Below are 60,980 nucleotides of genomic sequence, written 5' to 3' on the forward strand. Positions count from 1 at the left end.
ATACTGTTTGTGGTGGGGAGATTCTCAGGAATTTACGACATCTCTCTGTGATCACCGCATGGGTTGTGGTGGAAAGGGAGAGGCAGGGAGAGGGGGATGGGGTTTGCAGTACCCAAGCAGGCAACATCATGACAACACAAAACCAACTCAAAATGTCCAGACTGCCCCAACTGTGATTGCTTGAGAAAAAAATAATCATAGCATTTATACTTTTTGAACTATAACAATATTTAAATGAGCTCCCAATGCACTTCAACGGCAAAAAAATGTCCCATAGACTTGAATGTTAAAAAAAAACTAAACGTTCTAGAACTATCTCCTTCTACACTGTTTAAACTATTAATACCAAACCAACATTGAGATGTTCAGACTGGCCAAACTTAGATTGCTTGTCAAAGGATATTTGATACTATGTATACTTTTGGAACTATAACCATTTAAAATTGTAATAAATTAACATGGGTTTGAATGAGAAACATTGGAATAAAGTGGTAGCTATTCAGAATGATCCTGCTCCTTGGTTAATTAAGCTACAAGACCAACTTTAAAACATTCAGGCTATCCTAACTTCAAATTCTCTTTATAAACAATTTTTAAAAAGTATTAGCAAAATTACCATAAAATAACTCACCTATAGTCACTCTTGAACCGTTCAAGCTAGAGACACCAAACTAACTTTCACATGTTCAGGCTATCCTAACTTCAATATGAGTTTTTACTTTGATCAATTATAACTATATACATTTGCATAAATATGCATAAAATGACACACCTACAGTACAGTAACTCTTGAATCTTTCAAGAGACACCAAACCAACTTTCACATGTTCAGGCTATCCTAAACTCAAATTCTTAATAAATGGTTATCAACTTTAACTATATAAATGTGCCCACATTTGCATAATATAACTCATCAACAGTAACTCTTTTATTTTTCCACATGTACTTTTCTAGTTTTATTTTGTGTTTTTATTTTGTTTGTTTATTGTGTTTCCATACCCCCTCAAACAATCTGAAGTATATGTATCTGAGTTAGGAGTAAAAATGTAAATCATGATATGAGATCAGTTTGTTATTGATTTACAGGCGAACACTTTTATAATTTAGCAGTTTGCCTTGAGCAGGTATGTGCTAGTTAACATTTTTCCATATTTTGGATGGTTATTTTACAGGTGAACACTTTTATATTTACGACTCAAGGTCTGAAAAGTGGAAAAGTGTCATCTCCACAGAACTCTACCTCTGTCTTGTCCTGTCAAAAATACCTTGCCTGAGGCACTTTTCTGAGAGCTAGCAGGTTTGTGGATGTGAGATTATCAGTGAGAGATAAGAGGCAGACACTTTAGACTTGAAACAAAATATGGGGGGAAATATGCATATATCTCTGGAAAGAGAGAGTGAAAAGGAATGTGCAAAATGACCCACCTCATTTGGAATTACACAGAAATGGTTTTCACATTGTAGCATACTTTTGCGTTTAGAAAGCATCCTTAGCATACATTATCCAAGTCATAAGGAAAAGAGATCTACATGTTTATGTTAAGAAGTACATTGTAAAAACACTTGATACTGTAGTCTTGAATTAAATGTAATTACATTTTGGGATTGCACATAAAACAGACATCGACAAGATGTGCAATGGAATCTCCTATGAAAGTAATCTCACATGAAAACACTTCCAAGGTGATCTTATTCGATCAGGTCAATGTGACAACTACTATAGGTCTACTCATGAATGAGCATACTGCACATCTGGATATATTGGACTTCATACTGCACATCTGGATATATTGGACTTCATACTGCACATCTGGATATATTGGACTTTCCATACTTCACATCTCCACAGAAACAAAACACTGGTCCAAGTGCTTATTTAAGCAGATGAGGAAAACACTGTGATTAGCTCAAACTGTCCTCAATTTCAAGACTACACCTTGTACTTTGAGATGGTGTGTTTCCCCCAAAAGGAAATAGCTTTCGATTTTATCTTGTATTGGCAGTCTGTTTGTGTCATTGTAAATGCTGCTAAGGGGTTTGATGGCTAGCGTTTACAGAGGAAGTTGAATGGGTAATAATAAGCACCTGGCAGCATGAACCATAAGAGTAGAGGTTTTAGAGGATGTAACACTGTACAGGATTCTCCTAAAGGAAATGCTTTAAATGACAGGCCTTGGAAATGGATCTGGTCCAGCCTGAGGTGTGCCTAGAGTAAGGAGTTATATTTTAGCCTCATATCGCACAGTCTCATGTTTACCCATGCACACCAAATAAATAACTTTTGTCCTTTAGAAAAAAAGCTCTGGATATAAATAACTGGATATCCCTTTCTAGTGGAAAGACTGATTCATACAGAAGGACAACTGCTGGGTCTGTGGAAAAACTGACTAATAGCTGTGAAATATGAAAAACACAATGGAGACGTTTAGAAACCGTAGGACTAATGTATAGACAATATTTTGCTTGATGTAAGTGACACTGTGGAATGTTAGACCCATTGTGTTCATGAGATATTATTCAGTTTGTGGTAAAGATTAAGTGGCTAAAGTTCAATGGCAATGAAGGAGTGTCAGGAGCAACAAAAGAGGCTGAAGGCACTGAAGCAAGGCGGAGGCTCTCAAAGGTTGTGAGAGCATTGAGGAGTACATGTACTGTAGGAATCATGCATGTGGGAGCGAGGAGAATGGGTTTTATTTATACTTCACCTTCTGACTGAGACTCACCAGGGAGCTGAGAGAACTGCAGCAGGCTGCTACTCACAGGTGAAAACACTATTAAACAGGGCTTTCACATTGCGGGAAGATACATTCTCTCTTTTTCTTTCACAGAGTTAATCTGGATTTATGGAGAATGATGTAAAAGGGATTGTGGAGGGTAGCTGTTATTTAAAGGTTTGTGGGTAAAGTGGTTAACTGATTTTATTTTCTCACAAAAGGTGATCCAAAATCAGAGATACATTCAAATATGTATTTTATTAATTATTTTATGAATTTTTGACAGAATGTCCCATTTTTACTTGCTTGCTGTAACACATATGTAGCCAACACTATAAAACAAAATGATTGTTCACCTTTTCACTGTGTTTTTATTGACAAATCATTTTTAAGTGTTTATTTTTATTTCAAAGGCTGCAAAATATATTGCCATTCCAGTCATGCACACTTCTTCATGATCAGAGTCTAGAGAGGCAAAAGAGTCCGGGGCTATGCTATGTATTATAGCACCATCTGCTGCTGAACAAAGAAGGTGATGCTGGGTGCTGTAGATACTGTAGACCAGGACTGGTCAACCCTCCGCCTGGAGAGCTAATATGGAGGCTTTTGCTCCATCCCTGTTATAATATACCTGATTCAGTTATAGGTCCTGGTGACTTCCTTTTCCTATAGTTTTTCATTCACTGAAGGGGTGGCTATGTTCAAGGTTCTTCTGGACGGAATAAGGAGAAGGGTGCCAACCATTTCACATGATGATCCCTGAAATGGTTTTTCATATTATTACAATATAATAAAAAACATGCCTTTGTTAATGGGTGGAGTTAACAATAGCACACTCACTTGTTGAGTTGGAATGAAGTTGCAAAACTAAGAGTGAATCAAGAAAGCACATCCAGAGCAGAGGCCTACCTGTGATATTTTTGTCCCTTTCTCCTTTGATATTCCATTTCATCCACTGTCCAGACAGACCCCTTGCCTCCCTCCACTCGCACAAAACACTTGTGCAAGCTAAGATTATGACGGACAGCGTTCTGTGGTGGCAAAGGAATACAGCTTGTGTTAGGATCTCGGGAGTCAATATTCCTCAAAACTCAAATTGAAGACTCAAATGTAAGTTAACATAATGATCCAAGGAGAAGCCAAACCTTCCATGTGGCCGTGTTGTGTCGGAAGTAGAAGAACATTGTGGTGAACCAGTTGTAGATGTCATTCAGAGAGTGCTGCTTGTCTGGAGACTCCAGTATAGACTGCAGACAGACATGGTGGACATTCACAGTAGACTTGAAACATCTCACATGAAATCTAGACATAATTAGAAGTCTTGTTACTCATGTAGTCCAATACAATGGATTTAATATTAATGTCCCACTTGTGTAGACGGAAAGGTAGAATGTTGCTGTCTTTCAGTTCAACAAAGATGCATGAACTACAGATCAAACTGTATTAGTTGCTCAGCCGCTTAGCCAGACTCTCGAGTCTACCTTTTCCTTTACTCAAGTGTGCCTTTACCTGAGTGTTCAGAGGGACTCTACTGTCTGATTCAGACAACTCACCCATCTTATCAGGCAGGCGTAGGTGTACGGAGGCCGGATGTTGTTGTATTTATAACACTCAACACTCGGGACAAGATCTGTGGGGTGCCCAACGAAAGCAAACATGCTGGGTCTTGAGTTTGGATCAGATTTCGTGGCAACGTGAAAGGCATCATCACCAAAACAAACAAGCAAAACACTTGGAGGAATGCAAAATGGAGTGGAACTTTCTCTAGCTTAAAGAAAAGTGAATAAGCAGTCATGCTATGTGAATTTTATGTGAATGTTACTCCGTGTTGAAGATGAGTGTGAAATGGTGTTACCTGGGAGTAGGTGGTGGGGAGTGGCAGCGGGCCAATACTCATGCTGTGCCAGCTCCTCTGGCTCTTTAGTGGCGCAGCGGGGCACTCCATCTGCTGCCAAGGCCGGGGATGGGTTCTGGGGCAGGACTAGTGCCAGGCTGTGGCTGTAGGGCCAATCTGAACCTGCCTTCTGACAGGGAGAGACAACCAACAACACAGACATTCAATATGGTCAGGTTGGGGTACATAGAACATTTCTTAAAAAGGGAAGGATAATGGGCAATGGCATGGGCGGTGACTATAGTCATTTGAAGGCATTAGCCAAAATAGGGAAGCCTTGAGGAGTTACCATGTCAGTTGATTTGTGTTCAGACAGGTGCAGATGGAGTTGCATTGCAAAGAGTTTCTGTTTTTCCACAGTCAGCTAAAAAAAGAGAGAAGATTAATCAAGGTTCATTAGGGGCAACATTTCCACTTAGTTGGACTTGGAGCTACAACCTTTCTCTGTTGTCAGTGTTCTATTTGGAGCTTTTCTGTAAAACAGTCTATTATACTTATGTAGAACTACAGGAACAAACCTGGGTCTCCATGTATTGCACCATGTCTTGTTGTACCCTCCACTGTGCAATGCTTCTGTCTCCATGGCCATGGTCAGAATGGAGGTGTCTGGAGATGTAATCAAAGTCATGACTATAAAGAACAGCACCCCAACTGCATAACAATGACCAATGAAATATACTGGTGCTCATGACTCACTTCAAAAAATGGGGAAATTCTTCAAATACCGCATCGCAGCCTGGCCAGCAGCAGAGTCCGTTGAGAAACAGAGCACTGGAGCTCCGTAGGGTTGGGTGACCTGGCCTGCAGAAGGAAGGGAGGAATATTATCAACTCAGGACTAAATGCAATCAAACCAGCCTTGCATTGTTTATGCAGTGTCTGTTTACACACGCACACACACACAGAGGACGGCTCCTAATAATGGCTGGAAAGGAGCGAATGGAATGGCATCAAACACATGGAACCCATGTGTTTGATGCAGTTTATGCAATCCACTCTTTCCACTCCAGCCATTACAACAAGCCCATCCTCCCCAATTAAGGTGCCACCAACCTCCTGTGACACAAACACATAACTCACTCATGATGCCTGGTGATGATGGAGTTCTGCTTAGGACTGGCTCTCCTCAGGGGAGAGGGGTGACGAGTGGGCCCAGGAGAGTGCTCAGAGTGTGGGGGTGAGGACTGTCCACGGCTCCCTGTGTACACCTCCGCATTGCACAGTGATATGGGTTGAGCTGAACCGGCCGCTGTTATAGTGCACGGTGTCCAAAAAGAAAGGTAGAGAAATATTTATATTATTGAAAAAGACCTACAGTGGGAAGAAAAAGTATGTGAGCCCTTTAGAATGACCTGGAATTACCTGGATTTCTACATAAATTGGTCATAAAATTGTATCTGATCTTCATCTAAATCACAACAATAGACAAACCACAGTCTGCTTAAACTAATAACACACAAACAATTATAATTTTTCATGTCTTTATTGAACACACCGGGTAAACATTCCCAGTGCAGGTTGAAAAAGTATGTGAACCCTTGGATTTAATAACTGGTTGACCCTCCTTTGGCAGCAATAACCTTAACCAAACGTTTTCTGTAGTTGCGGATCAGACCTGCACAACGGTCAGGAGGAATTTTGGACCATTCCTCTTTCCACATTTTTTCAGTTTCACAATATTCTTGGGATGTCTGGTGTGAACCACTCTCTTGAGGTCATTCCACAGCATCTCAATCGGATTGAGGTCAGGACTGACTGGGCCACTCCAGAAGGCGTATTTTCTTCTGTTCAAACCATTCTGTTGTTGATTTACTTCTGTCTTTTGGGATGTTGTCCTGTTGCATCACCTAACTTCTGTTGAGCTTCAATTGGCGGACAGACAGCCTTACATTCTCCTGTAAAATGTCTTGATAAACTTGGGAATTCATTTTTCCGTCGATGATAGCAAGCTGTCCAGGCCCTGAGGCAGCAAAGCAGCCCCAAACCATGATGCTGGTGTGCTGTACCTTTTTTGGTGTGCTGTGCCTTTTTTTCTCCACACATAGTGTTGTGTGTTCCTTCCAAACAACACAACTTTAGTTTCATCTGTCCACAGAATATTTTGCCAGTAGTGCTGTGGAACATCCAGGTGCTCTTTTGCAAACTTCAGATGTGCAGCAATGTTTTTTTGGGACAGCAGTGGCTTCTTCCATGATGACCTCCCATGAACACCATTCTTGTTTAGTGTTTTATGTATTGCAGACTCGTCAACAGAGATGTTAGCATCTTAAAGAGATTTCTGTAAGTCTTTAGCTGACCCTCTAGGTTTCTTCTTAACCTCATTGAGCGTTCTGCGCTGTGCTCTTACAGTCATCTTTGCAGAACGGCCACTCCTAGGGAGAGTAGCAACAGTGCTGAAATTTCTCCATTTATAGAGAATTTGTCTTACCGTGGACTGACTTTTGGAGGTACTTTTGTAACCCTTTCCAGCTTCATGCAAGGCAACAATTCTCAATCTTAGTTCTTCTGAGATCTATTTTGTTCGAGGTGTGGTTCACATCAGGCAATGCTTCATGTGAATAGCAAACTCAAATTTTGTGAGGGTTTTTCATAGAGCAGGGCAGCTCTAACCAAAATCTCCAATCTTGTCTCATTGATTCGACTCCAGGTTAGTTGACTCCTGACTCCAATTAGCTGTTGGAGAAGTCATTAGCCTATAGGTTCACATACTTTTTTCATCCTACACTGTGAATGTTTCAATTATGTATTCAATAGAGACAAGAAAAATACAATAATTTGTGTGTTATTTGTTTAAGCACACTGTGTATGTCTATTGTTGTGACTTAGATGAAGATCAGATCAAATTTATGTCAAATTTATGCAGAAATCCAGGTAATTCCAAAGGGTTCACCTACTTTTTCTTGCCACTGTAGAAACACTTTCCATGAACCTTCTATAGGAATTATGCATAATGGCTGTATAGAATTGTGTACAACATATGTAATGACACAATTTCTTTAAGCCACCAGTGTTTCCATTCAAAAGTGCGACCCTACACCTGCATTACCTGGGGCATCAGGTAGCCTAGTGGTTAGAATGTTGGGCGAGTAACCGAAAGGTTGCTAGATCAAATCCCTGAGCTGACAAGGTAAAAATCTGTTGTTCTTCCCCTGAACAAGACAGTTAACCCACTGTTCCTAGGCTGTCATTGTAAATAAGAATTTGTTCTTAACTGACTTGCCTAGTTAAATAAAAAATGACCTATTTTGGGAAGGGGGCCATTTTTTAAATGTTTTGACAATGAAAAGCTATAATGGTTTGGTTGTAAGGATGCTGCAGTAGGAGAGAAGAGCGGAGAGAAATTAACTATGGAGTTGGTTTTGGATTCTATACATCCATTCTACATCCATTCTACATTATTACACAGCAGTGTCATGGACAGTGTTTCTCCATAAAGAGCTGTTTTATTCTATCGTCTCATACGACATGACAGTTCAGTTGTATATGTACTGTAAGGGTGCTGCTGCAGAGGGTCAGTCAGAGCAGAGCTTACCCTGTGGTCGTACGTGGGCAGCCAGGACACCCTGGCGTAGGACAGAGGGTCTGTGCTGGCTCAACTGGGAGCACCGAGACACCCGCTGCAGGAACGGTCTCCCCTCCTCCTCACTGGAACACTGGGAAGGACGCATAACAACATGCTCACACTTACAGTACACCCCTTTTACCAGCAGGGAGTGCTCTGAGCAAACACAAGCAGCTTTTTTGCTAATATCAGTGTATGCATTACATGAATCTGGTCAGAATAGGGCCTTGAAACATGTTATAATAGCAGGTATAAGAAGAGGATAATATCCTACCTGCTGTAACAGTATGCTTTGGAGCTGAGATGAGGCCATAAGTGGACCTCCAGGTCTAATCATCAATGGGATACCCATCTATAAATAATGGACATTTATTTATATCATTCATCTATCTCACTATTAGGAAAAACTCCATGTAATGAAAATATAGATATTGCCTCCTGGGAACTTGTCTTTCAATTGGCATTATTATACAAAATATAATAGACAAAAAAAAACATGAAAAAGCCAACTGTATGGAACTGTCTTGATTTACACTTTAGCTCTATATTTATTATATTTATTTTAGTCTTCTTCCAATTATATGTTACTTGTTGATTGAAACCACAGTAGCAGTTCAACCAATACCTGAGTAACAGAGGTACGAGCATAGAGCCGAGGTGAGACAGAATCATTTGGATTGGTACGTGTGTCTGGCTCCTCTCCGTGTTCACCCCGCCGATCTCGCTGCTGCTGCTGTCTACCACTGTTCAGCCGCCCACTCTTCAACCTCTCACTCTCAGTCTGTGGCATCCCTGGGCTTGGTGCAGAAGAGAGGAAATGGATGGTTAGTGCTAAGTGCATGCTACCGCTAGGAATGCATGGGTGGTGGTGGATAAAAGTTGTGAATGTGTAGACAACATAAACAATTGCAAATAATCACAAGTCACAATAGATCGTCCCCACACAGGGCACCAATTATGTAGAGATTTTCATATTTGTAAGGATATGTTGTATTCGGTCTTGCATATATTTCAACATATGACATTAAACAACACATCACTACAATAAGAGAGAGAGAGAGAGAGAGAGAAAGTGAGCTAGAAAGAGAGAGAGAGGGGGGGGCATACAAATGTGCTCTTTGATAAATGTTAGACAGCAACAGGTTTGGAGGCATGGTGTCTTTTGTTCCCTTATCAGACATAATGAAAGGTAAAGGAGTTCAAACACAGTCTGGGCTGAGAGATATTGTGGTTGCGCACAGGTGCAACTACACAGACATTGAAGCGTACAGAGATGGAACTGATAGCAGCAGGTATCTCAAAAACATACAGTGATTCGAACAGTGACATATTTAGTTGTTGTTTTGGCTCTGTACTCCAGCACTTTGGATTTGAAATGATACAATGACTTTAAGGTTAAAGTGCAGACTGTCAGTTTTATTTTTAGGGTATTTTCATCCATATCGGGTGAACCGTTTAGAAATGACATCCCTTTTTGTACATAGTCCCCCTATCTTAGGGGACCAAAAGTATTGGGACAAATTCACTTATATGTGTTTTAAAGTAATCAAAAGTTTAGTATTTGGTCCCATATTCCTAACACGCAATGACTACATCAAGCTTGTGACTCTACAAACTTTTTGGATTCATTTTCTGATGTTTTGGTTGTGTTTCAGATTATTTTGTGCCCAATAGAAATTAATGGTAAATAATGTATTATTTCATTTTGGAGTCACTTTAATTGTAATGATGAGTAAGAAAGTTGCAGACGCACAAATATCATATCCCAAAATGCTAAACACCCCTGTAACTGTAATTTTTTTAACCTTTATTTAACTAGGCAAGTCAGTTAATTAAGAACAAATTCTTATTTACAATGACGGCCTAGGAACAGTTGGTCAACTGTCTTGTTCAGGGGCAGAACAACAGATTTTTACCTTGTCAGCTCGGGGATTCTTTCTAGCAACCTTTCGGGTTACTGGCCCAACACTCTAACCACTAGGCTACCTGCCACCCCTGGTAATGGTGAGAGGTTAGCATGTCTTAGTGGTATGATATTTGTGCATCTGTAACTTTCTCACTCATCCTTATTCACGATTCATTCAGGAATATCTGTAATCATGGTAGCATCACATTGATGTAGAAGTGTTTAGAAACATATTATTATTTACAATAAAAGTGACTCCAAACTGACACAATACATTATTAACCATTAATTTCTACTGGGCACAACATAATCTGAAACACATCCAAAACAAATAGCAAATGTATCCAACAAGTTTGTAGTCACAAGCTTGAAAATACCCTCAAATTAAAGCTGACAATCTGCACTTCAAATCCAAAGTGCTGGAGTACAGAGCCTAAAAATGTGCCACTGTTCCAATACTTTTGAAACTCACTGAAGCACAGGAAAGAGGGAAGGGGAGAGGATGCTCCAATTCTTTTCTCCCCTCTTAGTAATCAAACCGGGGTAACAGTTGATTTCATGGTACTGTTTCAGCGGTATTCACCTTGTACAGTGCATTCGGAAAGTATTCAGACCTGTAACGGTTCTTGTCGGAATGAGTGGACCAAAGCGCAGCGTGGAAAGTGTTCATGATTTTATTGATCAAAGAAACACTCGAACAAAGTAACAAAACGAAAGCGAACAGTTCTGTCAGGTAAACAGATAATAAACAGAAAATAACTACCCACAAAACACAGGTGGGGAAAAGGCTGCCTAAGTATGATTCCCAATCAGAGACAACGATAGACAGCTGCCTCTGATTGGGAACCACACTCGGCCAAAAACAAATAAATAGAAAACATAGAATGCCCACCCTAATCACACCCTGACCTAAACAAATAGAGAAATAAAAAGGCTCTCTAAGGTCAGGGCGTGACAAGACCCCTTGACTTTTTACACATTTTGTTACGCTACTTCTTATTCTAACTTTTTTTATTCTAAATGTTCCTCATCAATCTACACACAATACCCCATAATAACAAAACGAAAACAAGTTTATAGAAATTTGTCAGAAGTTTACATACACCTTAGCCAAATACATTTAAACTCAGTTTTCACAATTCCTGACATTTAATCCAAGTAGAAATTCACTTTTAGGTCAGTTAGGATCACCACTTTATTTTAAGAATGTGAAATGTCAGAATAATAGTAGTGAGAAGGATTTATTTCAGCTTTTATTTCTTTCATCACATTCCCAGTGGGTCAGAAGTTTACATACACTCAATTAGTTTCTGGTAGCATTGCCTTTACATTTTTTAACTTGGGTCAAACGTTTCGGTTAGCCTTCCACAAGCTTCCCACAATAAGTTGGGTGAATTTTGGCCCATTCCTCCTGACAGAGCTGGTGTAACTGAGTCAGGCTTGTAGGCCTCCTTGCTCGCACAAGCTTTTTCAGTTCTGCGCACAAATTCTCTATAGGATTGAGGTCAGGGCTTTGTGATGGCCACTCCAATACCTTGACTTTGTTGTCCTTAACCAATTTTGCCACAACTTTGGAAAAATGCTTGGGGTCCATTTGGTCCATTGTCCATTGTCCATTTGGAAGACCCATTTGCGACCAAGCTTTAACTTCCTGACTGATGTCTTGAGATGTTGCTTCAATATATCCACATAATTTCCTTCCTCATGAGGCAATCTATTTTGTGAAGTGCACTCGTCCCTCCTGCAGCAAAGCACCCCCACAACATGATGCTGCCACCCCCGTGCTTCACGGTTGGGATGGTGTTCTTCGGCTTGCAAGCATTCCCCTTTTTCCTCCAAATGTAACGATGGTCATTATGGCCAAACAGTTCTATTTTTTTTTCATCAGACCAGAGGACATTTCTCCAAAAAGTACAATCTTTGTCCCCATGTGCAGTTGCAAACCGTAGTCTGGCTTTTTTATGGCAGTTTTGGAGCAGTGGCTTCTTCCCTGCTGAGCGGCCTCTCAGGTTATATAAGACTCGTTTTACTGTGGATATAGATACTTTTGTACCTGTTTCCTCCAGCATCTTCACAAGGTCCTTTGCTGTTGTTCTGGGATTGATTTGCACTTTCGTACCAAAGTACGTTCATCTCGAGGAGACAGAACGTGTCTCCTTCCTGAGCGGTATGACGGCTGCGTGGTCCCATGGCGTTTATACTAGCGTACTATTGTTTGTACAGATGAACGTGGTACCTTCAGGCATTTGGAAATTGCTCTCAAGGATGAACCAGACTTGTGGAGGTCTGAGGTCTTGGCTGATTTCTTTTGATTTTCCCTTGATGTCAAGCAAGGAGGCACTGAGTTTGAAGGTAGGCCTTGAGATACATCCACAGGTACACCTCCAAATGACTCAAATTATGTCAAATAGCCTATCAAAAGCTTCTAAAGCCATGAGATTATTTTCTGGAATTTTCCAAACTGTTTAAAGGCACAGTCAACTTAGTGTATGTAAACTTCTGACCCACAGGAATTGTGATACAGTTATATACAGAAACAGATACAGATACAATTATAAGTTAAATAATCTGTCTGTAAACAACTGTTGGAAAAATTACTTTTGTCATGCACAAAGTAGATGTCCTAACCGACTTGCTAAAACTATAGTTTGTGAACAAGAAACTTGTGGAGTGTATGTAAACTTCCGACTTCAACTGTAAGTATTCAGACCTTTTGCTATGAGACTCGAAATTGAGCTCAGGTGCATCTTGTTTCCATTGATCATGCTTAAGATGTATCCTATGGTAAATTCAATTGATTGGAAATAATTTGTAAAGGCACACACCTGTCTATATAAGGTCCCACATTTGACAGTGCATGTCAGAGCAAAAACCAAGCCATGAGGTGAAGGAATTGTCTGTAGAGCTCTGAGACAGGATTGTGGTGAGGTACAGATCTGGGGAAGGGTACCAAAAAATGTCTGCAGCATTGAAGGTACCCAAGAACTCAGTGGCCTCCATCATTCTTAAAGAAGTTAAAGAAGTTTGGAACCACCAAGACTCTTCCTAGAGCTGGCCGCTCGGCCAAACTGAGCAATCGGGGGGAAAGGGCCTTGGTCAGGAAGGTAACCAAGAACCCGATGGTCACTCTGACAGAGCTCCAGAGTTCCTCTGTGGAGATGGGAGAACCTTCCAGAAGGACAACCATCTTAGCAGCACTCCACCAATCAGGCCTTTATGGTAGAGTGACCAGTCGGAAACCACTCCTCGGTAAAAGGCACATGACAGCCCGCTTGGAGTTTACCAAAGGCACCTAAAGGACTCTCAGACCATGATTAACAAGATTCTTTGGTCTGATGAAATCAAGATTGAACTCTTTGGCCTGAATGCCAAGCGTCACGTCTGGAGGGAACCTGGCACCATACCTATGGTGAAGCATGGTGGTGGCAGCAACATGCTGTGGGGATGTTTTTCAGTGGCAGGGACTGGGAGACCAGTCAGTATCGAGGGAAAGATTAACGGAGCAAAGTACAGAGAGATCCTTGATGAAAACCTGCTCCAGAGCCCTTAGGACCTCAGACTGGGGCGAAGGTTCACCTTTCAACAGGACAACGATCCTAAGCACACAGCCAAGACAACACAGGAGTGGCTTCGGGACAAGAGTCTGAATGTTCTTGAATGGCCCGGCCAGAACCTGGACTTGAACCCGATCGAACATCTCTGGAGAGACCTGAAAATAGCTGTGCTGCGACGCTCCCCATCCAACCTGACAGAGCTTGAGAGGATCTGCAGAGAAGAATGGGAGAAACTCACCAAATACAGGTGTGCCAAGCTTGTAGCCTCATACCCAAGATGACGCCAAAGAGGATGGATGACGTTTTACATGCCCGTAACCAATTGTACTATTTGTTCATTTTTTTGTGTTGTTTGTAACTTTTTTATAACGTATTGTGTAGATAATGTTGCTGCTACCGTCTCTTATGACCGAAAATAAATTCTGGAAATCAGACCTGGGATTACTCACCACGAACTGGAAGAAGCCTTTTCCTTGAATGAGTCTGACGAGAAAGATATAGTGCTCTCCCGGGAACAGGCCCAGATCCCCATAATTTACATGAAGAAAAGACAGAGGAAAAGAGGACGCAGATCGGGCTGCATTTTGAGAATCCGTAGGCGAGCGTGTAAACTTCCACTGCCATAAATTCTACTTGCTAACATGCAATCATTGGAAAATAAAATTGATGATCTACGATTACAATTATCCTACCAACGGGACATTAAGAACTGTAATATCTTATGCTTCACCGAGTCGTGGCTGAACGTCGACACAGATAATTTAGAGCTGGAGGGATTTTCAATGCACCGGCAGAACAGAGAAGCCACGTCTGGAAAGACAAAGGGTGGGGGTGTGTGTCTTTTTGTAAGTAACAGCTGGTGTGCGATGTCTAATATTAAAGAAGTCTTGAGGTATTGCTCGCCTGAGGTAGAGTACCTTATGATAAGCTGTAGACCACACTATCTACCAAGAGAGTTCTCATCTATATTATTCGTAGCCATCTATTTACTACCACATCCCGATGCTGGCACTAAGACCGCACTCAACAAACTCTATAAGGCCATAAGCAAACAAGAAAATGCTCACCCAGAAGCGGTGCTACTAGTGGCCGGGGACTTTAATGCAGACAAACTTAAATCAGTTTTACCAAATTTTTACCAGCATGTCACATGTGCAACCAGAGGGAAAAAAACTCTCAACCACCTTTACTCCACACACAGAGATGCATACAAAGCTCTCCCCCGCCCTTCATTTGGCAAATCTGACCATAATTCTATCCTCCTGATTCCTGCTTACAAGCAAAAACTAAAGCAGGAAGTACCAGTGACTCTCTCAATACGGAAGTGGTCAGATGACGCAGATGCTACGTAACAGGACTGTTTTGCTAGCACAGACTGGAATACATTCCGGGATTCATCCAATGGCATTGAGGAGTATACCACCTCAGTCATCGGCTTCAATAAGTGCATTGACGACGTCATCCCCACGGTGACCGTATGTACATATCCCAACCAGAAGCCATGGATTACAGGCAACATCCGCACCGAGCTAAAGGCTAGAGCTGCCGCTTTCAAGGATCGGGACACTAATCCGGACGCCTATAAGAAATCCCGCTATGCCCTCAAATGAACCATCAAACAAGCAAAGTGTCAACACATGATAAAGATTGAATCCTACTACACCGGCTCTGACGCTCGTCGGATGTGGCAGGGCTTAAAAACTATTACGGACTACAAAGGGAAACTCAGACGTGAGCTGCCATGTGACGTGAGCCTACCAGACGAGCTAAATGCCTTTTATGCTCGCTTCGAGGCAAGTCTTCAGTGTTGAAGCATGCACGAGAGCACCAGCTGTTCTGGATGACTGTGTGATAACGCTCTCGTTAGCCGATGTGAGAAAGACCTTTAAACAGGTCAACATTCACAAAGCCGTGGGTCCAGATGGATTACCAGGGCGTGTACTCAAAGCATGCGCGGACCAACTGGCAAGTGTCTTCACTGACATTTTGAACCTCTCACTGATTGAGTCTGTAATACCTACATGTTTCAAGCATACCACCATAGTCCGAGTGTCCAAGGAAGCGAAGGTAGCCTGCCTAAATGATTACCGCCCTGTAGCACTCACATCGGTAGCCATGAAGTGCTTTGAAAGGCTGGTCATGGCTCACATCAACAGCATCCTCCCGGATACCCTAGACCCAATCCAATTCGCATACCGCCCCAACAGATCCACAGATGATGCAATCTCAATCGCACTCCACACTGCCCTTTTCCACCTGGACAAAAGGAACACCTACAGTATGTGAGAATGCTGTTCATTGACTACAGCTCAGTGTTTAACACCATAGTGACCACGAAGCTCATCACTAAGCTAAGGACCCTGGGACTAAACACCTCCCTCTGCAACTGGATCCTGGACTTCCTGACGGGCTGCCCCCAGGTGGTAAGGGTGGACAACAACACGTCTGTCATGCTGATCCTCAACACTGGGGCCCCTCAGGGGTGTGTATTTAGACCCCTCCTGTACTCCCTGTTCACCCACGCCTACGTGGCCAATCACGACTCCAACACCATCATTAAGTTTGCTGATGACACAACAGTGGTAGGCCTGATCACCGACAACGATGAGACAGCCTATAGGGGGGAGGTCAGAGAACTGTCAGTGTGGTGCCAGGATAATAACCTCTCCCTCAATGTGAGCAAGACAAAGGAGCTGATCGTGGACTACAGGAAAAGGCGGGCCGAACAGGCCCCCATTAACATCAACAAGGCTGTAGTGGAGCGGGTCGAGAGTTCCAAGTACCTTGCTGTCCACATCACCAACGCTCTATCATTGTCCAAACACTCCAAGACAGTTGTGAACAGGGCACGAGAAAACCTTTTCCCCTCAGGAGACTGAAAAAATTTGGCATGGGTCCTCAGATCCTCAAAAAGTTATACAGCTGCACCATCGAGAGCATCCTGACCGGTTGCGTCACTGCCTGGTATGGCAACTGCTCGGCATCGGACCGTAAATTGCTACAGAGGGTAGTGCGTACGGCCCAGTACATCACTGGGGCCAAGCTTCCTGCAATCCAGGACCTATATAATAGGTGGTGTCAGAGGAAAGCACATAAAATTGTCAGAGACTCCAGTCACCCAAGTCAAAGATTGTTTTCTCTGCTACTGCACGGCAAGCGGTACCGGAGCGTCAAGTCTAGGACCAAAAGGCTCCTTAACAGCTTCTACCCCCAAGCCATAAGACTGCTGAACAATTAATTAAATGACCACCAGACTATTACATTGACCCCCCCTCCATTTGTTTTGTACACTGCTGCTACTCGCTGTTTATTATCTATGCATAGTCACTTCACCCCTACCTACATGTACAAATTACCTCTAACCTGTATCCCCGCACATTGACTCGGTACCGGTACCCCCTGTATATAGCCTCGTTATTGTTATGTTATTGTGTTACTTTTTATAATTATTTACTTTAATTTATTCGGTAAATATTTTTCTTAACTTTTCTTGAACTGCACTGTTGGTTAAGGGCTTGTAAGAAAGCATTTCACGGTAAGGTCTACACTTGTTGTATTCGGCGCATTTGGCAAATAAAGTTTGATTTGATTTGATTTGACTCAAGGCTGTAATCACTGCCAAAGGTGTTTCAACAAAGTACTGAGTAAAGGGTCTGAATACTTATGTAAATGTGATATTTCAGTTTTCTTTTTTATACATTTGCAAAAATTCTAAAAGCTGTTTTTGTTTTGTCATTATGCAGTATTGTGTGTAGATTCACGAGGAAAATAAACTATTTAGGCAATTTTATAATAAGCCTGTAACATAACAAAATGTGGAAAAAGACCAGACCACCGTATACAATTGCAAATGCACGCTCTCACCCAGCAACCCAGGAAGAGGAAACAGGAATTCAGTAGAAATAGAAAGTACTGAAGCTCTTTGTGGTTTCTCGCTTTTATATCCACTTCACGAGCAAAACCAAACATATCTCCTGTACAGAGAGCTCAGATCAAAGTAAAGAGAAGACTGAATCAACAAGTCACATAACAGGCATTAAATGAATAAGCAAATCTTTTTCATTTGGAATTGAGAGCTACATGTTGATATCACACAGATTCATAGAGTGTGATTTGATGAATGGATGTGCTACAATAACATTACAAGTAGAAGATATTAACACTTCTTTCAACACTTCTCTCAACTGAGGGCAATGACATTCAGCTTTTACTGTAATCTAGGAGTGTGTTTGATGATCAAAATACCATATTTGCAATCAATTACATACTGTATGTAAAGCTATTCATCGTGTGTCATATCTAAAGTATTTCTCTTTGAGTTTTCTTATTACTCACTATGCTCCCATATCTATGATATCTGTCTGGTGTTGGCGTTTTGGTATGAACCTGTGGGTGACATTGATTTGAAGAGGAGCTTTTTTTGGCCTATAACACTACACTAGGGGAGGGAGAAATTATAAGCAGAGGAAATGTTATTGTTAATCTTTGATCCACAAAGACATTATTTAACTTTAGATTTTTCAAAATTCTATTACGTTTAACTCATAATATGTTTTCTTCTAATTAAAATGTTCTATTTGAATGAGAACAAAACATATATAAAAATAGATTAGAGTATACTGGAGTGATGACATTTTCATGTCCAAAATTACTGAATGAATCTAAATAGCAAAATCAGTGTGAAACCAAACTACGAATCTGATCTTCATGTAATACCAGTCCTACAGCTTTTTTTTATCATACTGAGCAAATTAGAAATTTGCTAACATTTTTGCAGTTTAAATTACAAAACCAGGATATTTCTTGAACATTTATGTCCAGCTTCTATATTTCCAGATGTTGGGCTGTAAAGGAACGTTTAAAAAGCAATTGAGATAGAACATGAACGACTACTCACGATGACTCATGTGGCATTAGCATGCAGCGTTAATCCAGCCACAACAAGTGAGGGGTGTAAATGCTGGAATGAGCAGTTCCCACATTCTACAAACCCACACTCTACAATCATGTTACACTGACTCAGAGCTTCCATTTATAACTATTACTAGTACATCACTATTGGCTTTCACCAGAATTTAACCTACATTTATTATTCTATAAACTACAATACAAAGAATTGTGCTCATTCCCTTATGTATTAATCTGTTCATCCTAATCTGATCTTTAAATTAGGTTAAGCATCAATATGTCCATTAGAAACACAACCTAATCTTCCCGGAATGTTTTGATGAGTTTCTGATTAAATGCATGTTGTGAAGCCTCAATACTTTATTTTTTAGACTCACTGCAAATAAATCATAGAGACTAAATGCTTTCTTGGTTTCTAACCTAAAAATGTATATCTCACAGATCAAAAGTAATACAATTGAAAGACCAAAGTATAACAGTACAAATTCTGCAAGGTGATTCATAGTTTTTGACATTGATGTACCGAAAACATTATCATATTCCATCATTTGCTTTTTTGTGGTAAAAAAAGTACAGTTATTGACAGAGTCAGATAAACCAGAATGTAGGGTAATTTTGATTACACGGCAACATGTAATGATAACGGTACACATTCTTGAAAAAATGACATTCTTGTACTATATTTAAGCAATAAGGCATGAGGGGTTGTGGTATATGGTCAATATACCACGGCTAAGGGCAATTCTTACGCATGGCGCAAAACGTAGTGCCTGGATATAGCCGTTAGCTGTGGTATATTGGCCATATACAACAAACCCTAGAGGTGCCTTATTGCTATTAGAAACTGGTTACCAATGTAATTACAGTAGTAAAAATACATGTTTTGTCATACCTATACGGTCTAATATACCACGGCTGTCAACCAATCAGCATTCAGGGCTCGAACCACCCAGTTTATAATTAGGTATAATATCCATGTGCCACAGAACAAATTCTGTTTGGTGTAAATACATGAAATGTGGCGTCAACAGTAAAAATGTATAGACAGGCCACATTGGATTTTAAGATGGTCATTATCGATCACACTTCCAGTGTCAATCAAAGTTGGGATTTAGAGAAAATATGAAAAAATCTCAAATACTAAAGCATATTTTTTTTTTTAAATACAAAAGAAACAAATACTATTGTTATTTGACCTGTTCTAAGCCCAAATATGCCAAATATAAACTGAGTGTACAAAACATTAGGAACACCTGCTCTTTCCATGACAGACTGACCAGGTGAATCGAGGTGAAAGCTATGATCCCTTATTGATGTCACTTGTTAAATCCACTTCAATCAGTGTAGATAAAGGGTTAGCTAAATAAGGATTTTTAAGCCTTGTGACAATTGAGACATGGATTGCATATTGGGGTGGCAGGTAGCCTAGTGGTTAGAGTGTTGGACTAGTAACCGGAAGGTTGCGAGATCAAATCCCTGAGCTGAAAATGTAAAAATCTGTTGTTCTACCCCTGAGCAAGGCAGTTAACCCATCACTGGAAAAAAAAGAAGAAAAAAAATGTAACTGACTTGTCTAGTTAAATAAAGGTAAAGAAAAAAAAGGATTGTATATATTTGCCATTCAGAGGGTGAATGGGCAAGACAAAAGATGGAAGTGCCTTTGAACAAGGTATGGTAGTAGGTGCCAGGTGCACCGGTTTAAAGGTGTCAAGAACTGCAACTGCTGTTTTTTTTACGCTCAACAGTTTCCTATGTGTATCAAGAATGGTTTACCACCCAAAGGACATCCAGCCAACTTGACGCAACTGTGGGAAGCCTTGGAGTCAACATTGGCCAACATCCCTGTGGACCGCTTTCGACACCTTGTAGAGTCCATGCCGGATGAATTGAGGCTATTCTGAAGGCAAAAGGGGTGCAACTCAATTTTAGGAAGGTGTTCCTAATGTTTTGTACACTCAATGAATGATTCAACTTATTGTCGATTGTGAAATACAGCCGTTTCTGTATCATACTATATTTAGTCTATGGGCATGTGGTTACTGTTTTTTTACACATTTCATGGATCAAGTCTATGGTACAGTGGGGCAAAAAAGTATTTAGTCACCCACCAATTGTGCAAGTTCTCCGACTTAAAATGATGAGAGAGGCCTGTAATTTTCATCATAGGTACACTTCAACTATGACAGACAAAATGAGAAAAGAAAATCCAGAAAATCACATTGTAGGATTTTAAATGAATTTATTTGCAAATTATGGTGGAAAATAAGTATTTGGTCACCTACAAACAAGCAAGATTTCTGGCTCTCACAGACCTGTAACTTCTTCTTTAAGAGGCTCCTCTGTCCTCCACTCGTTACCTGTATTAATGGCACCTGTTTGAACTTGTTATCAGTATAAAAGACACCTGTCCACAACCTCAAACAGTCACACTCCAAACTCCACTATGGCCAAGACCAAAGAGCTGTCAAAGGACACCAGAAACAAAATTGTAGACCTGCACCAGGCTGGGAAGACTGAATCTGCAATAGGTAAGCAGCTTGGATTGAAGAAATCAACTGTGGGAGCAATTATTAGGAAATGGAAGACATACAAGACCACTGATAATCTCCCTCGATCTGGGGCTCCACGCAAGATCTCACCCCGTGGGGTCAAAATGATCACAAGAACGGTGAGCAAAAATCCCAGAACCACACGGGGGGACCTTTGTGAATGACCTGCAGAGAGCTGGGACCAAAGTAACAAAGCCTACCATCAGTAACACACTACACCGCCAGGGACTCAAATCCTGCAGTGCCAGACGTGTTCCCCTGCTTAAGCCAGTACATGTCCAGGCCCATCTGAAGTTTGCTAGAGAGCATTTGGATGATCCAGAAGAAGATTGGGAGAATGTCATATGGTCAGATGAAACCAAAATATAACTTTTTGGTAAAAACTAAACTCGTCGTGTTTGGAGGACAAAGAATGCTGAGTTGCATCCAAAGAACACCATACCTACTGTGAAGCATGGGGGTGGAAACATCATGCTTTGGGGCAGTTTTTCTGCAAAGGGACCAGGACGACTGATCCGTGTAAAGGAAAGAATGAATGGGGCCATGTATCGTGAGATTTTGAGTGAAAACCTCCTTCCATCAGCACGGGCATTGAAGATGAAACGTGGCTGGGTCTTTCAGCATGACAATGATCCCAAACACACCGCCCGGGCAACGAAGGAGTGGCTTCGTAAGAAGCATTTCAAGGTCCTGGAGTGGCCTAGCCAGTCTCCAGATCTCAACCCCATAGAAAATCTTTGGAGGGAGTTGAAAGTCCGTGTTGCCCAGCAACAGCCCCAAAACATCACTGCTCTAGAGGAGATCTGCATGGAGGAATGGGCCAAAATACCAGCAACAGTGTGTGAAAACCTTGTGAAGACTTACAGAAAACGTTTGACCTCTGTCATTGCCAACAAAGGGTATATAACAAAGTATTGAGATAAACTTTTGTTATTGACCAAATACTTATTTTCCACCATAATTTGCAAATAAATTCATTAAAAATCCTACAATGGGATTTTCTGGATTTTTTTCTCTCATTTTGTCTGTCATAGTTGAAGTGTACCTATGATGAAAATTACAGGCCTCTCTCATCTTTTTAAGGGGGAGAACTTGCACAATTGGTGGGTGACTAAATACTTTTTTGCCCCACTGTATGTGTGTACACATGTGCTTGTGAGAGAGGGAGATAAACAGGGAGAATGATTTAGCATGCCTCATTCTCTATAGATGTGCATTGGATTTTCTTATACTGTACAATATACTCTAGGAGTATGTGTTAGTGTGAGAATGTGTGTATTTCTTTAGATATTGTTTTTATATATATATTGGTTCAGGCAATATATACACCAAAATGTATTAAGATCTGAACATGTTTAAGATCTGAGAAGGAGAGAAAACTTTGTAAAAACGATGGATTTGCTTATGTTGCTTAATATACGCTACAGGTGTGTGTGAGAAAGAGTGTTTGTGGATTTCTTTAGATATGTTTACAGTGCCTCCAGAAAGTATTCACACCCCTTGACTTTTTCCACATGTTGTGTTACAGCCTGAACTTAGAATTGATTAAATAGTGATTTCTTGGGGCTCAGTGTTATACAAGATACCCTATAATATCAGTGGAATAAGTGGAATAATGTTTTCAAATATTTTTACAAATTAATGAGAAATGAAAAGCTGAAATGTCTTGAGTCGATAAGTATTCAACCCCTTTGTTATGGAAAGCCTAAATAAGTTCAGGAGTAAAAATGTGCTTAACAAGTGACATGATGAGTTGAATGGTATCACTCTGTGTGCAATAATAGTTTTTAACATTATTTTTTTATGACTACCTCATCTCTGTACCTCAAACATGCAATTATCTATATATTCTCTCAGTCGAGCAGTGAATTTGAAACACAGATTCAACCACAAAGACCAGGGAGGTTTTCCAATGCCTCGCAAACAAGGGCACCTATTGGTAAACATTGAATATCCCTTTGAGCAGGGTGAAGTTAGTAATTACACTTTGGATGGTGTATCAATACACCCAGTCACTACAAAGATACAGGTGTCCTTCCTAACTCAGTTGCCGGAGTGGAAGGAAACCGATCAGGGACCATGAGGCCAATAGTGACCTTAAAACAGCTACAGAGTTTAATGGCTGTGGTAGGAGAAAACTGAGGATGGATCAACAACATCGTAGTTACTCCACAATACTAACCTCGTGACACAGTGAAAAGAAGGAAGCTTGTACAGAATAAAAATATTCCAAAACATGCATCCTGTTTGCAACAAGGCACTAAAGTAATACTGCAAAAAATGTGGCAAAGCAATTAACTTTTTGTCCTGAAAACAAAGTGTTATGTTCGGGGCAAATCCAATATAACACATTACTGAGTACCACTCTCCATATTTTCAAGCATAATGGTGGCTGCATCATGTTAAGGGTATGCTTGTAATTGTTAAGGGCTGGGAAAAGGGTTGTCAAGCAATGATAAACAACCAATTATTTTCATAATAATGGCCAAATGTTGCAGAATTCAGGTATGGAAAGCTCTTAGAGACTTACCCAGAAAGACTTACAGCTTTAATCACTCCCAAAGGTGCTTCTACAAGTAGGGGTGTAGGGGTGTGAATACTTATATAAATGAGATACTGTATTTTTGTATTTTTCTAAAAACAATTTCTAAAAACGTGTTTTCACTTTGTCATTATGGAGTATTGTGTGTAGCTAGATGAGAGAGAAAACATCTATTTTATCCATTTTGAATTCAAGCTGTAACACAACAAAAGGTGGAATAAGTCAAGGGTTATGAATACTTAGTGAAGGCACTGTATATTGGTCCAGGCAATATATGTACCAAACATGTTTAAGATCTGATGATTTGAACATGTATTCATTCACATGACTTGATTCATAAAATGTGTAAAAACTGTAACCCCATGTATCCAAGGACTAAATATTGTACAATATCAAAAACGTACATAGTAGACAAACGCTTGGTCGATTTAAAAAAAATCTTCAGATTTGTCCATCAGTAAGCTCAGAGAACAAGTTAACCAAATTCAATTAGAAATGTCCATTATGGACATTAATGGGTTAATAATAAAAGACACATCCAGGACAAGTCCCCATGTTAGTCACAAATTACTTTTCGCATCATGACTACCATGCAAGTGAAGAGTTCAAACCATCAACAGTTCATTGTGTTATGAATGTCAGGTCTTGGATCTTAACCCAAATCAATTTAAGAATTATATTGGATGAGATTGTCAATAAAATAAAATAAATCTTCTCTTGAACATACTGAATTCAAATAATCTACCCAAAATGTAATATATATCATTCCAGAGTCGTTTCAATTTTGTGAATGATTGTGTCAGAATTGTGTCGACTGGGGTGTCATTGAATAATCCATTCACTGAGAAGTAAAAAAAAAGTTATTGAACATAATGTTTCAATGTGTAGAGGAATGATTGGATTGTTTTAGCCTAAATGATTAGTGATGCTTTAAATGCTTACTTTTACACCTGTTAACACCTTTTAACAGGTTCATCACTACATCAGCTATTGCAAACTTTTCTTAATCGTGTGTACTTAATCAAATCTATCAGCCGCTTTTCACAAAACATGCATTTTTCACTCTTTTGCTATATGCCTACAATCTCTCATCTATGTTACCCAACTGGTATACAATATTGATACTTTTTACATTTTTAAAGGAGTAAGGTCCATGATCATTAGACTACACTATAAAATAGCTCATACACCACAGCTACATACAATCCACCATTACAGATTACGCCACGGTCTGGAGTTTTGCGTACCTAGCATACCTCTGGTGGACACGCACCACAATTTGAGAGACACTTGCCCACTGAATTATCTCCCTTCTGATGCTCAGAATGGTTTGCCAACAAATACTCTAGCTGAAAGCAAAGAAGTACATTCCTAAAATGCAAATGCCACAGACTAAAACAGACAGTTTTCTCACCTTACTCTGTATCTCCTGCTCACTTTCTGTCTTCCTGTTCTCAGGAGGAAGAGATGCTAGAAAATGAAAAAAGGTAACAAATGTGTCAGAGGAAGGGGGGGGGTAGTATTCCACTAATGATGTTTGACGTCTATTATGCTTAAAAGAACACATACTACCAGCAATATCTACAGTAATGGTGAAGCAGGTTATGGTAAGAGCAAAGACATTTTGAAATTGAAATGTTTATTAAAACAGGTTCATAAATATACACAATGTAAGGTTTATCAATAGTATATTTCTGTGATGAGATGATATTACAATTACTTCATATTTTAATTCATCATTAATTATTACTATTTTAGGCAAGTAAACAAAAACCTATCTGCATGTTTTGTCTTTTGTTAAAGTATATTTTAACATTGATGCTGATCTCTTTCAAAAGTATCTTATTTTTACTTTTCCAACACATCACATTCAGGTAACTTTTACAATAGCTATATTTGAAAGTTATTGATACAGACTAAACATAATCATGTGGCCGTGTATAATTCAGTGTGTGTTAACACAGTGGTTAGCCATGACGAGTTGCATTCTTGAAATAAATTTGCATAAAAGCAATAACATGCTCAAATTAAGACTACAGAGACCATGAACAATGCAAAATCATGATCCCCTTCATTCAACACTCACCTAAAGATGCCTCACGCAATGTGTGAGAGAGGGAACAGATGTGTAAAATGTGTGTTTGCAGAATCCAGTCTGTATTTATACCTGGAAGTTACTGGAAGGTAAGAAAAGCTTTCTCAAAAAAAGTTTGAGACTGCCAACAGAATAAAAATGTACTACATACATTCACATCCAACATTATTGGCACACGTGATAAAGATGAGCAAAAAAGACTGTATAAAATAAATAATACATATATAAAAAATAAAAAAACATTTTTTAAATATATTATTTTATACTAGTACAATGCTCAGAAAAAAATATTTTGTTTAACAAATAATAGAATAACATTTTCATTTTGTGGGTCAATTAAGCATTTCTTTGTGGATTTTTATGTGTGCTTGGGGTTATTGTCTTGTTGGAAGATTCACGTGCGGCCAAGTTTCAGCCTCCTGGCAGAGGCAACCAGGTTGTTGGCTGAAATATCCTGGTACTAGGTAGAGTTCATGATGCCATTGACCTTAACAAGGGCCCCAAGACCAGTGGAAGCAAAACGGCCCCATAACATCAAAGATCCACCACCATATTTTACAATAGGTATGAGGTTTTTTTCTGCATATGCATCCTTCATTTGAGGCCAAACACTGCATGGCCAAAGAGCTATACCCCAGTGAAACAGGAAGCTATGGAAGGTCACAATAATTTGACATCAACATTTTTTAGGAGGAATGGTCTACAATCCCTCCTAATGTGTTCTCCAATCTCATAAAACATTTTAGAAAAATGCTCAGTGCCGTTATCCTCCCAAGGTGAGGTATAGAAAGGTACTGAAAACAGGGGTGCCAATAATTTCGACCCCTATCTTTTTGAGGAGGGAATAAATATGACTTGTTAAACAAGTTCTCTGATCAATTGTATTCGTTTAAAATAATATAATAAAATATATATATATATCATACAATATAGCTCAGTATTTGGAATTTCTATTTTAAACTGTCTTTTATGCTCATCTTTATCAAGAGTGCCAATAATTTGGGATGTGACTGTAACTGTAACTGGGACAGGTTTGACACAAATAGGGCTTGCATGATTTAAGTGACTTACCCTACCCTCAATAGTCTGAAACACAACCTATTTCATTCCAAACAAATCCTTCAAGCCACAATGGCTATAAGGGCTCAGGGCCAGACCCAGATGCAGACACGGGAGGCAGATGGTTTGAGTGTTTGATATTTATTAGTTCCAAAAGGGGCAGCAAGAGAATGGTCGTGGACAGGCAAAAGGTCAAAACCAGATCAGAGTCCAGGAGGTACAGAGTGGCAGGCAGGCTCGAGGTCAGGGCAGGCAGGCGGGTACAGAGTCCAGAAAACAGGCAAGGGTCAAAACCGGGAAGACTAGTAAAAGAAAGAATAGCACGCTGGTTGACTTGAAACAGACAAGATGAACTGGCACAGAGAGACAGGAAACACAGGGAAAAATACACTGGGGAAAATAAGCGACACCTGGAGGGGGTGGAGACAATCACAAGGACAGGTGAAACAGATCAGGGCGTGACAATGGGAGTGTACAGAAAGAGTTTGTGTTGTGATACTGTTGATTAGCTAGGTAATCCACCGTATTGCACTGAGTTAGCATAAGTAAGTTAAATGAACCTGGGTTGTCTGCATGCGACATGTCAATATTAGGAAGGTGTTCCTAATGTTTGGTATACTCAGTGTATGTTACGAATTTGCTAAATGTACAATATGTTACAAATTTTGCTAAACTTATGATATGTTACAAATTCTAGCTAGGTGGCTAATGTTACCTAGCTGACTAACGTTAGCTAGGCTAGGGGTTAGGGTTAAGGTTAGGGTTTAGTTTAGAGTTAGGTTAAAGGGTTGGGGTTAGGGGAAGGGTTAACCAAAAAAGGGTTAAGGTTTGGGTTAGAGGGAGGGTTAGCTAAAATGCTAAGTAGTTGCAAAGTAGCTAAAAAGTAGTATGCAGTTGAAAAGTTGCTTATTAGCTAAAATTCTAAAGTTGTCTGTGATGAGAATCAAACTCACAACCTTCGGAATGCTAGACATTTGTGTTACTTAACATGCTAAGTAGTTGCAAAGTAGCAAAAAATTTGTAAGTGTGCTAATTAGCTTAAATGCTAAAGTTACTCGTGATGAGAACTTTCAACCTTTGGTTTGCTAGACATTCGCATTATACACCCACCCATCCACGCTGACCAACCACTTTCATTTTTGCCTTAAGTAACCATCTGTCTTATGTAACCATACCAAATGTAACATATTTTACTAATTTGAGTGTCCCGGATTTACATTTACTATGTTATGTCTAGTCTATGAGACCACGTTACGGGACACCATGACCCTGAGGGGCCTCACTCTCTGCAGTGCTATCTGCAGGCTCTAAACCCTGCATCTAGCCTACAATTACCCAGCACTGTCTCCAAACCACATCCCTAAATAACTTTCCAGAGTACTCTCCTAACTGCTTTTACCCATTTAACTCTTGGACTGGCTATGAGGAGTAGGATTTATCATGTGTACCAAGACACATTCGCCTGAAACTTGTATTCTCGTGTGAATGTAAAACACAGCTGAGGGAAAACAATGAAATTAACCTCATTCTGCGGTGGAACAGAGAAAGGACACAGATTGTTCCGTCTTTTACCACACATTCTGACATTCCTGACCACACATACTGTATTGATACTTGCTTACAAGGCATTCGAAAAGTACTTTTTTGTGAATTTGCATCCTTACCTCCTACATATTAATTTGAAAGTGATTCATAATGAAATGAATATGTCTCTGATTCAACTTTTCCTCTTTCCTCGCGTGAGAGGAGTGGTGGTGAAAGTAGGCAGTTGTTGACCTCAAGTGTGTCATAATCGTGACTTGCTGAAGGTTACATTTTCATTGTGACGTACAGTAGTATATGCTCAAAACAGTAAAAGCATGAAAAGTTCACTAGAATGAAGGCCAGACGTAGGTTTATATTGAATGAGAATATAAGCTACTGCAAGAAGTTGTGCAATGTTTACCATTGGGTAGTAGACTGATCAGTATCATTTTAGAATTAAACAGTTTATGAAAATATCAATGTTACAACTGATGACATCAAAATGTGTATTTCTTATGAGAAATTGAATTTCTTGCTGTTGTTGTGTCTACTTTACTTCTTCTTTTATTCTGTAATAAAGATGATGATCATCATTATCATTAATACCACCATCACCACCAAATATTGTTAGCAAGGCATTTTACAGAGGAAACATTAACATAACCAACGAAAAATAGTCCATTACGCAACGGGGAAGCCCACGCGAGGTAAAGTACGACGTTCTAAGCAGGTGTAAACACTTTGTTCTGAAAAGTTCTTTTTCAGGTTTTCAAAGGTCATCTATCTAAAATACACCACAGGAAGTTGCAAGGAAGCTGTCTACTTGAGTATCTCAATTTCATTTTCAATACATTCTTATTAAACATTACCCTTATTAGATAACAACTGAATACAGGCCTTGACAAAAACCTATGTGGGGCTAGTTTTTCATAACTGTTATTTAATTAATGCCCTGGTGTGTTTTTCAAATTTTTAGGATATAATTTGGAAATTCTGTAACAGTAACTGTATGATAGTAGGCCTATTTTCATTCATCATCACAAATCTATTTGTTAAAAACCAATAGTTTAATCTGCTAACTGAAGCAACAAAATACACTGAAAATTACAGAAATATATCCATTGATATCATATGACTTTGACTGAATACAGATTGACCAAATGTTTTGTCCTAAAACTTATTTCAGAACTCATTAGCCTTGGTGTATTAATAACTTGTCATTGAAAATAGTCTCATCAAATTTCAAGGTCGCCTTTTCTATTACTATTTTATGACAATGGCCAACATACAGTATTAGTAATTTAGTACAGAGTTATATAGAGTTAGATAATGACTTTACTTGGTAATATTCATATGTGGTTCATCATGTACAGAGCTAACATTGACGTTGATTAATGTAGATGGAATTGAGATGTTTTAGTTCCAGTACCACCGTATACAGTATAACAACGTTGAGGTCATTTGATTTAATTCTAACTAACCAATGGTAAACATTGGTTAGTTAGCAGTAATGACAACAGTATTTTATATTCTCATTCAATATAAACCTAAGTCTGGCCCCCATTCTAGGGAAATACCCGTCAGTTTCACAGACCATTCAGACAACACTGTTGTCATGCCAACAGATGAACCATAAACATGTGAGTACAAGGCTATTGAGAGAGATGAACCATCTCTGTTAAAGGGAAAGTTCACCCAAATTACAGATTTAAGTAATTGTATTAATAAAGTATTCTAAAGACATACAGAATCTGCAATCCATAGTTTTGCTATGCTTACTACTATATTCTCATCTTAATATTAGTACCATAAAATATAAAACAATGGGGGTTGATAAGCCCTGTTCTTCCAGATATATTGAGTCCTAGACTCCCCAGATCATTAGCCTACACATCAAAGACTGCAGGTTCAAAGACTACTCCATATGATATTCAGCTCTTTTTTATGGTCTGTCGAGAAAGATAGGAACAGTTGTCCAGGAATCATGACCAGTAGGGACAGGCTACAGTTCACTTTGCCTCCCAGCCAAGATCTTACCTGGGACCAGGCTTCCCGGTTGGCGGATGCACACTATATGCCTCGTTTGCCATACACACAACGGCAAGAAGTTCCTAGAAGTCCATTACTATGTCATATTCACCATTTACTTTGACATTGACCTTGGCTGAACAAGCTTATACTAGGACCCAAATTAAATTTAAAAAAGACAGTTTTACATTCTTCCCCGGCCCCACAGAATGAAGAAAAACCTCCAATGGATTGTTGCTATGATTTTTGGGAGAGTTACTCTGTGTCCGGCTCTCTTTCCTAAATATTTCCCTTTGTCAGGAGATGCCATCTGGTCCCCTAGCTTCCAGCGGTTTAGACAGCTGTCGAGGCAGGCATGACGGCACTCGGCACAGTGTTGTGTCATGCCGAGACAAAACACCTTTTAACCAGGGATTTAGAGCAGGATTAAATGATTGGGCACCAATAGCCTTACAAGGGAAGTGACTTACATCACCGCTTTTTATGTCAATATCAACATCACCTGGTGAAGCCATGTGGTCTGATGCCTCCACAATGCAGTCTGACCTTCACTAATACTATGGAAGTATTTGTAGAGATGATGATAGTGATGATGGTGATAATAATGATGATAAGGATGAGGATGGGGTTGAGGATGATGATTATGATTATAATGACGATGATGATGATTATTATGATGATGAGGATGATTCAAGTAAAAAAAAAAAAGAATCTAAACAGAAAGTCATCTAAACTAAAGCCAGATGAGAAATAACAGTGCACCTGACTTTTTCTTTAGCTCTCTAGAGTGGCAGCTGTTGCTTCAGTCTGACCCTTGATATATAGTGAGCTCCAAAAGTATTGTGACAGTGACACATTTGTTGTTGTTTTGGCTTTGTACTCCAACACTTTGGATTTGAAATGATACAATGGCTATGATAAATAATGCATTGTGTCATTTTGGAGTCACTTTTATTGTAAATAAGAATAGAATATGTTTCTAAACACTTCTACATTAATGTGGAGGCTACCATGATTACGGATAGGCCTGAATGAATCGTGAATAATGATGAGTGAGAAAGTAACAGACGCACAAATATCATACCCACCCAAAAAATGCTAATCTCTCTGTTATTGTAATGGTGAGAGGTTAGCATGTCTTGGGGGTATGATATTTGGGCGTCTGTAACTTTCTTACTCATCATTATTCACGATTCATTCAGGACTATCCGTAATCCTGGTAGGATCCAGATTAATGTAGAAGTGTTTAGAAACATATTCTATTCTTATTTACAATAAAAGTGACTCCAAAATGACACAATGCATTATTTACCATTCATTTCTTTTGGGCACAAAATATAAACAAAACAAACAGCAAATGCATTCAACAAATATGTAGAGTCGCAAGCTTGATGTAGTCATTGCGTGCTATGAATATGGGACCAAATACTTAACTTTTCGCTACTTTAATACACATATAAGGGAATTTGTCCGAATACTTTTGGTTCCTTAAAATGGGGGGCCAATGTACAAAAAGTGCTGTAATTTCTAAACGGTTCACCAATATGGATGAAAATACCCTCAAATTAAAGCTGACAGTCTGCACTTTAACCTCATATAATTTCAAATCCAATTGTCACTGTCCCAATACTTTTGGAGCTCACTGTATAAACAATCTATATTTACATATAAATATACTTTGCTATCACATGATCAGGTCAAGTAATACTTTATTATAGGGCCTACCACCATGATGGGAAAGCAACAACATTAAAAACAATAGCCTACAGCAGTTGAAATATATGCTTTGTTAAAAAAAAAAAGGGCACAGTAACTTCAAACTGTCACATCATGAAGAGGGGAGATACTATTTCCAATATCCTTTCCATGTAGTGAAGTTATGTGACTGATTGTGTATCACACGGATTCTTTTTTTCTCTAGAACACCGTACCACGCGCCTGTCCTATTCCGAAAGATCCCGAATCTTACATCGCTAATTCCGAAGGGAGCCGAGGAAAACCCGAGGCTCCGCGCATAGACGAGAGCCGCTGTTTCCAATTCACCATTGCTAACAGCCATTTCATTTAGGTCATTTCTAGTTTTCATTATTTATACAATGACTGAGGATGGATTCCAAACGACTTGACATGTCCGTGAAAGACCTGGGATTTGGGATTTATCACCGCAAACAATGAATCGTTTTTTCAATCCCATCAAAGACCAAACCAGACGGGTGCATTTTTAAATATATAGGGCGCCTACAGTGTACATATTTTCAAAAAGGATGACTGCACTCTGAACGGAGTCCGCATATTGGCCTACAGTTGAATATGGAAGAGGATGGGTTATCACTGAAAATATAAAATCACAAGAGACTAGAATGGTCGAAAAAAGGCGTCTCTTTTTTTGATGGAGAATCCAACAAGCAGAGCAAGCCCCACAATAAAAGCGTGATGTTCTGTAATATGACCACCGTTATTTTCAAAATTGAGATGCGTTTACCAGTGATAGGATCCAGTTGATGACATTCACCGAGAAATAAGTATTTGAAAACAGAAAAGATTGTCAGAATTGGAATTTACCCATTTGTTCTATTCTGTCAGTGTGATGGGAATTTATTGCTGAACATTGGGAGAGCTTTATGGAAAACCCGAAGACATGACATGCACACGAAAAAAGAGGAAACGATCCTTTTTGTTCTTTAAAACCTGTGTTTATTTAAGAAGTCTGCAACAGGCTTAATTGACGGGGGAGCCTTGCAAAAGTAAAAGTATATGTGCATTAAGATCTGATTCTACTGAGGTGACAATACCCTGTATAAATGATGTTTTCAGTCATTTAATTGTGAAGGATGTCGACATTCATTGTGGATTATATTTGGAATTTATGCTCGTTTTGTTGACCCCTCTATGCTATTTACTGTTGCTTTACCATGATCTTTGAATCATTTTATATTTAATGTGGACTGCAACAAGCGGCCTAGAATAAAATCCTAAACCTTTGTCTCGAGGACAAGCATAATAAATAAGGTAAGATTTCCTTTCACCTTCCTATGTCATTTTTTTTGTTTCGGTGTTTTTGTTATTACTCCTAGGCCCCACGTAGCCTTATGTTTTCCCCCAGGTACCTGGTTAATTCGTTAACGTGTGTGAAACCCATTTTTGGGGCTACAACATAGCCTATTTCTGTTATGATTCATGCAGCCCCATGACGCATGCCATAAACAAACTGTACATGTAGGCCCTTAATATCTTCTGGTTATTATAGTCGACACACACCACTGCAGATTTAAGTGCCATTTGTGTGATCTATGCCCTATGGTAAATTACAACGGGGAACCGCATTATGGACACGAGGCTATATCAATCGGTAGCTATATTATTCACTGGTCAAATTTCCGTTATGACAGCATCGATACAGGTCTACCCATTTGCGAATGCGATGCAACTGGGGTGTTGGGGTCTCGTCATCAGCCCTCGTTGATGAATTATTATCAACATCATCTGTTCATGAATTGTGAAAGGATTGGATCAAGTTGAATGCTTCAAATGACCCAGTCTACCATAGGCTCTAGGCCTATTCGCAATTGTTCATGCATTTACTTAACTTCAAACATGACGCGTCAAGCCCACCTCTAAACCTATTGTATTTTCCCTAGCCCCGGATGTGTTTATTCATATTCTAATACCGTTGTTTATAATTGCATTCGGTCGGTGATGAACAGTGTCAGAGTGATTCCGGCTCCTTTGGTTGGTGAATTCCGCGTCGCCTCCTCCCACCGCGACCATGGCAGCAGTACTCTATTGCTGTTGCTATCCAGTTCTTGACAATGGCTCAGCTACCACCAACCCACTCCAATTTCTCCAGGCCCCTCCCTTCATGATCTATAGCCTTTCGGTATTCCTGTGAAGCTCTTATATCCCTATAGCCAGTATATTAATTTTGCAATCAAAATTATATAGGCCTACACATGATGATGTAATCTTACCTCATCAATATCTTTGTTTTTCCCCATCGTTTGAACTCCTTTTCCACTCACATCTTTCTGTATATTAATAATCTATTCTTCATATGCCTATTTCTCTTATACCTTTTTGGCCTCCAGGCATAAGCAACATAAGCAGCAAAATGAGTAGAATTGCAAGAAATGTGTTATAAAATTGCTAAATACTCTCTCCGCCCCATGGCAAAATGGGTAGAACTGCAGAAAATTCGCTTTAAAACAGCAAAAATGTCTCCCTGCCCCGAGGCAAAATTTGTAGAATTGCAGGACTTTAAAACTCTCTGCTGTCAAGATTTGGCCTGCTTGTTAGCATTCCCCCAAAGCAAATATCGCTTAGGGCCTCCAAAAGGCTAGAGCCGGCCCTGAATATAGGGCTTCTACAAACTGTTCTCATGTTCTAGCCACCAAGGTTCATGCCACTTAGACTAATAAAGTCACATGAAATGTAATAGACCAGAGCCTTATATTTGGATTATAGATTCTTTATCTCAATATAAGGCTCTGGAACAGCCTAATTAATTCTAAATATCTTAGGCCTACAGTGTAATGATAGAGGTGATTGAATAGGAGACACCAATAGTGTGCTACAATAAATTAAAAAAATGATTCTAATAATTTACCAATTATTAGCCTATGACAGGTGTGTGTTTCTGCTGTGATTCTGCTATTGACACAGACAAGTGACACTCAACCACATACTTCATCTAGCTATTGTTAATCTACTAACTCAATATATCAGGTGCCACCCAGGGCCGGCCCCAGGCATAAGCGACATAAGCAGTCACAGGGCCCCCGGTCGCTTGTTGGAATCTATAGTATTCCACAAATGTAACCATGGGGAATGGTAATATAGAAGACATTATGTCTACATGACCATAGTATTACATCATGTGAACAGAGTCAAATGATACCACAGTCCCTTTCTATAGCTAGCAACACAAAACTGTGACATTGCTTTGGTTTAAAAATGTCTCATGCCTAATTAAGTAAGCCCCTGTTTATATCTGAAATATTGGATTTACTATAACAAATCAAAAATTGAAAAATATATGTATATGAGAGATTGGGCAATTAACAAGAATATAGGCCCCTATAGGTTTTTTTTTTAATATGCCATATTGAAATTGGTTTAAAGTTACACTACTGGTCAAATGTTTTAGAACACCTATTCATTCAAGGGGTTTTCTTTATTTGTACTATTTTCTACATTGTAGAATAATAGTGAAGACATCAAAACTATGAAATAACATATATGGAATCATGTAGTAACCAAAAAAGGGTTAAACAAATGAAAATATATTTTATATTTGGGATTCTTCAAATAGCCACCCTTTGCCTTGATGACAGCTTTGCACAATCTTGGCATTCTCTCAATCAGCTTCTCTCAATCAGGAATGCTTTTCCAACAGTCTTGAAGGAGCTCCCACATATGCTGAGCAATTGGGTTGAGGTCTGGTGATTGTGGAGGCCAGGTCATCTGATGCAGCACTCCATCACTCTCCTTCTTGGTAAAAGAGCCCTTACACATCCTGGAGGTGTGTTGGGTCATTTTCCTATTTAAAAACAAATGATAGTCCCACTAAGCACAAACCAGATGGGATGGTGTATCGATGCAGAATGCTGTGATAGCCATGCTGGTTAAGTGTGCCTTGAATTCTAAATAAATCACAGACAGTGTCACCAGCAAAGCACCCCCACACCACAACACCTCCTCCTCCATGCTTTACAGTGTGAAATACCAATGCCGAGACCATCCGGTTGGAACTAAAAATCTCAAATTTGGACTCCAGACTAAAGGACAAATTTCCATTGGTCTAATATCTATTGCTCGTGTTTCTTGGCCCAAGCAAGCCTCTTCTTCTTATTGATGTCCTTTAGTTGTGGTTTCTTTGCAGCAATTCGACCATGAATGCTTGATTCCCTCAGTCTCCTCTGAACAGTTGATGTTGAGATGTGTCTGTTACTTGAACTCTGTGAAGCATTATTTGGGCTGCAATTTCTGAGGCTGGTAACTCAAATTAACTTATTCTCTGCAGCAGAGGTAACTCTGGGTCTTCCATTCCTTTGGCGGTCCTCATGAGAGCCAGTTTCATCATAGCGCTTGATGGTTTTTGCGACTGCACTTGAAGAAACTTTCAAAGTTCTTGAAATGTTCCAGATTGACTGACCTTCATGTCTTAAAGTAATGATGGACTGTCATTTCTCTTTGCTTATTTGAGCTGTTCTTGCCATAATATGGACTTGGTCTTTTACCAAATAGGTATATCTTCTGTATACTCCTCCTACCTTGTCACAACACAACTGGATTGGCTCAAATGCATTAAGAAGGAAAGAAATTCCATAAATTAACTTTTAAGAAGGCACACCTGTTAATTGAAATGCATTCCAGGTGACTACCTCATGAAGTTGGTTGAGAGAATGCCAAGAGTGTGCAAAGCTGTCATCAAGGCAAAGGGTGGCTATTTGAAGAATCTCAAATATAAAATATATTTTGATTTGTTTAACACTTTTTTTGTTTACTACATGATTCCATATGTGTTATTTAATAGTGTTGATATCTTCACTATTATTCTACAATAGTAAATAGTAAAAAATAGTAAAATTAAAGAAAAACCCTTGAATGAGAGGTGTTCGAAAACTTTTGACCAGTAGTGTACATTTATGTATTTCAGCTCTTATTCATTAATATAAGCATTATTATTCAATAATATGGGTTTTATTTTTAAATGAAGGAGAACTGGGCTCATCAGGGACCACTGGGTTATTATGAGTAACTGTGTTAGCACTTTATAATACCTTTAATTAGAACGCCATCATAAATACTCAGGTATGCTTATAAATGTTTTAGAAATTATTCTAAATGTATATAATAATTTTACTCTACGTATAATGAATTGTTTACTAAGACATTTTCTGAAGTGTTATCATAGACTTTGAGAACTAACTATGGGTGCACTTATAACTGAAAACAGTTTATTATGTGATACCTTCATTGGCTTTCTCATATGGTATGCACTCCCCAGAAAAAACGAAACAATAGCTATTCTCCATCTGAAACTATCAATGCCCCCACCATTCATCACAATAGTTCATATAGTCTTACAGACAGACAGACAGACAGACAGACAGACAGACACGACAGACATGACAGACACGACACACACACACACACACACACACACACACACACACACACACACACACACACACACACACACACACACACACACACACACACACACACACACACACACACACACACACACACACACACACACACACACACACACACACACAGAGAGAGAATAACACAGCACAAGGCAGAATGGTCCTGTAGCCTAGCAACAAGCTGCTGTAATTACTGTGACAGAAATACATTAGTATGCCTGCGGTGAAACAATGGTTCTAAGCCCTTCTCTCTCCTGTAGGACTCACATACTCCATAATCATCACCTGTACATTCCCCCGATCACTTCCGAAGGTTTCATCAATACAAATGATGGTGGTGGAGGGGTCAATACCGATTGACTCCCATCACACACACACACCCACTCATACACAAGAGAGCATGCACAGACACCTACACATGCACACCACTGAGCTATCAGACATACTGTACATCTCAAGTGTCACTGTGCAATGCAACCTCTTTTGGAAATGCCCGGTCAGTGGTCCCCAAAGTGACTGCACCAATGAGGCTTCATCAAGCAAATGCCATCTCAACTTCACAAGTGATTTGTTTTCCCCCATCTCCTTCACACACACACACACACACACACACACACACACACACACACACACACACACACACACACACACACACACACACACACACACACACACACACACACACACACACACACACACACACACACACACACACACACACACACACACACACACACACACACACACAAATATTGTAAGGTGTTGTAGCCTAGCAACAAGCGAGGTAATTACCGTGACAGACTAGTTGCTGGCATGCCATGTAGCGTGTGGAGAAAACAGCTGATATGATTGGTGCTGAGGGGGAAGGAGAAGATGTTCCACAGCATGCTACAGCAGATGCCTATGTGAGCCCTGTTTCACCCCTTGTAGAAACAATTGATTGATTCCATGGGACAAATGATTTGTGTAATTCCGAGGATGATGACTTGAACATCTTCCTCCACTATTATGACATTTGATTCTGTATTACAGGCCTTGAATAATGCTCGAAGATAGGGCCTTTAATACAATGTATTAATGTTGTAAACAACTACAGTCAGAACGTTATTTCGGGGTAAAGGGTGGGGAAGGTGGGACAGACTTGGACATAAAGATGGAAAATTAGTTAAAGGGATAGTTCAGGATACCATTTGTATGTCTCTGCGTCCAGTATGAAGGAAGTTAGAGGTAGTTTTGCGAGCCAATTCTAACTAGCGTTAGGTTAGTGAAAAATAATAATAATTGTATCCACGGGTCCATCTGACTCTGGGGAAGTAGATAAAGGGGTTCATTGTCAAGATCCCGAACTATCCCTTAAAGAGTTAACTGAAATAGAATAACATACCTTATTATTACGATGTACTACATACAGTGGGGTCCAGAATTATTGGATCCCTTGATAACGATGAGCAAAAAATACTGTATAAAATAAATAATTCAAATACTGGGCTAAATTGTATGCTCATTTGTTAAACAAGTAATGCAAAAAATATATAAAAAAGATATGGGTCAAAATTATTGGATCCCCTGTTTTCAATACTCCAGAACCATTTGCATTTTAGTCTTTCTTTTTTTTTAGCAGACGCTCTTATCCAGAGCAACTTACGGTTAGTGCATTCATCTCAAACTAGCTGAGACATAAGGCAGATGTATTATTTAAGATACTCTTTGAAGAGGTAGGTTTTCAGACATTTTCGTAAGATGGGCATGGACAGTGCTGTCCTAGCATCAGGGGAAAGCTGGTTCCACCATTGGGGTGCCAGACCAGAGGAGAGCTTTGACCACTGCTCCCGTAGGGGTGGGACAACCAAGAGACCAGAGGTGGCAGAACAGAGCGCTCAGGTTTGGATGTAGGGTTTGTGCATAGCCTGAAGTTAGAGCAGGGCAGTTCCCTTTGCTGCTCCATAGGCAGGTACTATGGTCTTGTAGTGGATGCCCGCTTCGACTGGAAGCCAGTGGAGTGTATGGAGGAGTGAAGTGAAGAGAGAACTTGGGAGGTTGAACACTAGATGGGCTGCAGTGTTCTGGATAAGTTGTAGGTGTTTGATGGCACACGCGGGGAGTCCAGCAAGCAGAGAGTTGCAGTAGTCCAGAAGGGATATGACGAGTGATTGGATTAGGACCTGCGCCTCTTCCTGTGTGAGGAAAAGTCGTACTCTACGGATGTTGTAGAGCATGAACCTGCAGGAGAGAGTCACTGCTTTGATGTTTGCAGAGAACGACAGGGTGTTGTCAAGGGTCACTCCAAGGTCTTTTGCATTCTGGGAGGGGGACACAGTAGAGTTTTCAAACGTGATGGAGAGGTCTTGGGAGGAAGAGTAGCTCCGTCTTGTTGAGGTTGAGCTTGAGGTGGCGGGCTGACATACACGCTGAGATATCTGCCAGGCACGCAGAGATGCATGTTGCCACCTGGGTGTCAGAAGGGGGGAATGAGAAAAGCAGTTGAGTGTCATCCGCATAGCAATGATAGAAGAGACCATGAGAGGATATGACAGAGCCGAGTGACTTGGTGTATGGAGAAAAGAGGAGAGGACCTAGAACTGAGCCCTGGGGGGCACCAGTAGTGAGAGCACATGGTGCAGACACAGATCCTCTCTGCGCCACCTGGTAAGAGCACATGCCAAGCAGGATGCAATCCAGGAGTGTGCAGAGCATAAGACGCACAATCCTGAGAGGGTGGAGAGGAGGGTCTGGTAATTCACAGTGTCGAAGGCAGCAGATAGATCGAGGAGGATGAGAACAGCAGAGAGAGAGAGTCAGCTTTGGCACAGAGAAGAGCAGTCTCAGTTGAGTGACCCGTCTTGAAGTCTGACTGATTAGTGTCAAGAAGATTGTTCTGAGAGAGATAACGAGAGAGTTGGTCAGAGAAAGCACGCTCAAGTGTTTAGGAAAGAAAAGAATGAAGGGATACTGATCAGAGGGGTTGAGTGCTGGTTTCTTGAGGAGGAGAGATACTCTGGCCCTCTTGAAGTCAGAGGGGACGCAGCCAGTGGTCAGGGATGAGTTGATGAGGGAGGAATGGGAGAAGGTCTCCAGAGATGGTCTGGAGAAGGGAAGAGGGAATGACTGTCGAGTGGGCATGTTGTTGGGCAGCTGGATTTCAGCGGGATTTCAGCTGGAGAGAGGGAAGAAAGAGGTCAAGGCGTAGGGGAGTTCTGTGTGAGTGGGACCAGTGGACTCAGTATGCTGAGTGAATGAGGAGTGGTAGTCATCAACCTTTTTATCAAGAGAGGAAGGAGAGAGAGGAGGTGGAGGATTAAAGAGGAAGGAGAAGGTGGAAAAGAGTTTCCCAGGGTTGGAGGCAGAGGCTTGGAATTAAGAGTGATAGAAAGTGGCTTTAGCAGAGGATACAGAAGAGAAGGTAAAGAGGAGGGAGTGGAAGGATGATAGGTTCTCCGGAAGTTTAGTTTTCCTCCATTTTTGCCTAGCTGCTCAGCACCCTCCCCCTGCGAGGATAAAGTCACTGAGCCTTTTTCTAAAATGTTTATGAGATTGGAGAACACATTGGGAGGGACCTTAGGCCATTCCAAGTCAAAAATCTGGTTGCCTCTGCCCAGAGGCCGCAAGTGGATCTTCTAGCAAGACAACAACCACAAGCGCACACCAAAATCCACAAAGAAATTGTTAATTTATCACAAAATCAACATTTTGCAATGGCCATCTCAGTTTCCAGAATTGAACACCATTGAAAATGTGTTGTTTGAATTGAAGAGGGCAGTCCATAAGCACAGATGAAGGATATCTAGGACCTGGAAAGATTCTGAATGGAGGAATGGTCAAGATCCCTCCCAATGTGTTCTTTAATTTCATAAAACATTTTAGAAAAAGGCTCAGTGTCATTATCCTCGCAGGGGGAGGGTGCTGGAGTATTGAAAACAGATGATCCAATCATTTTGATCAATATCTTTTTTATATTTTTTATTACTTGTTGAACAAAACCTCTTTCTCTGAGCAATAGTATTAGTATAAAATAATATACTGTAATTGTTCTATTTTTTGGTAGCATACAATATAGCTCAGTATTTGTATTATTAATTTTATACAGTCTTTTGTCCTCATCTGTCACGCCCTGACCATAGAGAGCCTTGTTATTCTCTATTTTGATTAGGTCGGGGTGTGACTAGGGGGGGGGTGTTCCTATCTAGGTGTTTTGATTTCTATGTTGGCCTGGTATGGTTCCCAATCAAAGGCAACTGTTTATCGTTGTCTCTGATTGGGGATCATATTTAGGCAGCCATTTCCCCACTGGTTTTTGTGGGATCTTGCTTTCATGTTGATGCCTGTGAGCTCTACAGTACGTCACGTTTCGTTGCTCTTTATTGTTTTTGTGAGTTTCAATTAATAAACATGTGGAACTCTACGTACGCTGCGCCTTGGTCCGAGTATGATTACCACGACGATCGTGACAGAAGATCCCACCACAACAGGACCAAGCAGCGTGCCCGGGAAGAGAAGGTATCCTGGGCTTGGGAGGAATTAAAGGAGGAGAAGACATCCTGGACTTGGGAGGAAATTATGGCTGGAGACGAAAGCCTTCCGTGGAAGCAGACGCAGGGAGAGAAGGGAGGACAGCGACGACGCCGGGGTTCGCGGCCACAGAGTAAGCCCAAAAGACAGCCCCCCCAAAATATTTGGGGGGTGGGCACACGGGGCGGTCGGCGGAGCCGAGGAATGAGCCAGAGACCGTCAGGGAGTCGAAGGAGGAACTCGACGAAAGATTCCGGAGAGAGGTGGTGGCGATGAGAGTGCTGCAGAGCGGGCGTGCTGAGGAGCGTGACACCAGTCCGGTGTCATCTGCATCAGTTTCACGCATCTGGCCTCCAGTGCGCCTCCCCAGTCCGGTACGTCCTGTGTCTCCTCCACGCCCTCGCCCTGAAGTGTGGGTCACCGTTCCGGTACGATTTGTGCCAGTTCTACACACCAGGTCTCCAGTGCGCATACACAGCCCAGTACGTCCTGTGCCAGCTCCCCGCACTCGCCGTGCGAAGTGTGTCATTGTTCCGGTACAATTTGTGCCGGTTCTACGCACCAGGTCTCCAGTGCGCCTCCACAGCCCAGTATGTCCTGTACCTGATCCTCGCACTCTCCCTGAAGTGCGTGTCCCTTGTCCGGTACGTCCTGTGCCTGCTACTCGCACTCTCCCTGAAGTGCGTGTCCCCAGTCCGGTACGTCCTGTGCCTGCTCCTCGCACTCTCCCTTAAGTGTGTGTCCCCAGTCCGGTACGTCCTGTGCCTGCTCCTCGCACTCTCCCTCAAGTACGCCTTCCCAGTCAGGTACGTCCTGTGCCTGCTCCCCGCACTCGCCCTGAAGTGTGTGTCACCAGTCTGGTGCCACCTGTGCCGGCCCCACGCATCAGGCCTCCAGTGCGCCTACCCAGTCCAGAGCGGCAGGCGACGGTCCCCAGTCCAGAGCGTCAGGCGACGGTCCCCAGTCCAGAACTTCAGGCGACGGTCCCCAGTCCAGAGCTTCAGGCGACGGTCCCCAGTCCAGAGCTTCAGGCGACGGTCCCCAGTCCAGAGCTTCAGGCGACGGTCCCCAGTCCAGAGCTTCAGGCGACGAGTCCCAGTCCAGAGCTTCCGGCGACGGTTCACAGTCCGGAGCTGCCGGCCACGTTTCACAGTCCGGAACCTCCTGCAACGGTCCACGGTCCAGAACCTCCTGTGACGGTCCACGGTCCGGAACCTCTTGCGATGGTCCATGGTCCAGAACCTCCAGCTCCAGGGCAGGAGCCTTCCTCTGTGCCGATGCCCAGTCCGAGCACGGCGTCCAGCTCAGCTCCAGGGCAGGAGCCTTCCTCTTCGCCGATGTCCAGTCCAGGCACGGCGTCCAGTCCCACCCCAAGGCCGGAGCCTTCCTCTATGCCGGTGCCCAGTCCTGGCACGGCGTCCGGTCCCGCTCCATGGCAGGAGCCTTCCTCTGCGCCGATGTCCAGTCCAGGCACGGCGGGGGCAAAGACCCGCACCGGAGCCGCCACCGACACTAGTCACCCCCCCCCCCTACCCTCCCCAGTTGGTTTCAGGTTTTGCGGCCAGAGTCCGCACCTTTGGGGGGGGGGGTGGTACTGTCACGCCCTGACCATAGAGAGCCTTGTTATTCTCTATTTTGGTTAGGTCGGGGTGTGACTAGGGGGAGTGTTCCTATCTAGGTGTTTTGATTTCTATGTTGTTCTGGTATGGTTCCCAATCAGAGGCAGCTGTTTATTGTTGTCTCTGATTGGGGATCATATTTAGGCAGCCATTTCCCCACTGGTTTTTGTGGGATCTTGTTTTCGTGTTGATGCCTGTGAGCTCTACAGTACGTTACGTTTCGTTGCTCTTTATTGTTTTTGTGAATTTCAATTAATAAACACGTGGAACTCTACGTACGCTGCGCCTTGTTCCGAGTATGATTACCATGACGATCGTGACATCATCTTTAATAAGGGATCGTTAGCTGACATGGTCTAGTTGATCTGGAGATTTCTAAAATAGTTATAAATAGCTCTCCTAAGACAGGGGTTCCCATACTTTTTCATTCGGGGCCCCCCTTCCAGCATTGGGGAACAATGCTATAGGCACCATCACTGTTCATCACTGTTCAGAGAATTTTGCAGGTTTATGTAACGGCTGTCTTCGGGTGAAATTAGGATATTTAAACGACGAACAAAAACAACAAACTGACAGAAGGAACCGAAAACGCTACAGTCCTGAACATGGGAACACAGAACAGATGAACACACGAACAGGAACAATCACCCACAAACAAACAGTGAAAACAGGCTACCTTAATATGGTTCCCAATCAGAGACAATGACAAACACCTGCCTCTGATTGAGAACCATATTAGGCCAAACAACAAACCCAACATAGAAACACAAAACATAGAATGCCCACCCAGCTCACATCCTGACCAACTAAACAAAGACTAAACAAAGTAAATAAGGTCAGGAACGTGACAGTTTAAAGCTTATTTCTTGCAATTCTACACATTTTGTCAGGGTGCAAAGAAAATTTTTCAGTTTTAAAGCAAATATTCTTGCAATTCTATACATTTTGCCATGTCATGTGATATTTGAGTGACAAAAAATTGACAACAGTATATATGGGCTAAAAAAACGTTAGCTGACATGGGCTAGTTGATCTGGACATTTCTGACAAATTATAAACAGCTCTCTAAGGTATGCAATGACTGACATGACAAGAGGAACTGATGATGCACTAGCCAATTTCAAATTGCACCTTGTGCATTCTACCATTACAACTTTTAAGAGTAAGTTGAAAGCCGGCGTGAGTTTGTTTTATTTATTTTGGGGGGGAGGGGGGACCCACAGGCCCCAGAGTTTGGGAACCACTGTGCTAAATGACATAAATCCAAATGTAAAAAATGCTGCTGGAGTATTGAAAACAATTTTGACAAATAATAATTTTGAAATATCTTTCTGATTTTTTTGTATTAAATGAGCATACAATTTAGCTCAGTATTTGTATTATTTATTTGATACTGTATTTTTTGCTCATCCTTATCAAGGAATCCAATCATTCTGGAACCCGCTGTATGTAAACTGGGGCTACTAGGGCTAATCATCTGCATATAGGTAGTTACACGGTTGGTAGAATGGCTGTGTCTAACACTTCATACTCTTACCTAACTCCATATTGGCCTAGCACGATATTGACAGTTAGGTAATCATTGCATATCATAACCACCACTTCCTGGAGATTATGACATTTTACAAAACAACTGCTGCAGTCCAGCTAGGCCAATGCTGGAATCATAAAAGCATTGTATTTTACTATTAGAAAACCCAAGAGACACACACCTCTCATATTAACCTTATACAGTATACTCCCTGCAAACGCTTACACTGTATTATTCCACACTGATGTCAGACCTGGAAGTCCATCCAAACATTTAATGCTTGCTGTTCTTACTTCCTGTTTACAGGAGCTGAAGCTGTGAGAAGAAGAGGCACGAGAGGTAGAGCTACAGGAAACAAGGGGCTTAGTGAAAAATGGGGCAATGCGGACTGAAGCGCTCCGGTTCCATGTGAGATCAAAAGGAGAGGCAACCACGAGGACGAACGAAAGGGCAGCTGGAGGAGGAGGCGGAGGAGGAGAGGGAGAAGGAGGAGTGGATTTCAGGAGAGAAGTGGGCATAACCTGGGAGACAAAGGGATGGCCAATGGCAACGAGACCAGTGAGGGGCTCGCCGGTCCCCTGGCGGCGGTGGTGGCCACGACGGGAGGGATGGCAGTCGGGGGCCCTTCGTCAGCTGTGTCCACCTACATCAAACTGGTCCTACTGGGGCTAATCATCTGCATCAGCCTGGTGGGGAACCTGGTGGTGTCTCTGCTGGTCCTCAGGGACCGGGCCCTGCACAAGGCCCCCTACTACTTCCTGCTGGACCTGTGCCTGGCCGACACCATCCGCTCGGCCGTCTGCTTCCCCTTCGTGCTGGTGTCCATCAAGAACGGCTCGGCCTGGACCTACAGCGTGCTCAGCTGCAAGGTGGTGGCCTTCATGGCCGTGCTCTTCTGCTTCCATGCCGCCTTCATGTTGTTTTGCATCAGCGTGACGCGCTACATGGCCATCGCCCACCACCGCTTCTACTCCAAGCGCATGACCTTCTGGACGTGCGTGGCGGTGGTGTGCATGGTGTGGACACTGTCGGTGGCCATGGCCTTCCCACCTGTCTTTGATGTGGGCACCTACAAGTTCATCCGCGAGGAGGACCAGTGCATCTTCGAGCACCGCTACTTCAAGGCAAACGACACACTGGGCTTTATGCTGATGCTGGCCGTGCTGATCCTGGCCACGCACGTGGTCTACATGAAACTGCTGCTCTTCGAGTACAAGCACCGCAAGATGAAGCCCGTCCAGATGGTGCCAGCTATTAGCCAAAACTGGACCTTCCATGGGCCTGGCGCCACCGGCCAGGCGGCAGCCAACTGGATCGCAGGCTTTGGTCGGGGCCCCATGCCGCCCACCCTGCTGGGCATCCGGCAGAACTTGCACAACCAGAACCGGCGCCTGTTGGGCATGGAGGAGTTCAAGGCGGAGAAGCAGCTCGGCAGGATGTTCTACGTGATCACCCTGTTGTTCCTGGTGCTGTGGTCACCCTACATAGTGGCCTGCTACTGGCGGGTGTTTGTCAAGGCCTGCACCATACCGCACCGGTACCTCTCCACCACCGTATGGATGAGCTTTGCCCAGGCAGGGGTAAACCCCATTGTCTGCTTCTTCCTCAACAAGGACCTGAAGAAGGGGCTCCTGGCACACCTGCCAGCCAGCTGTAGGACTAAACCTCATCTGCCCCGAGAGCCTTATCGCGTCATGTGAGGGGGACGGTGGGCGGTCGTTACCTGGGGAGGGTGGGGTGGGGGGGTGGCAGGGATGTCTGGGAGTTGTTTGGTTGGCTGAGGGACCATTTGAGTTGTTGTGGCCTTTGATTCAGTGCAAGATGATTTAAAAGGGGTGGGTGTCAGTCTGGAACTGTTGAAGAGGTTAAAATTTCAGAATTCCATTCACCTCCATGTGATGTATCTGGGTTTCTGCTTGTCAGAGGAGAGCATAGGTATTTCAAGCTCATTTGGGATGTTCTAAATTGTTTTTCTAAAGTCTTATTGGGGGAGTATTACACACAGTAACAGGCATGTGGTGGCTGCAGTGTAGAAACCATGAAATCAATTGTTGGTCTAAAATTATTATAGAAAGAATGTATGACTTCCGCATTTTATTATCAAACCAAAAACACCTTTGACTCCAGCTTATAGATTTGGATAAATTTTTAGATCAGTTACATTAAACTGCTAACTGCCATTTTTATGTTATTTTTTTAATATAAATGGCCTTCTCCACACAGAAAGAATAGGAGACTGAACCAACAACAAAAGAGTCCATCTCAGATGCATGTATGTATTCTTACTTTTAATGTGGAACAAATATGAAACTGCTTCCTTCAACTGCTTGAATCAAAGGCATCAGCAACACAGTCAAACATACAAAATATGAGTTTTGTACAAATAGCATATTCAGGCACTCTCACGGGTTTATTTGGTGTTTCTCAGATTAATTATTATGTTTATTTATTTGTCCATCTTGAGATCTGCCGTAATTTTAATGATTTGAACAACTAATACCCTTGAAAGAAAACATGCAAGATTTAGTGAAGTCGACGGAAGTAGAAACTGACAAGAGGCTATCATGGAAAGTCAGCAAGAGTTATTATGGCATGGTCATACGTTACAAAAATGTGCAAGTAGCATTCTCATTTGGTCTAACGAACACCTCAAATCAGTGAACTATGGGAGATGGGAAAAACACGTGTTAACAAGAGCTGCCATCGAGAAAAGTTTGATCTTGTGTTCATTAGCGTTGAACAGAAATGAGCAGATACTAATTGTGAAGTGTTAATAGTCAGACAGAATTATGAAGTGCATGTTTAGGTGATATTTGTGTTATCCCATGATTCCTGAGGATAACTTAAACAAAACAATGCCCCAATCAAGGACAAACTATGAGAATCTGAGTCCATTTTATAACAGAAAACCAATGATGCATTGACAGAAAATGCTCAGTGCTCTTTCTAAATTCCTGTTGCTGCAGGTGGTATTATTACAGATGATTGAACACCTTGGAAATCTCTTTAAATCTCGCAAATTGTTTAAAAAGACAGTTGATAGTAATGTTCATAAAAGCTAAATCAGAATGTTTATATCTTCAGATAGGATAAAGTTATTTATCTTTGATGACATCATCACTTCACATGACGGTCTTGGAAGAGGGGTGGGGGGAAAAACTTGCCCATTTATGTTTTTGCACATTGGAGGATGATAAATCAATAGTTTTTTTCTTAACATGATTTAGAATTGAACCAGAATGCTAACCAAGTGTAGACCAGGACACAGAGATTGTAATATCTTAAGTGAATGTCAAGGAGAGGTTTGGAACGAGATACTATCCCTTTGTGGGTACAACTGTACGTTTTTTGGGGGGTTTTCTAATTGTCTACTGTTGTCTGCAAACGATAACAATGACACAAACTAACAATAACAATGAAAACGCAACAGAAATTTGAATTGTTATTTCTATTATCTGGGTTATGGCCTTACTCTGTAAAAAAAAAAAAAAAAAAGTTTGTTTATAACCAATGCAAGAAAGAGTTGACAGCTGTATGCCTCTATGTGTTGAAGTAATAAACATCAAGGGATTATTCCAACTAATGGGGAAACACAACACTGTGTAATTAATGACTTTCGGTGGGAACGCATAACTCTCCCCTTCGCAACCTAAGAGTAAAAGCTCCAGTCAAAAACTTTAACATGGATGGTATTAGAGAAAAAACACTTGCCAAATTGTAACACGGGAGTGTACAATTTTGTGCAAAGGACAGAGGAAACTTTAATCCAAAACGGATAATTAATGGAATTAACAAAAGCCCTTCCTGGATTATTGTGGATTTCTTTCAGAATTTTTGTTGTTGTTTCTTCTCTTATCAGTGGGAGGGGGGAGGGGATGAGGCTGGTGTTGTGTATTGATCTGTGAAAACAAGGAATGAAAAAAGATGTGTGAATTTTGGGGTTGGTTGGTGTTGGGGAGGGAAGGAGGGAGACCGGGGGTGATTTTTTGATAAGCAGAAATGCCTGACAGTGCTTTTTTTGTTGCTTCAGGCACACTACCTTTTGTAAATTAACTGTGACCTCTGTACTATTTAATGTGTATTATATGGACAATGGACTAACTTGGAACTGGGGGGGGGGGGGGGGCCGGACTTCATATTTTTACCATGCATGTGTGTGTGAGTGTTTCTGTACGTAAGTATGATGGTGTGTATGTTTAGAGGCTAGACTAGAGGGGTGAAAACCAAGGATATTTGGGGAATAGGAATGGCCAGAAACACGTTGCATTTTGAAAAATGTCAGTCCTGCAAATGCTTATTCGAGTCTTTTTCACCCTCAGCCTGTTCCTGACACAGAGAATTGAATGTGCTAAAACCAATGAGGTTCATTCAAAAACCTGATGCAACGAGTGTGTCTTCTTAAACCATTGAATTGCAAAGCCTCTAGAGGTATAACATTTTTTACATGTGCAGTTCCTCTTAATTGGATGACAGAGCCTTCTGTCTGAATGGGGATTATGTTATTGCTTGTATGGGAATATAAAGGTTGAAGACAGTTTGAGATTGTCTTGGGGTGAGTGGTTCTATCCACACAGATACTATGATTATTGCACTCTTATTCATTTCCAATGTGTCTCAGTGAAAGGAATAACATCATATAAAATAATGTTATACATGATTTTTTGTTTGGTTTGAAATACACTGCATTTTGTTAGTCATAGAACTGATTCAATTTCTATCTCTTCTGTAGTGTTTGGGCTTTGTAAAAGCCCAAAACCATCCAAAAGCCAATTTGACTTCTGAATATTTCATTTTATGTCTCATCGAAGTTCATGGATTTTACAGTGTAGCTGTAGTTATTATGACCCTGTATGTGGAGAGACTACATACATACTTATGTTGTGGATTTAAAATAAGAAATTTCACATGTGTGCATCCACAGTGTTATTATACATGAAATCTATGAAAATACAGAATCATAAGAATAGTCTCTGAATAGTAGAACAAATCCTGAATTTCAGAACTTAAACACTTTTTTTACTTTACCCTTTAATTAAGCTGGACCCCAAAATGTCAAAGCTCACAGAACAATCTGCAGATGAATATCAAACGTAAAATACAAGAGGTTTGAAGGATACCTATGTAAATGTCTTTAAACCTCTAAATATTATGGAAGCAGCAAGTCAGAGTGTGTGATTTCCATTTCTTTCTTGTATTATTTAAAAAGAAAATGGTTGAGCTGATAAGCATGTCTCTGGCCATTTAGGATTTTTGTTGTTGGTTTTTGTAATGAAAAATAAATTTCCTTTGAAACTATTGACAGATTGCAAGATGTAAAAGTAAGGAGCAAGTACAACATTTTATTCTATGCCGTGAAGTCAAACACAAGACAATTTTAATATTGATTCAGGTCATAAAACATTCTCAGCTAGAGTATGTTGCTCCTCACCTGGGATATTCATTTTAACATTTATTTTGTGTATTGCACTCATGTTTTTTAGCCCACGCAACAGAAAGAGGACATAACCCCGCCACAAAAGTATGAGTTCACAGGGTTACAAGAGACCATTGTAAAGGTAGTAAAGATACGGTTTTCCTTTTCCATGCCTTGTTATCCATATTTAAGGTCACCAAGTTGTCAAGAGTTTACAAAACCCCAGATTATCATACATTTTGTCATTTAATCTGCCTTTTAGATGATCGGCACTTGTGGGTAGAAAGAAGCTCAAGATCAGTTCGCAGATCCGTAATATTATAATAAACTATGTTTCAACTTTTGATGTCATCTTTCCTTTATACCAACTTTTGGCATCAAACTTGGGAAGCTTCCCCTCAAATGAACTTACAACTGATGCTACCCCACATGCTTGAAATTAAATAGACATACCTGTACATAGTGGCACAGCGGTCTAAAGCACTGCATCTCAGCGCAAGAGGAGTCACTGCAGTCCCTGGTTTAAATCCAGGCTGCATCACATCTGGCTGCATCACATCAGGCTGTGATTGGGAGTCCCATAGGGCGGCACACAATTGGCCCAGCGTCGTCCAGGTTTGGCCGGGGTAGGCCATCAATTTAAATAAGAATTTGTTCTTAACTGACTTCCCTAGTTAAATAAAGGTTAAAATAATTTATATATTTTCTTCAATATGACCAAAGTATTAAACAAATCTAGATATTTCTAATGGTTCTTTAGAGAATTCATATTTGTCATATATCCTCATCCTCATACAGGTTGCTCATCATCATTGATGAGCAACCTGAAAACAACTCTCTAGTCAGTCCATTCATATAATCTAATCCCTGTTCTCACACATGCCTGTTCCAGACAGGGGCAATCTGGGTGCTTTGGTTTATTCTCCATTTCCATCTCTGATCCTCCATAAATCCAGCCAATTCAATAAGGGTCCCAAGAATTGCCCTCTCACCCAGCAGACACCTAACCTAACGCAGCCCACCATGGGTGTCCTGCTGCCCCAGGCTCTGGTGATGCTGCAGACATCTGAATTCCTAAGTAAAGCTAATGCTAACCAGAGCCAACTGCCTGACCAGAAGATTCTGAAGACTGAGATATGATAGTCCATGATAGCTAACAGGGAGCAGCCTCCTGACCCTTGACGTGTCAATAGAAATGGTGTGTATTGGTGCCATTGTATTGACGTTGAGAGGGGAAGGGAAAAGGCCCTGTGCTGTGCTCACTAATGCCAGTTACTGCCTATACAGCCTTGACTAAAAAGAGCTCCAATACATATCCTTGAGCCAAGAGCGGAGGGAGCTGCGGCCTGGTGATTTCATCTGATAGAGTGGGAGGTGAGAACAGGCAGTGGAGGGACAGAGAGGGAGGAGTGTGCTGTGTGTGAGACATAGAGGGACAAGCACTACTCTTTACTGAAAGACTGGGATGGAAGATACAGGTATTGCTGTCTAAATGTCGATAGAACAAAATTACTGTCGACCCAGAGACATGTCATATTTTTGCCATTTGAGCTAGTGCTAATACTTAATGTCAGGACAACTATAAAAGGAAAGTATACATTTTCAGTTGTTGGGTATCGCCAGTATAGAAATCATGTTACAGGTTTTTAGATATGTAAAAAAAATTATGATAACACCATTGCTTGATGTTGAGTTTAAAAACCTAAATATCTACATTCTGACCAGGTGAAAGCTATCCTTTATTGATGTCACTTGTTAAATCCACTTCAATCACTGTAGATGAAGGGGAACATACAGGTTAAAGGATTTAAGCCATGAGCCAATTGAGACATGGATTGTGTGTGCCACTTAAGAGGGTGAATGGGCAACACAAAATATTTAAGTACCTTTGAACACGGTATGGTAGTAGGTGCCAGGCACACCATTTTGTGTCAAGAACTGTAACGCTGCTATGGTTCACACTCAACAGTTTCCCGTGTGTACCCCTATCCACATCGACGGGACAGTAGTGGAGAAGGTGGAAAGTTTTAAGTTCCTCGGTGTACACATCACGGACAAACTGAATTGGTCCACCCACACAGACAGCGTTGTGAAGAAGGCGCAGCAGCGCCTCTTCAACCTCAGGAGGCTGAAGAAATTCGGCTTGTCACCAAAAGCACTCACAAACTTCTACAGATGCACAATCGAGAGCATCCTGTCGGGCTGTATCACCGCCTGGTACGGCAACTGCTCCGCCCACAACCGTAAGGCTCTCCAGAGGGTAGGGAGGTCTGCACAACGCATCACCGGGGGCAAACTACCTGCCCTCCAGGACACCTACACCACCCGATGTCACAGGAAGGCCATAAAGATCATCAAGGACAACAACCACCCGAGCCACTGCCTGTTCACCCCGCTATCATCCAGAAGGCGAGGTCAGTACAGGTGCATCAAAGCAGGGACCGAGAGACTGAAAAACAGCTTCTATCTCAAGGCCATCAGACTGTTAAACAGCCACCACTAACATTTAGTGGCGGCTGCCAACATACTGACTCAACTCCAGCCACTTTAATAATGGGAATTGATGGAAATTATGTAAAAATGTATCACTAGCCACTTTAAACAATGCCACTTAATATGTTTACATACCCTACATTACTCATCTCATATGTATATACTGTACTCTATATCATCTACTGCATCTTGCCATCTTTATGTAATACATGTATCACTAGCCACTTTAAACTATGCCACTTTATGTTTACATACCCTACATTACTCATCTCATATGTATATACTGTACTCTATACCATCTACTGCATCTTGCCTATGCCGTTCTGTACCATCACTCATTCATATATCTTTATGTACATATTCTTTATCCCTTTACACTTGTGTGTATAAGGTAGTAGTTGTGGAATTGTTAGGTTAGATTACTTGTTGGTTATTACTGCATTGTCGGAACTAGAAGCACAAGCATTTCGCTACACTCGCATTAACATCTGCTAACCATGTGTATGTGACAAATAAAATTTGAATGGTCCACCACCCAAAGGACATCCAGCCAACTTGACACAACTGTGGGAAGCATTGTAGTGAACATGGGCCAGCATCCCTGTGGAACGCTTTCGACACCTTGTAGAGTCCATACCCTGACGAATTGAGGCTGTTCTGAGGACAAGAGGGGGACTCAATATTAGGAATGTTTCTTAAATGTTTTGTACACTCACTGTAGCTACAGCAGCACCATATTATTGGGGGATTTGATGTGAAGTCATAGGAATGCAGCTGCACCATCTAGTGGTGTTGAGGTTGTACTCAAATGAATTGTAAACTTTACATTTTGATTCAGCTACATTTACATTACACTTTTAGTGCTGCATCACTCTAAATATTGTCCAGAAGAATAAATCAGATTAAAACTTTTATTTACAATGTTTTTGCTGGCTGTAAACCTTAAAAAAGATTTGCATTGATAAAAATGAACGTGAATAAAAAAAAGTTAAATATAAATGACTAAGGAAAATATAAAATAAAAAGGAACAGCTTTGTTTGGCCATCACATTACTACATGAACAATAATATTGACTTCCACATGAAGGACATTTCTCATCTAATTCACAAATAGGTTAAACCATGGAGAGCTTTTTCATGGTGTGGCTTGTAAAATTATACTGCAGCTCACAAACAACCAATTGTAGGACAACAAAACGGGAGTGTCAGAGGGGATTCATTCACATTTAAGAAAAAGTAGGCCAATTCAAAAACAAAAAAAGCACTGGGACAGTTTGGAGGTACACAAAATTCCTAAACATTATTTCAGGACAACATACAGCACTATCTACAAGTGGGGAAGAATTGCAACTTAATAATTTTCTCAACAGTCATTGAAAGCATATCAGTATAAAAGTACACCTTTTAATGTTTCTTTCCACCAACGAGGCTTGAAGCTCAATAAACTTGAGACAGGAACTGCTAGTGAAAATGACTGGGCACCATAGAATTTGCAATGACTATGTTCCACTGAATTTATAAGTCGAGATTTTAAATCCTCAAACACTGACAAAATGTACAGACTGACAAGTGCACTACCGATATGTAAGCGCTGAAGAAATTCTAAAATCCAGGTGTGTAAAATGTATGTTTAAGCTGGTTCATTTAGGTCATATTGGCCATTGTTTTACTAAAATGGTTTACCAACATACTAGATACATTTGGGGACATTTAAAATGAAGTTATGAAGAAAAAAAAATACAAAAATGTATCATATCTCTTTTGATATCACCCAATGCACCAATGTGGCTTAAAAGTTAAAAAATAAAAAATAGACAAATACAAATAAAGCCGTACAATTAACATAATTCCCCGAAATATTACACAGTGTCTGTTCAAGCTTTGATGTTCCGTTTACAATCCATATCAGAAGAGATACTTCCGACATGTGTCAGATCCACACCGGCACTCCACCCGAATCCGCTTTTTGGGAGAGCTTGGGAGTCCCGCTAAACTGAAATTTGAGTCCATCCTCGTGCTCTCTGCATCGACTGGATCAACTGCAATGACAATGTCAAGAGTCAAATTCAGCCAAGACAGCGTATCTGAGATATATGCGTTATGGTTAGCTCACCTGCACCACATAATTGTCAAACTGCTTAACAAGCCAAATATGAAAATCGAAGCATCAAACACACTCAAGAGTGAAACGCTAAATAAAGTTTAATGTTGAAATGTCCAGTGTTCATTGAAATTGTATAACTCAATGTAATTCATGTGTTACTGTAGTACAAAAAAAAGTTGGGTTTTCCCAATTGCACTCGCCTACCTAGCCCTGAAAGGACTGAGTTTAGGTAATATGACACATTTGGTGCCCACTCCCACCTTTATAGTTAGTGAAAGTAGCTAGCAAGTTACCTGCAATGCCCACTAGCAGTGATAGGTGATGACAAAATGACAGAGCCTATTCATTTTCAATGAGCCAGGTGAAATGTGCAAAGCGAAGAGAGCGATGCAAAAAAAATTTAGAAAGCTGAACTCTATGCAAATCTCCAGCAATATTGCGGCACGATTACCAATAGAGGCTCATGATAGCTTCCAGCCGATGCTGTATTGGAAGTTGATAAATCCACTACCTATCGTGCTGTGGGCTTGCTGCTCGAAAGAATCACCCACATGGTGATCAACTGATGGAAAATCAAGTGACTTGTTGCTTTCAGTTGATATTAGTAACAGTAGCTGTATTATCTACCTTTAATGTGTAAACTGTCATGTTGGGGTCATGCTAGTAGAGCCGGGACGAAACCAGAATCGCGATACTCATTAGTACCATGGCAAGTAAACAAAACACGAAGCAGATTTACCTTCTTTAGGAAAACAGCCTTAATGTTGGAAACAAACATCATTATGTTGTCATCCAGAGTCACATGTTTTTATTTTCTAAGTTATAACACACTATATATTTAACATATAGCAGGTTTTTAAAGGACCAAAGCGATTGGTCTGCTTTGTGTTTTCATTTTTGAAATGTAAAGAATATCTTGATACTAGTATCGCCACAGCCCTACATGTCAGGCAGTGAAACTTCACACTTACTTTGCATCTTGTAGTCAAAAGTGAGCTCTTCTCCTGCCCTGATGGGGCGTGTTGAAAATAAAGCTATCCTCGGGAGCCTCTCATCCAGGTTGTCTATAAACACGTTGTATACTTGCAAGTTGGGGTTGCACTGCAAAACAGAGAAGAGACAACTTAAAGGTCAATACTTTAAGGTCAAATCACATTACAGCAATTAATGCTTTATTTCAGAATAGCCTACTGCTTATAATATAGATAAATTTGCTGCACTTCATGCTCTATTTGAGGAAGCATATTAGAGTGCAATACTATAACATCCATGAGTTGAACCACTTCCATTCTGCTGTGTCTATGATGCGACTGCTTTCACTTGCATCTAGAATACCAAAATATACTACTACCAAAAAGGTACGACATGGTGCTTTGGCTACTCTGCAGGTATGCCTCAGGTTTTGAAAGGTGAACATATATGATAATGTGCCACTCACACTGTGGTTGACAAAGTGGGAGATGTTGCCATGGTGAGCAGCGTCCACTGTATAAACATCCTCCACGTAGTCCAGGTCAAACAGGTAGGTGGCGCCCTGCCGGTCGTACAGATGTCCTCTCTTCTCCGCCTCGTCCGATGTGATGATCTTGACAAACACACCACTTCAGAAACTGTTCACAAACACCCGTAATAGAAACATAGCACTAGCACAACGTTTGTCTAATGTTCTTTGTCCATTACTCCAATCCAATTTATACATTTTCATGACAGAATAGCTCATTCTGGTAAATGCAGTTGACATAGGCCAATACATTTTACCTAAAGTATTGGCTAATACTTTATACTACTTACCTCTCCAACGTACTCCATGACAAAGGTGTTCTTTTTGATGTGCTGTAGTGCGCGCACGCCCCAGCCTCGGCCGTTCCCAGTCTTGAAGATGCACAGGTCGAATGGAATGCCCTTCTGGACCACTCGGTTGGGGCAGTCAGGCCCGCAGCTGCAGCGGGTGTTACACTCGTAGATGGGCTCCCCGGCCCGCACTCGCACCTGGCCCTTGTCAGTGTAGGCCAGGCGGTGGAGGGAGGCCCCGGGGCAGCAGCCTCCGACCGGATCACTGAAGCAGTCCTTACACTCACAGCCAACAGCCATCTCATTGAGCACGATGCCCTCGCCCACCTTATAGGTGTTGATGTAGGTGAAGTCCCTGGGCGGGCCGTCCAGGTCCACCTCGTTCAGGACAAAGATGCGGCCTGGGTGGTTGCGCGTCTTGTTCAGGTCGGCCTCCCAGCGCTGGAGCCTCTGGCGGAGTTTGGCTTTCTGCACCAGGATCCAGGCTACGTCCTTGTCCAGCCGCTTGGGACAGGTGGTCCGTCTCTTTTGCCGCCTCAGCTCACGCTCCATGTCCTCATGGAACTGAGTCATCAGCTTCTTGCACTTGAGATTTTTGCGGGGCTCCCAAGTGTTGGCCGACTCAGGGAAGCCCTTCCATTTGACCAGGTACAACTCCTGCTCCTGATAGATGACAAAAGGACACATGACTTGGATTGCGTATTAAGCCACAAAATAATTATATTGAACGTGGTACATTTTACAGTGAGGTCCAAAAGTATTGGGACAGTGACACATTTTTGTTGTTGTTTTGGCTCTGTACTCCAGCACTTTGGATTTTAAATGGTACAATGACTATGAGGTTAAAGTGCAGACTGTCAGCTTATAAATTATAAATATATATTAATGGTAAATAATGTAGTGTCATTTTGGAGCCACTTTTAACAAACTGCAAGTGCACCACATAAATTTGTCGAGTTACAAGCTTGATGTAGTCATTGCGTGCTGTAACTGTTGACTGCTGTCTCTTTATCTCAGTATCCATATGAAACCAAAAGTTAAAGGAACCACACCAACTGACAGTTGCAATGCTCGAGATAACTCTACGGAGGATTTGTCCCAGCCTTCATAGACCCATTGTGAATTAATTCACTCACCTTAGAATTCTTGTAGTCACAGAGGTACTCAACCTCATAGTCATCGATGTTATGCTTGTTCACCTGTAGTTCTTTACAGTGGAGCCTTTCCCGGCGGCAGACAACCTGCAGATCGTCCAAAGACAGCTTGCAGGATACGTTGCAACCTGCAATGTTGTAATTGTAGCCACCATGTTTAGCTAGCTAAGTTACGTTAGCTAATAGCTGCCAACTACGTTAGGTTTAGAAGGCAACAATTAAATATATTCAGCTTTATCATATTCTTATTTGTTCTAATTTGGAATTGTGCAGGCTAACGGGTTATGTGAAACGCTTGCAAGACAGCTTGCAGACACTGCCAGACATTTCTAGCTAACTAGCTACTCAACGAGGTCTGTGTTTTGGCGGGTTATGAAGTTCTCCGTTGTTTGCAAGTAACTATGGCTGTCTGAAAACCGGGCCGATTTTCCTCGAATTTACGCTTTATCGTGCATGCAGCTTGCGATCATTTCTTTGGCTAGTTTAGTTACTAGTTATTCGATATCCGTATGCATTCGTTTAGCTTTTAATTAAAACGTTATCCGCTACAATTTATTTTTTAAAAGACCACACAATCGAAGTGCGCAGATAGAGCGGTCTACTCAATGTCATTGTTATTGCTTTATCAATGCTAAATATTCAATGACAAGCGTGTATTAAAGGTCACATAATTAAGTGTTACATTTGATCAGTTCAAACAGCCACAATAACCTCAAACCACAACAAATATACACGTATTAACTTCCCACCCTCCTTACCGTTCAAATCTTCCGCCATGTTTTCCGCACCGCCAAAATGGAACAATCCTTCGATTGGGGGAAAGACTTTCGAGGAAGCAGCTGTTTCATGCTGTTGATTGGATGGAGCATATTCTAGCGGTATTTCTATTGGAGCAGAAAAAAAACTGTTGCTGCAAGCGAAGCTTTGTAAGGATGTAATTATTTTGCAAGGTCAGCAAGGTATGGAAAGAGAATAATATGCATTTTCTCACTCTAATGTTCAGATAATATTTTTGGGGAAAAAATTTATATTCTTATTTATTATTTAAACCATTGGAAAAATGTGTATCACTAAGAGGTCACAGTAGACACATTGTTTCAAAACTTGGCTCTTACTACATGCCTGGGGGAGTTACAGTAGCCAGCGTAAACTACTTCATATTTGTTTGACATTATATTTGACAATATGAGACCTACAGTACACTACATGGTACATACCAAAAATACTACATACCAAAAGTATGTGGACACCTGTACGTCGAACATCTCATTCCAAAATCATGGGCATTAATATGGAGTTGGTCCCCCCCTTTGCTGCTATAACAGCCTCCACTCTTCTGGGAAGGCTTTCCATTAAGAAGCTGGAACATTGCTGCGGGGACTTGCTTCCATTCAGCCACAAGAGCATTAGTGAGCTCGAGCACTGATGTTGGGCGATTAGACCTGGCTCGCAGTTGGCGTTCCAATTCATCCCAAAGGTGTTCGATGCTGTTGAGGTCAGGGCTCTGTGCAGGCCAGTCAAGTTCTTCCACACCAATCTCGACAAACAATTTATGCATGGAACTCACTTTGTGCATGGGGGCATTGTCATGCTGAAACAGGAAAGGGCCTTCCCCAAACTGTTGCCACAAAGTTGGAAGCACAAAATCAGCTAGAATGTCCAGTTCTGTGAGCTTGTGTGGCCTACCACTTCGCGGCTGTGCCGCTGTCGCTCCTAGACGTTTCCACTTCACAATAACAGCACTTACAGTTGACTGGGGCAGCTCTAGCAGAGCAGAAATTTGAGGAACTGACTTGTTGGAAAAGTAGCATCCTATGATGGTGCCATATTGAGTTAAGTTACTGAGCTTTTCAGTAAGGCCATTCTACTGCCAATGTTTGTCTATGTTAATTGCATGGCTGTGTGCTCGATTTTATACCCCAGCCGAATCCACTAATTTGAAGGTGTGTCCACATACTTTTGTATATATAGTGTATCTTTGGTATCAAGGCACTTCAGAGGGAAGGCTAGGCCAGAGGCCTACTATGTATGTGGTGTGAGAAGCTCATAGGGAGCCAATATCATCTACCCCATGGGGAAGTTATGAGAACAGATTATATTAGTGCTTACTTTGAATTGAACATTACATTAACCTATGAAGGTAATCAAATTCATATCAAACTCCAAAGATTTTTTGTACGTTTTGAGAGACGGCATTAGAGACACAGAGACCGATTAATAAATATGCAATATTTGTGCAACAGGCGTTTTAAAAATGAGTTTATTGGCTTTTTGAGATAACATTGCAAAACAAAATGTAGAGTATAAAAAGTAGGGAAAAAATCTGGGTAGGAAAAAATGACAGCCTATCACACCAGTAGCTACCATCTTCATTCAGCTAAGGAATAGATAGAGCCAGAGTCTCAGTCAATATACGCAAAAAGGAACAAACTGGTTAAGGTAGTACCTCAAGCGGTGAGGTGTGTTTCTTCCATTTTCTGGAGGTGACCCCTATGTTGTCTTCCCACCAGGAGATTCCAGGACAGTACATTCCATATTGTCATACAACAGTAACATTTCTAGACTCTACAACATTGATGTCAGCAGTGACAGTCAGTTTGGGCAACTCCAAAGTGCCACTTTCATCAGTTACGTTTTCTGGCCTCACTGTCTTTTGACGTCTCGGTTGAAGAGGGAAAGGGAAGCAATCCAAAGGGGCGTGTTCGACTTTACAGAGGCTGTCCTCACTGCTGTCACTACTACAGTCGGGATTGGAGACTCCGGTGCCGCCCCAGCTAGGCCAGGGGTTCTCCCTGAGTGGCACCACGTCTTCAGTCTGAACCGCCTTCTCCATCAATATGCCTCTGGGGGGCCTCTCCTCCAGCCCAAAGTCCTCCTCTAGACT

General features: G+C 41.2%; 4 protein-coding genes across 8 annotated transcripts in view; 1 reads left to right on the forward strand and 3 right to left on the reverse strand.

Moving 5' to 3' along the window:
• Positions 1–2,953: 2,953 nt before the first annotated feature.
• LOC139542653 (forkhead box protein P3-like) lies at positions 2,954–25,095 on the reverse strand. 2 transcript variants are annotated; one of them, XM_071348339.1, is made up of 13 exons: positions 25,043–25,095; positions 8,795–8,966; positions 8,444–8,521; positions 8,140–8,260; positions 5,688–5,856; positions 5,305–5,409; positions 5,127–5,214; positions 4,898–4,972; positions 4,570–4,738; positions 4,268–4,344; positions 3,860–3,961; positions 3,624–3,745; positions 2,954–3,473 (listed from the first exon to the last, which is right to left on the reverse strand). In XM_071348339.1, exons 2-13 carry the CDS (start codon positions 8,957–8,959, stop codon positions 3,416–3,418), a joined length of 1,329 nt encoding a protein of 442 aa, XP_071204440.1. In that variant the 5' UTR covers positions 8,960–8,966; positions 25,043–25,095; the 3' UTR covers positions 2,954–3,415. The 2 variants fall into 2 exon arrangements, with proteins under 2 accessions (XP_071204440.1, XP_071204441.1); XM_071348340.1 differs by having other exon boundaries at positions 3,066–3,473; positions 4,570–4,735.
• Positions 25,096–32,253: 7,158 nt separating this feature from the next.
• LOC139542654 (probable G-protein coupled receptor 173) lies at positions 32,254–46,859 on the forward strand. Its single transcript, XM_071348341.1, has 2 exons — positions 32,254–33,343; positions 45,448–46,859. The coding sequence occupies exon 2, from the start codon at positions 45,678–45,680 to the stop codon at positions 46,839–46,841; it is 1,164 nt and encodes a 387-aa protein (XP_071204442.1). The 5' UTR covers positions 32,254–33,343; positions 45,448–45,677; the 3' UTR covers positions 46,842–46,859.
• Positions 46,860–53,944: 7,085 nt separating this feature from the next.
• On the reverse strand, positions 53,945–58,969 carry LOC139542655 (histone-lysine N-methyltransferase SUV39H1-like). 2 transcript variants are annotated; one of them, XM_071348344.1, is made up of 7 exons: positions 58,855–58,969; positions 58,079–58,224; positions 56,943–57,605; positions 56,590–56,736; positions 56,123–56,252; positions 55,779–55,811; positions 53,945–55,086 (listed from the first exon to the last, which is right to left on the reverse strand). In XM_071348344.1, exons 1-6 carry the CDS (start codon positions 58,871–58,873, stop codon positions 55,807–55,809), a joined length of 1,110 nt encoding a protein of 369 aa, XP_071204445.1. In that variant the 5' UTR covers positions 58,874–58,969; the 3' UTR covers positions 53,945–55,086; positions 55,779–55,806. The 2 variants fall into 2 exon arrangements, with proteins under 2 accessions (XP_071204445.1, XP_071204443.1); XM_071348342.1 differs by lacking the exon at positions 55,779–55,811.
• A 1,369-nt stretch (positions 58,970–60,338) lies between these two features.
• Positions 60,339–60,980, reverse strand: part of LOC139542656 (organic solute transporter subunit alpha-like) — a 4,173-nt gene continuing 3,531 nt past the window's right edge. For all 3 annotated transcript variants that reach the window (XM_071348347.1, XM_071348345.1, XM_071348346.1), the window contains one exon: positions 60,339–60,980. This exon is cut by the window's right edge and continues 80 nt beyond it. In XM_071348347.1, coding sequence (XP_071204448.1) covers positions 60,636–60,980 — 345 coding nt within the window. In that variant the 3' untranslated portion in view covers positions 60,339–60,635.

The sequence above is a fragment of the Salvelinus alpinus genome, chromosome 17, assembly GCF_045679555.1.
Source record: "Salvelinus alpinus chromosome 17, SLU_Salpinus.1, whole genome shotgun sequence".
Taxonomy (NCBI): Eukaryota; Metazoa; Chordata; class Actinopteri; order Salmoniformes; family Salmonidae; genus Salvelinus; species Salvelinus alpinus.

Bases quoted from the DNA above. Each gene is read 5' to 3' on its own strand.
- LOC139542653 (XM_071348339.1), bottom strand. From the start codon at position 8,959: ATGCCACAGACTGAGAGTGAGAGGTTGAAGAGTGGGCGGCTGAACAGT. The intron at 8,261-8,443 runs GTAGGATATTAT...CGTCCTTCCCAG, and splicing joins AAAGCATACTGTTACAGCAG to TGTTCCAGTGAGGAGGAGGG. The intron at 3,962-4,267 runs GTGAGTTGTCTG...GTCTGTCTGCAG, and splicing joins ACGCCTGCCTGATAAGATGG to TCTATACTGGAGTCTCCAGA.
- LOC139542654 (XM_071348341.1), top strand. From the start codon at position 45,678: ATGGCCAATGGCAACGAGACCAGTGAGGGGCTCGCCGGTCCCCTGGCG.
- LOC139542655 (XM_071348342.1), bottom strand. The intron at 57,606-58,078 runs GTGAGTGAATTA...GTCATCTATCAG, and splicing joins GTGACTACAAGAATTCTAAG to GAGCAGGAGTTGTACCTGGT. The intron at 55,087-56,122 runs GTAAGTGTGAAG...TTGTCATTGCAG, and splicing joins TTTTGACTACAAGATGCAAA to TTGATCCAGTCGATGCAGAG.